At 55.8% G+C, this 68,397-nt stretch overlaps 3 protein-coding genes and 1 pseudogene across 3 annotated transcripts in view; 2 read left to right on the top strand and 2 right to left on the bottom strand.

Annotated features, from left to right (window-relative positions):
- LOC136010013 (uncharacterized) overlaps positions 1–1,631 on the top strand; it is a 7,008-nt gene extending 5,377 nt beyond the window's left edge. The window contains exons 13-16 of the mRNA XM_065670600.1: positions 301–366; positions 661–750; positions 1,023–1,176; positions 1,350–1,631. Of these exons, the coding sequence (XP_065526672.1) occupies positions 301–366; positions 661–750; positions 1,023–1,176; positions 1,350–1,613 (574 nt within the window). The 3' untranslated portion in view covers positions 1,614–1,631. The remainder of the gene's footprint in view (positions 1–300; positions 367–660; positions 751–1,022; positions 1,177–1,349) is intronic.
- Positions 1,632–16,620: 14,989 nt separating this feature from the next.
- LOC136009724 (nucleosome-remodeling factor subunit BPTF-like) lies at positions 16,621–24,633 on the bottom strand. The gene is made up of 17 exons (XM_065669894.1): positions 24,308–24,633; positions 23,776–24,138; positions 23,421–23,525; positions 22,874–22,942; positions 20,724–22,692; positions 20,479–20,594; positions 20,260–20,351; positions 19,994–20,108; positions 19,652–19,840; positions 19,260–19,382; positions 19,008–19,082; positions 18,514–18,678; positions 18,236–18,357; positions 17,868–17,933; positions 17,484–17,573; positions 17,058–17,211; positions 16,621–16,881 (listed from the first exon to the last, which is right to left on the bottom strand). Exons 2-17 carry the CDS (start codon positions 24,103–24,105, stop codon positions 16,621–16,623), a joined length of 4,041 nt encoding a protein of 1,346 aa, XP_065525966.1. The 5' UTR covers positions 24,106–24,138; positions 24,308–24,633.
- Positions 24,634–33,815: 9,182 nt separating this feature from the next.
- On the bottom strand, positions 33,816–39,581 carry LOC136010012 (aryl hydrocarbon receptor-like; annotated as a pseudogene).
- A 170-nt stretch (positions 39,582–39,751) lies between these two features.
- Positions 39,752–62,784, top strand: LOC136010011 (serine-rich adhesin for platelets-like). The gene is made up of 18 exons (XM_065670599.1): positions 39,752–39,778; positions 54,598–54,870; positions 55,040–55,402; positions 55,653–55,757; positions 56,236–56,304; positions 56,486–58,370; positions 58,500–58,615; positions 58,743–58,834; positions 58,986–59,100; positions 59,254–59,442; positions 59,712–59,834; positions 60,012–60,086; positions 60,416–60,580; positions 60,737–60,858; positions 61,161–61,226; positions 61,520–61,609; positions 61,882–62,035; positions 62,209–62,784. Exons 1-18 carry the CDS (start codon positions 39,752–39,754, stop codon positions 62,470–62,472), a joined length of 4,293 nt encoding a protein of 1,430 aa, XP_065526671.1. The 3' UTR covers positions 62,473–62,784.
- The last annotated feature ends 5,613 nt before the right edge of the window (positions 62,785–68,397 follow it).

The following is a 68,397-nucleotide window of genomic DNA, read 5'->3' as shown; positions in this document are numbered from 1 at the left end:
GAGTGCAAGAGGGACAGCACTCGCCTTGTTCCCGCTTTGTCCTTGCCTGCATCCCCTGTTGCCACGGTGCCTGTGGCAGCGGTTCCCAGGGCACTGGAGGTTCTTGGGCTCCCCTCTGGGAATTCTCCTGTGCCTAAGATGAAGTGGAGCTTTTTCCCAGGAGGGAGCCCACAGCCAACCACTCTCCCTCATCCTATCCCCTTTCTTCTGGAACCAGCCAGCAGGCTGGGACCTTGTTGGTGTTGGTGGGGGGGATAAACCAGGTTTCCCAGCTCACGCAGCCCGTTTTCCCCTCCCCAGGCAGCTGCTGGTGGATTTCCAGTGCCTGTCTTGTGACAGGCAGCTCAGCATGCGGGTGCCTGGCTCGTGAGTACTGCCCAGCGCAGGCGCATTGGGAGTCTGCATGGGTGGGATGGGGGAGGATGGGTGCTGGTGGTGCTCCAGACCAGGCATGGGGTTCGGGGTGTCTGCCTGCGAGGGTCTGATCGTGCCCAGCCCCCTCCACAGGCCTGCCCGTCAGCGGGAGGATTAGGAGCCCTCCCGGAGGGCAGCAGGCAGGGGATGCCGTGAGGTACAAGCCTGGGGGGTTTGGGGGGCTGCCACGAGCCAGGGCGGGTCATTTGTCCCCTGTCACCCACTGACGGCTCTTGCCCTCCCCAGGCCTATCCCGCCCATCCCGCCCTTTCCACCGCTGGTCCCTCACGTCACTGGACGATCCCAGCCCGTTCTGAAGACGGAGCAAACCCACAGGTAGGGGACACGGGACCCATCCCCATCCCCGGGCTGCATGGTGGCCCTGCCCCAGCAAGGGAGAGTCCTTCCCTGCGTCGGAGCCAAGGACTCTGCTCCCTGGGCAGGGCAGGGGAGCAGAGATGTGCCACAGAGGCTCAGCTGGGCTTGCCCCAGGCCTGGGGGTTTTACAGCCTCGCCACTGTGCTGCCCCGTCTCTCTCTCTCTCTCAGTGGCGCTGAAGCCACACGTGCTGAGTTGTGTGCTGAGTGTTCCCATACCCTATCCTGCAGGGAGCCGATGGCTGCATGCAGGTACCCCACCGTGCCACGGCAGTGTGGGGGCCAGCATACCCTCACAGGCCCGCTGCAGCGCAGCCTGCGCCTCCCGCCTGTCCGGCCCAGCACCCCACAGGCACTCCAGCCATCCACCCTGCTCCCCAGCAAGGTAGGGATGAAGAAAGAAGGGATGTGGTGGGGGTGACTGAGGTTGGGAGGGTGATGCTGAGCATCTGGGGGGGATCCATGCCTCAGTTTCCCCGGGAGAGACGGGTACAGAGGGTTGCTCGGGGCTGCTGAATTCAGCCCCATGCCTTAGCCAACCCATTGTCTCCTCCCCAGCAGGACAAGGTAGAGCTGTTGGGGCAGGACAGCCGCAGGGCTGGCCCCTGCCCCTCGGCCCCAGGCACCACTGGCCCACTGGAACGAAGGTCAGCCTCATCCCACAGCCACCTCCTCCAGGGACACCAGCCCCACCCGCCCCTCCAGCCCCGCAGGATGGATGCAGCAACGCGGCAGCCGGGCAGGCCTGCGGGTCACCGGCTGAATCCCATTGCCCGGGCACCCCAGCAGGCGCGAGGAAGTAGCTCCCAGCAGCAGCAATAAAGGGTGATGCGAGGCAAAGCGCCTGTGTGGCCTGAGTGCGGGGACCCTGGCTTGGCATCTGCCCTTGGCCTGTGGCCACAGTGTCACTGAAGGAGCTGAAAACAGCCCCTGGCCCCCCCCCTGCTCCTCACCCCCGGGGTTGAGCAATCTCATATAACCATGCCGGTGGTTATGTGTTTATTCTTACGCTAACAAGGGTGCTCTTGGAGGTGCCGGAGATCCTGCCCTCAGCCTGATCCCTGCATCCTCTGGGTGACAGGGAAGAAGAAGAGACAGGCAGAGCAGCCCCTGCCGATGTTGCCCACAGTGCTTGCAGGAGAGCCAGTGCCCCCCAGGCTCCAGCCCTGACCTGCTTTGCAGGAGCTCACTCCCTGCCATGCTGCGTGTGGGTACCAGGCTCTGTGAGCAGCCACAGCGGGAGGATGGAGCAGGGCTGAGCTCCAGAGAGGAGCAGCAGGAGCACGGCTGCAGTGTGGACGTGAGGGCTCTGTCCAGGCAATGGGAGCAGGGACAAAGACCTTCACCATCAGCCCAAGCGCCTTCCCGCCCTTGGAACACAAGCTCCCTGCCGCACACGTCTGAGGTCCGCACAACCCCTGAGATGGAGAAACTGCGTGTTCCACAAGTCCAAGGCCATCCCCAGCCCGCTGTCATGCTGATGGACCGGAGTGTCCCTTCCAAACGGTGTCTGTGATTCTGTGCTCCTAAAGAGCAGGAAGTTCCCCATGCCTGGATAAGCAATTTCAGCTGCAGCTGGGTTTGCACATGCAGGGAGTGGTTTGGTATTGGTGGCTGGAGGGCATTGCTCCCAGTGCCAGCAGGGCTGGAGATGGGCTGTGGGCTTTGCTGGCAATAGCCCTGCAGGACCCCAGCGAGCTGTGTTGGAGCAGGTGGAAAGCAGGCCCAAGGGGGCACATCTGCAAATGTCTTTCCATGCCGGGAGGGCTGGGATTTAATGGGAAATCCTGGTGTCTGAGCTGAGCACGTGAACCCAACAGCTGGCCTATGGGATTAAAGGCAGGAATAAATCACAGCAGGCAAGGATACCAGCAAGTGCCCAGCCCCACGCAGCCTGCACATCAGGATCTTCCTCTGGCCCACCGTCACGGACCAGAGGAGAGGGATGCCTGGAGGCCTGCAAACCCTGGCCTGTATCTTCTACCTGCTGCACCTCGAGTTCTTTCTGGGAGAGATGTGGCAGAACCAGCCCTCTCCCTAAGGGCATTCAGCGCAGGCATGGGAGGGGAGTGAAGAGAGCCTCTCCTTCCCCAGCCCAGGAGGGCACAGGAGCCCAAGTGGAAGTGCACAGCAAGCCTTCGAGGGCCAAGGTTGCACCTTCTTTCACTGCCTGGGGGATTGAGTGGGGGAAATGGGTCTTTGGCAGCTCACCCTCTTTGGAAAGGCTCCAGCTGCCTTAGGAGACATTCCTCACATAGCTTTGCTGTGAAGAAAGTGCTGACCTGTTACAGGGGCGTTTGCTGAGCAAGTGAAGACGAGCCAAAGGCAGCTCTGAAGTGCTGGGAGAGAATGGGTTTCCCATCACGAGGGCTGGGCAGGAGGTCAGGCTCACAGATGTGCATCTGTATATATCCACATGTATATATATGCATCTATAGACTGCTCGGCCACACGCTGGTGCCCAGGACCTGCCTGTGGTGCTTCCTGAATCCCTGCCAGTGGTTAGCCCCAGGAAACAGGCAGGGAGCTGGAGCCTGTGAGTTGGGATCAGAAAAGGGTTAAAGAGGGGGTGTTTAGCTACAGTCGGACTTGGAGCAGCTCTTGGAGTACAGGGACATGCATGGGACAAAGATGCTGTTCCTTCTTCGTAACAGAAGCAGGATGCTGGCACTGGCAACTGCAGTGACAAAGAGTATTTAGACCAGGAGCAGGTGGTTCATAGAAGCACAGCATGGTTTGGGTTGGAAGGGACCTTAAGATCATCCAGCTCCAACCCCTGCCACGGGCAGGGACACCTTCCACTAGAGCAGGGTGCTCCAAGCCCCGGTGTCCAACCTGGCCTTGAACACTGCCAGGGATGGGGCAGCCACAGCTTCTGTGGGCACCCTGTGCCAGCGCCTCAGCACCCTCACAGGGAAGAGCTTCTGCCTCATCTCCAACATGACCTTCCCCTCCTGCAGTCTGAACCCATCACCCCTGTCCTATCGCTGCAGTCCCTGATGAAGCCTCTCCCCAGCATCCTTGCAGCCCCCTTCAGACACCGGAAGCTGCCCTGAGGTCCTCCCCCGCTCCATCACCATCATCTCCCCCCCACGCCGGCCCCCCCTCTCGCGGGGCGGGGGCAGGGGCGGGCCCGTTTCCACTCCGGGTCCGTGCTGGTTGGGAGGCCGCGGTCGCAGCGCTCTCGGCCCCGCCGTGTGCGCGGGGCGCAAGCGGAGGAAAGCGGTGCCGGGGCGGGAGGCACGACCGGTAACGCGGCTCTGGCACGGCAGGGTGCGGGCGGGCCCGGCTGAAGCGGGAGCTGGAGCGGCTGCTGCCCTTCCCCGAGGAGGTGGTGGCCGGGCTGGGTCAGCTCCGGCGGCTCAGCGCCGGCTGCCTCGGTGCTAAGAGCTCCTTCAGCGGTAAGGAGCATCGCCGGCGGGAGCTGCGTCCCCCTTCGTTCCTCCCTACAGCTCCTTTTCTTTCTCCTCTCCTCACGGGGTCTGCTCTCGCTTTGCCGTCTCAAGCCGCAAGGCTTCGGGATGCCTCGTGCCTAGGCAGGAGCAGAACTCGCCCTTGTTTGGAATTAGAGGGATCTGGATGGATGAAGTCGGTTTTGTCCCTGGGCTCTTTGGCAGGACCAGGGAGCAGTGATTTGTGCAGCCCAGGTGGGAAGTTGTGCTTTTCCAGGGGCTCCTCCTGCTCTAACAGGCTGGTGGAGCGCTCCGTGTGCTGGCAGTGCATGACAATTACCTGGCGTGTGGTTACATTGGGTTTGGGAACCTGTTAAAATAGACGGTGTTAAAGGCACGTCTGTGTTCCCCTGGGCTATCCTGGTTGCAATTAATAAACATCCCATCCCAATATGGTCCCACCTGCTCTGTGCAGCCTGGGTTGCACATTCCTACATCTTTGGGTTACTTTGGGTTTGCATTGTGAGAAATGGGAATTGCAGGTGGCTGTAATTCAGGTGTGAGAGTGATATGCGGATAGACTCCACAACTCGTTCAAGTTGTAAACTAGGTATGCTTTTATTCAGCGCTGAGACGCATGGGTGATCGTTTCTCCAAAGGCATGCGTGCCTCAGCATCATTTCCCTTTACATTTATCCTCTAAAGTTATACATATGCATGAGGTTGCGCAACAGGCCTATACATATTCATGTCCTATCCCCGCTTGGTATTCACAGAATCACAGAATCAAAAGGGTTGGAAGGGACCTCAAAGATCATCTAGTCCAACCCCCCCACAAGAGCAGGGTAACCTACAGTACATCACACAGGAACTTGTCCAGGCAGGCCTTGAATATCTCCAGTGTAGGAGACTCCACAACCCCCCTGGGCAACCTGTTCCAGTGCTCTGTCACTCTTACAGTAAAGAAGTTCTTCCTGATGTTAACGTGGAACTTCCTATGCTCCAGTTTACACCCATTGCCCCTTGTCCTATCACTGGATATCACTGAAAAAAGCCTAGCTCCATCATCCTGACACCCACCCTTTACATATTTGTAAACATTGATGAGGTCACCCCTCAGTCTCCTCTTCTCCAAGCTAAAGAGACCCAGCTCCCTCAGCCTCTCCTCATAAGGGAGATGTTCCACTCCCTTAATCATCTTTGTGGCTCTGCGCTGGACTCCTTCAAGCAATTCCCTGTCCTTCTTGAACAGAGGGGCCCAGAACTGGACGCAATATTCCAGATGCGGCCTCACCAAGGCTGAGTAGAGGGGGAGGAGAACCTCTCTTGACCTACTAACCACTCCCTTTCTAATGCACCCTAAGATGCCATTTGCCTTCTTGGCCACAAGAGCACATTCTGGCTCATGGTCATCCTCCTATCCACCAGGACCCCCAGGTCCCTTTCCCCTTCGCTACTTTCCAGCAGGTCACCCCCCAACCTGTACTGGTACATGGGGTTGTTCTTCCCCAGATGCAAGACTCTACACTTGCCCTTGTTAAATTTCATCAAGTTTCTCCCCGCCCATCTCTCCAGCCTGTCCAGGTCTCGCTGAATGGCAGCACAGTCCTCTGGTGTGTCAGCCACTCCTCCCAGTTTTGTGTCATCAGCAAACTTGCTGAGGGTGCACTCAGTTCCCTCATCCAGGTCATTGATGAAAATATTAAACAGCACCGGTCCCAGCACCGACCCCTGAGGGACTCCACTAGTCACAGACCTCCAGCTAGATTCTGCGCCATTGACCACAACTCTCTGCCTTCTTCCTTTCAACCAGTTCTCGATCCACCTCACTACTTGATCGTCAAGCCCACACTTCTTTAGCTTATCTATGAGGATGCTGTGGGAGACAGTATCAAATGCCTTACTGAAATCAAGAAAAACTACATCTACCGCTCTACCATCATCCCTCCACCTAGTCACTTCCTCATAGAAGGCTATAAGGTTGGTCATACATGACTTCCCCCTCATAAAACCATGTTGGCTGTTCTTAATGACCCCCTCATCCTTGATATGCCTAGTGATGGAGTCAAGAATAAGTTGTTCCATCACCTTTCCAGGGATGGAGGTAAGGCTGACCGGTCTATAATTACCCGGGTCCTCCTTCTTGCCCTTCTTATAGACTGGTGTGACCTTTGCCATCCGCCAATCCTCAGGCACCTCGCCCGTTTCCCACGACTTACCAAAGATGATGGAAAGTGGCCTAGCAATGACCTCCGCCAGCTCCCTCAGCACCCGTGGGTGCATTCCATCCGGACCCATCGATTTACAGATGTCCAGTTTGCATAGCTGATCCCTAACCCAATTCTCATCTACCAAAGCAAACTCCTCCTTTGTCCTGACTCCTTCTGGGGCTATAGAAATCCGGGGCCCTCGGGGAGAGTCTGCAGGAGTAAAGACAGAGGCAAAGAAGGCATTCAGCACCTCTGCCTTCTTTATATCCTCTGTCTCCAGGGTACCCACTTCGTTCAGCAGTGGGCCTATATTGCCTCTTGTGTTAGTTTTATTTGCTATGTGTTTGAAGAAGCCCTTTCTATTGTCTTTAACCCGACTAGCAAGATTGAGTTCCAAAGAGGCCTTAGCTGTCCTAATTGCCTCCCTACATCCTCTAACAACTGTCCGATATTCCTCCCAAGCGGCCAGCCCCTCCTTACATAATCCATAGATTCTCCTTTTCCACTTGAGTTTGCCCAGCAGCTCCTTGTTTAACCACACCGGTCTCCTAGATCCCTTACTTGATTTCCTACTCATTGGGACGCTCCGATCCTGAGCTTGGAAGAAGCGGTCCTTGAATGCTAACCAACTATCTTGAGCCCCTTTACCGCCTAGTACCCTTTCCCATGAGACTTCCCTTAGCAGTTGACTGAAGAGGCCAAAGTTGGCCCTTCGGAAATCCAGAACTGTGGCTTTGCTAGGTATTCTATTCCTCCCACACAGGATCCTAAACTCCACCATCTCATGGTCACTGCAGCCAAGGCTGCCATTGACCGTCACCACTTCGACCAAACCCTCCTTGTTGGCGAGTACTAAATCTAGCAGCGCTGCTCTCCTAGTTGGTACGTCCACCATTTGCATTAAGAAATTATCATCAATGCACTCGAGGAACCTCCTAGACTGTGAATGACTGGCTGTGTGAGTCTTCCAGCAAATATCGGGGTAGTTAAAGTCCCCCACGACGACTAAGGCATGTAGTCGCGAGGCTACTTCCAGTTGCCTGTAGAAAGCCTCATCAACTCCTTCGTCCTGATCAGGAGGTCTGTAATAGACCCCCACAACTGTATCACCCGTGCCAGTCTGCCCCTTAATTCGTACCCACAGACATTCCACTTGCTCCTCATCCGACCCCGGACAGAACTCAATACATTCTAGTTGCTCTCTCACGTAAAGAGCCACTCCACCACCTCGCTTCGCTGACCTATCTTTCCTAAAAAGGACATAGCCATCCATGACCACATTCCAGTCATGTGAACTGTCCCACCATGTCTCTGTAATTGCCACTAGATCATAACCTTTAGCCCGCACACAGACTTCTAACTCCTCCTGTTTATTCCCCATGCTGCGTGCATTGGTGTACAGGCATTTCAGGGAGCCAGCCCTAGTACCCTTTTTCCCCTGCGGGACAGGGTCTAAAGAGCTATCCTTTCCCACAAGTGAAACAAGAGATTGATCGTCCTCCTTAGCCCGCCATCCTTCAATCCCTAGCATGTTCCTCTTGGGCTTGTCCCCAACAGGCCCAGTTAAATCCCCTCCCCCCTTCATAACTAGTTTAAAGCCCTGTCAATAAGCCCTGCTAACTCCTGTCCCAGAACCCTTTTTCTTCTCTGGGACTGGTGTATCCCGCCTGTCACCAGCAAACCAGGTGTCCCATACAGCAGCCCGTGACTGAAAAACCCAAACCCCTGCCTTTGGCACCAGTCACGTAGCCATACATTAACCTGCAGAGTCTTCTTGTGTATCCCTTCACCCTCGCTTGCAACAGGTATGGAGGCAAACACCACTTGCGCTCCAGACCCTTTAACCAGCCGTCCCAGGGCCCTGAAGTCTCTCTTCATCGCCCTTACGTTCCTCGTAATAATTTCGTCACTGCCAACCTGAAAAACCAGCAGCGGGTAGTAGTCAGACGGCTGCACCAGTTCAGAGAGTTTCTTTTTAACATCTCTAATCCGAGCCCCAGGCAGGCAGCAGACCTCCCTGTGGGGTGGATCCGGTCGACAAATGGGCCCTTCTGTTCCCCTCAGAAGGGAGTCACCCACCACAATTACTCTTCTTTTCTTCTTGGTTGGGGAAGTTCTGAGGCATGGGGGTGAGTGACAAGCCCTGGGTGACTCACTAGATAGATTTGCCTCACCATCTCCATTCACCTGGCCCTGAATTTCCAAGACCTCGTACCTGTTATTCAAGGGCAATTGGGAGGGAGGAAGGGATTGTGAGGGTTTTCGCTTACCTCTCCGAGGAGGAACCTCCCTCCATCCATCCTTGTCCATTAAGCTCTCTCCTTCTGTCTGATGGTAGGAGGGAAGGGGATCCATATCTTGTTGAACCACTTCCCTCTGCCCTTGCCTTAGAGTGTGGCTCCACCAATCTATTTCACTTTCACACTCTCTAATGGCTCTCAACCTTTCTACCTCCTCCCTCAGTTCAGCCACCTGCCTGAGCAGGTCATTTATTTGCTCACAGCGAACACAAGCAGTATCACTGGCTCCCTCCAATACAAGTGCCAGGATCAGGCATTCGCTGCAGCCAGAGACCTGCACAGCTGCATGTCTGCAGGAAGGCTCAGTCTGGATACCCACATTAGTACTCACTACAGCTTTCGATCGTGTTGTAACCATGATCTATCTGGTCAATCAATCCGTCTACGTCTCTCAGCACTCCTTCCCCCTCCTGTACTCCAGGCGAGTCCTCTCGATGAGGCGGATGGAACGCTCCCCTGCCCGCTCGCCTGCCCGCGCGAACTGCCTCGACCCTCTGCCTCGACGCTCTCTGTTTGCCGGCTCTGTTCGCCGCGCTCCTGGTATAATAATGAGCTAAGTCCCTTGCACCTGCACAGTGCCTCCTAGTGGTCGTGGGCGAGGGTCTCAAGATGAAGTAAATGAGCCTTCCTCGAGGCTGAGCTTCTCACCTCTGGCCGTCACGCATGCTCTTTAGGAGCCTGGTGTAAGTCCAAACCGCAAGGCTCTCTGTTTCTCCCCCTTATCAGTAGCTTATTGTCCTGGTACTGCCTGGCAAGCGTGATAGGTATTTGCAACCAATCCTTTCTGTTAAACAAGCAAAATTCCTTTAACCCCCCTTGCACAACCCCCTTATACAACCCCCTTGTAAAACCCCCTTGTACAGCCCACCTGTACATTGGTCAAGCCTCTGCATCAAGAGGGGAAGGGGAAAAGCTTCATCCGTGTATTAGATGCAGGCAGTGATTGCAGACCCAGCTGAGTCCCTTCTACAGCTCATCTGCAAAATCAAGTCATTTGAAGGTACTTAATTCCTCTCAGTGGGAATGCTGGAGTGATGCTGCTGTGCTGGACCTGGCCTAAAGCCCACCTTGGGAAGGGATCCAAGGAGATAGTTTTAGCTGCTGAGTGCTGACAAGTCCTGGAGCGGAACACAGGAGTGGTTTGGGGTGTTTCTGTGTTCATTGAAAGCAGCCAGAGCTGCTCCCCACTGGGAGAGATGTCCCAGCAGGGAGGTGGTCTCATAAAGGTCCTGCCCATCCCACATCCCGTCCTCATGGGTAAAGCAGCACTGACCCTAACCCAGCACCATTAACCTGGACCAGGAGGACCGAAAGGAACTGAAGCTGACTTCCAAGTCAAGAGTCCTATCCAAACATCAGTGAAGGCTGATTTAGGGTCTTCTACCTCTCCTTTCCTATCCAGGTCTCTTTTCCTCTATGACAGTTCCCCCAGATGACTTATTTCCTTATTCCCCCTTGGTGAAACACGTATGTTAATCCTTGTTCAGCATCTCACCCTTCCTTCCTGCTCTGCAGGAGGCTATTCCGTTACCTGTGGCCTGGTGGAGGTGCTGCAGTGCTGGCAATGCCCAAAGCTGAGGAGCCAGGCCCCCTTCTCTCTCCCTGATGCTGAGGACCACCTTTAGAGTGGTGGAGCAAAGCCAAGCATCCTCCCTCCTGCCACCTTCTCCTCCTTCTTGTCCTGCTGTGGGGTGGAAGTGCCACTGTGCTGGGGCCTGCATGTCCCATCACACCCGATGAGTGCTGGCAGCTTAGCCTGGTGGTGTCTGGCGGGCTGCTCCCCTCTAATCCTTCCTCCATCCTCCCCTTGTTGCTAGGGCCTGGCAAACACTGCTGGATCCCTGTTTCTTTTGCTTCCCTCTGGGAAGGGGGAGAGCAGAAGGGAAGATGCTCCAGGGGAAGGTTTTGCCGTGCGTGGTGATTTGTGAGTGAAAAAGAGAGATGCCTTCAAGGCCACATGGCAGGTGGATAACATCCGTGTTGCTTGGTCCACTTAAAGGCCTGGGGGGAAGTCAATTGGCAGACCTCAGAATGGGCAAGGGCTTGGTTTGGAGAAGTGGATCCGAGGGTTTGTTCCTGCAGCATGGGGGGAAGGTTGTCCAAGCTGTGCTTCTCATCAAGAGGTGCATGTCTGAACCTCCCTATAGGCCAGCAATGGGCTCATTCTGCTTGGAAACGGGGCTTCTTGGGGAGGCAGATGTACCTCTACCTGTGCGCAGCATCCTCCCCAGAGACCTGGGCTTGCAGCAGCCGAAGCATGGCCTCTGGCACCTGGGAGGAGAGGAGGAAGATACCCTGGCATGTCTTAAGGTCCTTTCCAACCCTGATTATCCTGTGAGTCTGTGTATCACTGCATGAGAAATTTGGGGCTCAAGATGTGATAGACGGTCTGTTGTCATAGATCGGAAGGTAGATGTAGCTTTCGTTTTGGGTTTGAGCTGTGTCTGATATGTTTTCTATGGGAGGTTAGTGTCATGTATGCAACTCTTAAGCAGTTTGCCTCTCCCATGGGTTTTAAAAGCTAACACTGCTGTGGGAATTGAGGATTTGGCGGGGTTGCTGGAGGCCTCTTAAAGTCTCTGTAGGATGGATGCTGAGCTGAACCCTTTAAATAAATGCATATAGTTACTGCTGGAGCTGTGATGGCCCCAAAGCCTTTCAAACTGGAAAGGGGCTTTTAATTATATAGTTGTTACAGTCCATATAACTGTGTTGTGGCCCTGGAACCTTTGTTTAGGGGTAAGGGTTTGAGATTGGGAAGGGCATTTATTGATGTGTGGCTGTTCAGAGGTGGCTGTTGCTCATCAGTTCTCTGCTCTCCCACCTCTGAAGCTGTTGAGCCATGTACTGCAGAGAAAGCCTAAGGGATGGCTTAAAAGAGTAAAGCCTAATCCTGTGACCATCCTGCTCTTCTCATTGCCTGGGTAATGAGCTGGCCTTGGAGGAGCAGTTTAGGCCTTATTCTTGTGACTTCCCTTAGTTTTCCTGCGGTGTGCTCCCCTTGCCAAGCATTTCTCCCTGGCTCCCACAAGAGTAGCTGTAGGAAGGTGTTGAAGGTCTCTGAGTGGCTGCTTGCAGACAACTGGGGTCTCTCAATGCTCCTTCAAGCCCAAGCATGGGAGCAGAGCTGGCCGGAAACCCCAGGTTAAGCTTTCAGGCTGAGATGGTCTCTGCTCCCAAGGAACAAGGGATGGGACAAGAGGAAACGGCCCCAGGCCGCACCAGGGGAGGTTTAGGTGGAGATGAGGAACAATTCCTTCATTCTGTGGTGCTACAGCCTCTGTGCTGTGTGATGGGGAGCTCCCTGCCTCACCTCCGCCCTGTCAGCCTGATGCATTGCGACGCTTGTGCTGCATTGCTGACCCTGGGGGCTGCTCTGCGGGGCTATTGATGGAGAGACAAAGCTGGGGACAGCAGCCTGAGGTGCCTGCGGTCACCTTTGGGCTTCCTTGAATGGCTCCCATGGAAAACGTGATGTTTGGGAAGGTCACAGGGAAACGTCCCGTGGGGGTTGTGGTTTATAGGAGCAGCCCCGATGCTGGTAGCACAGCTTATGTTTAAGCAGCAGCAGTTGTGATCAGGTTTTTCTGCCCATGAAAGCAGCCCCATGAGTAGAGAGCAGCACCCTTGAGCTGCTCTTCTACCACACAGCCTTGTCTTTGTCTTTCACCTGCAGCTCTGCACCCTGGGAGCGAGCAGGGGAGGGCCGAAGACCTGGAATAATTGATAGCTCCTGCATTGTCCTCTCTGGGCACCAGTGCCTGCAGCAGGATGGTGGTCAGGGTGCAGAGGTGATGCAGCAGCGTGTGCACTTCCAACCGGCTGCTGCACACACACAGGATGTACTTGGGCATGCAGCACCCTCACAGGGAAGAACTTCCTTATCTCCAACCTGAACTTCCCCCGTTCCAGTTTGAACCCATCACCCTTTGTCCTGTCGCTGCAGTCCTGGTCACTGTTAGGCTGCCTGTGACCTCAGGGGTCTATGTTTGTATCCATGCACATGTTCTTCCATGTGTTTCTCCCATTGAGAGCTGTGCCTTGCCTTAATTTCCTTGACTAAACCCACTAAGTAGCTGAACTGTCAATGAGTGTGCAATGTCCAATGCAGTGGGACATCACTGGCTGGGCTGCTTGCATTGCACCCTTCCAAGTGGCCTGTTCTTTGCCCTGGAAGAGTGTATTCTGCCGATGCTTGTGCGCTTTAATGATCCTGTCTTTAACTGCATTTTTACTCATAGGTTGTTGAAGGTCTGGAAGGGGAGAAGGGGAGGAAAGATGAGGGTGTTGGGAAGTGGGGGTTAAAATCACCTCTTTGGATGGGTGAAGCAGAGCACTCTCCGCATCAGAGCTCTGCAGCCAGGACCTATCATGCTTGCCAGGCAGTACCAGGACAATAAGCTGCTGATAAAGGGGAGAAACAGAGAGCCTTGCGGTTTGGACTTAAACCAGGCTCCTAAAGAGCATGCGTGACGGCCAGAGGTGAGAAGCTCAGCCTCGAGGAAGGCTCATTTACTTCATCTTGAGACCCTCGCCCACGACCACTAGGAGGCACTGTGCAGGTGCAAGGGACTTAGCTCATTATTATACCAAGCGGGGATAGGACATGAATATGTATAGGCCTGTTGCGCAACCTCATGCATATGTATAACTTTAGAGGATAAATGTAAAGGGAAATGATGCTGAGGCACGCATGCCTTTGGAGAAACGATCCCTCATGTGTCTCAGCGCTGAATAAAAGCATACCTAGTTTACAACTTGAACGAGTTGTGGAGTCTATCCGCGTATCACTCTCACACCTGAATTACAGCCACCTGCAATTCCCATTTCTCACAATGCAAACCCAAAGTAACCCAAAGATGTAGGAATGTGCAACCCAGGCTGCACAGAGCAGGTGGGACCATATTGGGATGGGATGTTTATTAATTGCAACCAGGATAGCCCAGGGGAACACAGACGTGCCTTTAACACCGTCTATTTTAACAGGTTCCCAAACCCAATGTAACCACACGCCAGGTAATTGTCATGCACTGCCAGCACACGGAGCGCTCCACCAGCCTTGTTAGAGCAGGAGGAGCCCCTGGAAAAGCACAACTTCCCACCTGGGCTGCACAAATCACTGCTCCCTGGTCCTGCCAAAGAGCCCAGGGACAAAACCGACTTCATCCATCCAGATCCCTCTAATTCCAAACAAGGGCGAGTTCTGCTCCTGCCTAGGCACGAGGCATCCCGAAGCCTTGCGGCTTGAGACGGCAAAGCGAGAGCAGACCCCGTGAGGAGAGGAGAAAGAAAAGGAGCTGTAGGGAGGAACGAAGGGGGACGCAGCTCCCGCCGGCGATGCTCCTTACCGCTGAAGGAGCTCTTAGCACCGAGGCAGCCGGCGCTGAGCCGCCGGAGCTGACCCAGCCCGGCCACCACCTCCTCGGGGAAGGGCAGCAGCCGCTCCAGCTCCCGCTTCAGCCGGGCCCGCCCGCACCCTGCCGTGCCAGAGCCGCGTTACCGGTCGTGCCTCCCGCCCCGGCACCGCTTTCCTCCGCTTGCGCCCCGCGCACACGGCGGGGCCGAGAGCGCTGCGACCGCTGCCTCCCAACCAGCACGGACCCGGAGTGGAAACGGGCCCGCCCCTGCCCCCGCCCCGCGAGAGGGGGGGCCGGCGTGGGGGGGAGATGATGGTGATGGAGCGGGGGAGGACCTCAGGGCAGCTTCCGGTGTCTGAAGGGGGCTGCAAGGATGCTGGGGAGAGGCTTCATCAGGGACTGCAGCGATAGGACAGGGGTGATGGGTTCAGACTGCAGGAGGGGAAGGTCATGTTGGAGATGAGGCAGAAGCTCTTCCCTGTGAGGGTGCTGAGGCGCTGGCACAGGGTGCCCACAGAAGCTGTGGCTGCCCCATCCCTGGCAGTGTTCAAGGCCAGGTTGGACACCGGGGCTTGGAGCACCCTGCTCTAGTGGAAGGTGTCCCTGCCCGTGGCAGGGGTTGGAGCTGGATGATCTTAAGGTCCCTTCCAACCCAAACCATGCTGTGCTTCTATGAACCACCTGCTCCTGGTCTAAATACTCTTTGTCACTGCAGTTGCCAGTGCCAGCATCCTGCTTCTGTTACGAAGAAGGAACAGCATCTTTGTCCCATGCATGTCCCTGTACTCCAAGAGCTGCTCCAAGTCCGACTGTAGCTAAACACCCCCTCTTTAACCCTTTTCTGATCCCAACTCACAGGCTCCAGCTCCCTGCCTGTTTCCTGGGGCTAACCACTGGCAGGGATTCAGGAAGCACCACAGGCAGGTCCTGGGCACCAGCGTGTGGCCGAGCAGTCTATAGATGCATATATATACATGTGGATATATACAGATGCACATCTGTGAGCCTGACCTCCTGCCCAGCCCTCGTGATGGGAAACCCATTCTCTCCCAGCACTTCAGAGCTGCCTTTGGCTCGTCTTCACTTGCTCAGCAAACGCCCCTGTAACAGGTCAGCACTTTCTTCACAGCAAAGCTATGTGAGGAATGTCTCCTAAGGCAGCTGGAGCCTTTCCAAAGAGGGTGAGCTGCCAAAGACCCATTTCCCCCACTCAATCCCCCAGGCAGTGAAAGAAGGTGCAACCTTGGCCCTCGAAGGCTTGCTGTGCACTTCCACTTGGGCTCCTGTGCCCTCCTGGGCTGGGGAAGGAGAGGCTCTCTTCACTCCCCTCCCATGCCTGCGCTGAATGCCCTTAGGGAGAGGGCTGGTTCTGCCACATCTCTCCCAGAAAGAACTCGAGGTGCAGCAGGTAGAAGATACAGGCCAGGGTTTGCAGGCCTCCAGGCATCCCTCTCCTCTGGTCCGTGACGGTGGGCCAGAGGAAGATCCTGATGTGCAGGCTGCGTGGGGCTGGGCACTTGCTGGTATCCTTGCCTGCTGTGATTTATTCCTGCCTTTAATCCCATAGGCCAGCTGTTGGGTTCACGTGCTCAGCTCAGACACCAGGATTTCCCATTAAATCCCAGCCCTCCCGGCATGGAAAGACATTTGCAGATGTGCCCCCTTGGGCCTGCTTTCCACCTGCTCCAACACAGCTCGCTGGGGTCCTGCAGGGCTATTGCCAGCAAAGCCCACAGCCCATCTCCAGCCCTGCTGGCACTGGGAGCAATGCCCTCCAGCCACCAATACCAAACCACTCCCTGCATGTGCAAACCCAGCTGCAGCTGAAATTGCTTATCCAGGCATGGGGAACTTCCTGCTCTTTAGGAGCACAGAATCACAGACACCGTTTGGAAGGGACACTCCGGTCCATCAGCATGACAGCGGGCTGGGGATGGCCTTGGACTTGTGGAACAGGCAGTTTCTCCATCTCAGGGGTTGTGCGGACCTCAGACGTGTGCGGCAGGGAGCTTGTGTTCCAAGGGCGGGAAGGCGCTTGGGCTGATGGTGAAGGTCTTTGTCCCTGCTCCCATTGCCTGGACAGAGCCCTCACGTCCACACTGCAGCCGTGCTCCTGCTGCTCCTCTCTGGAGCTCAGCCCTGCTCCATCCTCCCGCTGTGGCTGCTCACAGAGCCTGGTACCCACACGCAGCATGGCAGGGAGTGAGCTCCTGCAAAGCAGGTCAGGGCTGGAGCCTGGGGGGCACTGGCTCTCCTGCAAGCACTGTGGGCAACATCGGCAGGGGCTGCTCTGCCTGTCTCTTCTTCTTCCCTGTCACCCAGAGGATGCAGGGATCAGGCTGAGGGCAGGATCTCCGGCACCTCCAAGAGCACCCTTGTTAGCGTAAGAATAAACACATAACCACCGGCATGGTTATATGAGATTGCTCAACCCCGGGGGTGAGGAGCAGGGGGGGGGCCAGGGGCTGTTTTCAGCTCCTTCAGTGACACTGTGGCCACAGGCCAAGGGCAGATGCCAAGCCAGGGTCCCCGCACTCAGGCCACACAGGCGCTTTGCCTCACATCACCCTTTATTGCTGCTGCTGGGAGCTACTTCCTCGCGCCTGCTGGGGTGCCCGGGCAATGGGATTCAGCCGGTGACCCGCAGGCCTGCCCGGCTGCCGCGTTGCTGCATCCATCCTGCGGGGCTGGAGGGGCGGGTGGGGCTGGTGTCCCTGGAGGAGGTGGCTGTGGGATGAGGCTGACCTTCGTTCCAGTGGGCCAGTGGTGCCTGGGGCCGAGGGGCAGGGGCCAGCCCTGCGGCTGTCCTGCCCCAACAGCTCTACCTTGTCCTGCTGGGGAGGAGACAATGGGTTGGCTAAGGCATGGGGCTGAATTCAGCAGCCCCGAGCAACCCTCTGTACCCGTCTCTCCCGGGGAAACTGAGGCATGGATTCCCCCCAGATGCTCAGCATCACCCTCCCAACCTCAGTCACCCCCACCACATCCCTTCTTTCTTCATCCCTACCTTGCTGGGGAGCAGGGTGGATGGCTGGAGTGCCTGTGGGGTGCTGGGCTGGACAGGCGGGAGGCGCAGGCTGCGCTGCAGCGGGCCTGTGAGGGTATGCTGGCCCCCACACTGCCGTGGCACGGTGGGGTACCTGCATGCAGCCATCGGCTCCCTGCAGGATAGGGTATGGGAACACTCAGCACACAACTCAGCACGTGTGGCTTCAGCGCCACTGAGAGAGAGAGAGAGACGGGGCAGCACAGTGGCGAGGCTGTAAAACCCCCAGGCCTGGGGCAAGCCCAGCTGAGCCTCTGTGGCACATCTCTGCTCCCCTGCCCTGCCCAGGGAGCAGAGTCCTTGGCTCCGACGCAGGGAAGGACTCTCCCTTGCTGGGGCAGGGCCACCATGCAGCCCGGGGATGGGGATGGGTCCCGTGTCCCCTACCTGTGGGTTTGCTCCGTCTTCAGAACGGGCTGGGATCGTCCAGTGACGTGAGGGACCAGCGGTGGAAAGGGCGGGATGGGCGGGATAGGCCTGGGGAGGGCAAGAGCCGTCAGTGGGTGACAGGGGACAAATGACCCGCCCTGGCTCGTGGCAGCCCCCCAAACCCCCCAGGCTTGTACCTCACGGCATCCCCTGCCTGCTGCCCTCCGGGAGGGCTCCTAATCCTCCCGCTGACGGGCAGGCCTGTGGAGGGGGCTGGGCACGATCAGACCCTCGCAGGCAGACACCCCGAACCCCATGCCTGGTCTGGAGCACCACCAGCACCCATCCTCCCCCATCCCACCCATGCAGACTCCCAATGCGCCTGCGCTGGGCAGTACTCACGAGCCAGGCACCCGCATGCTGAGCTGCCTGTCACAAGACAGGCACTGGAAATCCACCAGCAGCTGCCTGGGGAGGGGAAAACGGGCTGCGTGAGCTGGGAAACCTGGTTTATCCCCCCCACCAACACCAACAAGGTCCCAGCCTGCTGGCTGGTTCCAGAAGAAAGGGGATAGGATGAGGGAGAGTGGTTGGCTGTGGGCTCCCTCCTGGGAAAAAGCTCCACTTCATCTTAGGCACAGGAGAATTCCCAGAGGGGAGCCCAAGAACCTCCAGTGCCCTGGGAACCGCTGCCACAGGCACCGTGGCAACAGGGGATGCAGGCAAGGACAAAGCGGGAACAAGGCGAGTGCTGTCCCTCTTGCACTCACTTCCTAATCCCGGCTGCATCGTCAGCTTCCATTGGTGGTGCCATTTCCTTGAGCTGCTCAAGGCTGCTCTTCCAGTGTTCCTCCAGCTCTTGCTGGAATGGCCCCAGCTCCAGGCGATCCAGCTGCAGACAGACACACTCCCTCAGCCAGCGGCTCCGGGACGGGACACGGCGTCCCCAGGGAAAAGCCAGGAGCAGGAATCCTCAGGAGGATGCTGCCTTGGGCCACCGAGCCCCGAAGGCGCCATTTTTGCGCGGCGGCGACGAGCCGCCCCTCACCTTGGAGGCCATCTCCTCCCGCAGCTGCTGCTGGACCTCGTGCAGCCCCTGCTCCTGGCCCGTCACCCGGCTCAGCACCTCCTGGTTTCTCTCCTTCAGCAGCTCCAGGCTGGCCTCAAATTGGGCGCGGCTGACTCTGCTTTCCAAGGCACCTTTGTCTGCTTTCTAGCAACAGGGAAAGGCAGGAGAACGGTGGGGAAAGGATGGAGGTGCAACAGCCAGGGTCAGCCCATTGCAGGGGCAGAGGCAAAAGCACTCCTGCAGGACCACTGTGCTCCTCCCACGACTGTGTGGTCCCACTCGCCCCATCACCCCCATGGGGTCGGTCCCACCAGCCCCAGGGACATGGGGGGAGACAGAGGGACCTGCAGCTGGGCTAGGAATCCTCCCTCCCCCAGGGCCAGCTCTGCCACCAAGCTCCCAGGGGGACAAGGGGCATTTGTCACCCTGCCCAGCACCCCCTTGGCTGCTGCTTAGGCCCCTTGAGGTCGTACCTCATCCATTCCCAGCTCCAGGTCCTCCTTGTCTGCCTTCTCCTTCTCCAGCCTCTCCACCGACTGCAACAGACCCTTCCAACACAGAAAGCATCCTATGACCTTGTGGCAGGAGCGCCCCTGCTTCTCCCCACACACAGAATCCTCCGGGAAAGGTACTCTTTAAATCTCCACAGAGCAAATCGCCTATGGTCCCCAGCCTGGGCTCTGCCTGGAGGATGCTCTAAGCCCACGGGGGTTTCAGCCATCTACCTCGATATCTTTCTGCTGCTGGCGACTGTCATCCAGGAGGCTCCCCGTGACAGAGTTGAGCTGCTCATACTCCCCTTGCATCTGCAGGATGGCAGCCTGGATGCGCTTCAGCACCTCTTCGTCCTGCTCCAGGGAGGAAATTAACCAGGTAGTGCCACGCAAGGTGGGGAGGCTGCCCCACAGGGACAGACCTGGCTTCCTGGGCCAGTGGCCACAGGCTCTCAGTGCCAGCAGGACATTTGCAGCACGCCTTGAATCTCCCTCTATGCTGCAGACCTTACAAGACAGGATGGGGGGGAGCACGGAACTCCCCCACATAGCACCGAAGCACAGAGAGCCGGGCATGGTTCTGGCAGCCCCCTCCCAAGTGTCCCATGCTGCCATCTCCCTACCTGGCTCTTCCCTGGCAGCTGCCTCACCACCTTGCCCGTCTTCTTCCTCGACATGAGGGACTCCACCAGCCCCTGCAGCTTCTCATAGCGTCGCAGAAGCTTCCCCAAACGCGTGCTCGTGTCGCTGCTGCACATGGGGCATACTGCCTCCTCCTGCCCCGTGCTCTCCATCGCTCTCACCTCTTCCAGCTGCAGAAGGGGAAGAGGAATCACCTCTGAGACGGGACAGATGCAGCCAACAATCCCAGGTGCTGTGGAGGCTCCGTGGCCCCAGCCACCCACGGGATGGCCAGGACTACCTCAAAGAGCCAGCGGGGGGTGGGAGCTCCCCCCACGCCTCACCTGCTCCTGCTCCCCCTCGGCCGTCTGGCTCACCACCTGATCCAGTGCAGCCTTGCTTATTTGCTGCTGCTCTGACAGATCCTTCATGTCCCGCTTTTCCTCCTGCGGTGTGGACCTGGCCGGCGACACAGGGGCACAGGCAGGCTTAGTCTTCACAAGCTTACTTGCTCAGGGGGCGTCCCTCACTCCCCAGCATGGGATGCTCCCAGCCCTCCCGGGCTCCCCTGCAGCCCCACAGGGAACGAAACCCTCTCCTGTCCTTTTACCCTGAGAGCAGGCTGAGTTGGTCGCTCAGATCCATTTGCCAGCTGGCTCTGGCCGCCTCCAGTTTGCCAAGGGCGCTCTCCAGCTTCCTGATCTGGGAACGGCAGTGGGGGCAGAGTCAGGGCATGGCCCCTGTGTCACCCCAGCACAGGGGCTCTTCAGCTACCTCCTCCGTGCCCACCTCTCCCAGCATCCCTGCATCTCCCTCGGGGACTCCTTACCTTCCCCTTCTCTCCCTGCAGCTCCCTGGACAAGCCCTGCAGCTCCCTCGCCAGGCCCTGCACGGATGACACCTGGGCCTGGAGGTCACCCAGCGTGTTGGCAACGCTCTCCTGGCCTAGAAGAGCATGGTACAAGGGGACACACTGTCAGTGAAGGGCTCTCACCCTACGCGCCAGGCTCTGAGCACAACCAGCTCCACACCCAGCATTACAAATGGCCCCCACAAACCTCCCAGAGCTCCCACCTGCCTCCTGGAGGAGCAGGCGCAGCTTCTCCAGTTCAGTCCGCTCCAGCCTGCTGGCTTCTAGCTGGGCCACCTGCTCCTTCAGGGCAGCATAGAGGTGTCTGAGCTGCCCAATCTGCTTGACAGCCTCCACCGTCTCCGCGTAGCACCTGTAGGCATTGTGGTAGGCACTGCTGGAGCCCGAGGGCAAGGCCAGCTCTTGCACGTGGGACGTGGCCCTGGGATCAGCGTCGAGTGGGATCTCGAGTCCCTGGGCTGTTGGCAAGAGAGTCCCTGCTGCCAGGGTGCCAGCCCCGGCAAGCTGTGTGCTGAGCTGCTCCCCTGAGATGGTGGTCTGAGCGACGGTAGACTCTGGCTGTGTCCCCAGCCTGGTGGTCTGGGTGCCCGTGGACTCTGGCTGTGTCCCCAGGGTGGCGGTCTGAGTGGTGGTGGACTCCAGCTGCGTCCCCAGCCTGGTGGTCTGGGTGCCCGTGGACTCTGGCTGTGTCCCCAGGGTGGCGGTCTGAGTGGTGGTGGACTCCAGCTGCGTCCCCAGCCTGGTGGTCTGGGTGCCCGTGGACTCTGGCTGTGTCCCCAGGGTGGCGGTCTGAGTGGTGGTGGACTCCAGCTGCGTCCCCAGCCTGGTCGTCAGGGTGCCCGTGGACTCTGGCTCTGTTGGCTGGGTCCCCAGGCTGGCGGTCTGAGTGGTGGTGGACTCCGGCTGCGTCCCCAGCCTGGTGGTCTGGGTGCCCGTGGACTCTGGCTCTGTTGGCTGGGTCCCCAGGCTGGCGGTCTGAGTGGTGGTGGACTCCAGCTGCGTCCCCAGCCTGGTCGTCAGGGTGCCCGTGGACTCTGGCTCTGTTGGCTGGGTCCCCAGGCTGGCGGTCTGAGTGGTGGTGGACTCCGGCTGCGTCCCCAGCCTGGTGGTCTGGGTGCCCGTGGACTCTGGCTCTGTTGGCTGGGTCCCCAGGCTGGCGGTCTGAGTGGTGGTGGACTCCGGCTGCGTCCCCAGCCTGGTGGTCTGGGTGCCCGTGGACTCTGGCTCTGTTGGCTGGGTCCCCAGGCTGGCGGTCTGAGTGGTGGTGGACTCCAGCTGCGTCCCCAGCCTGGTCGTCAGGGTGCCCGTGGACTCTGGCTCTGTTGGCTGGGTCCCCAGGCTGGCGGTCTGAGTGGTGGTGGACTCCGGCTGCGTCCCCAGCCTGGTGGTCTGGGTGCCCGTGGACTCTGGCTCTGTTGGCTGGGTCCCCAGGCTGGCGGTCTGAGTGGTGGTGGACTCCGGCTGCGTCCCCAGCCTGGTGGTCTGGGTGCCCGTGGACTCTGGCTCTGTTGGCTGGGTCCCCAGGCTGGCGGTCTGAGTGGTGGTGGACTCCAGCTGCGTCCCCAGCCTGGTCGTCAGGGTGCCCGTGGACTCTGGCTCTGTTGGCTGGGTCCCCAGGCTGGCGGTCTGAGTGGTGGTGGACTCCGGCTGCGTCCCCAGCCTGGTGGTCTGGGTGCCCCTGGACTCTGGCTCTGTTGGCTGGGTCCCCAGGCTGGCGGTCTGAGTGGTGGTGGACTCCAGCTGCGTCCCCAGCCTGGTGGTCTGGGTGCCCGTGGACTCTGGCTCTGTTGGCTGGGTCCCCAGGCTGGTGGTCTGCACGTCCCCAGACGCTGTCTGCATCATTGCTCTGGTGCTAGCATCCCTCCTCCGATCTGAGGGAACGCCTGCCTGCTGCTCGGGGGCCGTTAGAGCTGCCCCCGGATCCTTCAGCCCCGCTGAGCTCTCTCTAGATCCCGGCTCTGAGCTTGCCCCATGTGGGGTGTCCACATCTGAAGTGGGAGACTTGGTGGTGGCAGACGGGTCTTCTTCTTCCTGTTCTCCTCTGGGTCTTCCTCCATCTCTACCTCGTTCTCCTTTGCTGCCCACCAGGCAATCCTCCAGCACGTCCCAGTGCACCATGTTGCTGACCTCCTCCGGGTCCGGGTACAGGCCCAGCCTTTCCTTCAGCATTTGCTGGGGAAGGAAGAGATCAGCCATGTAGCCAGGGGCATGGGGGGGCCCACAGGAGCACTCCCCCTCCCACCCAGCACTGCTGGGGACCGTGCCCTAGTGCAGAGGGACCGCCTGCACTGGTCCCCCAGGGATGCAGCCATCTCCTGTCCTGCAGCAGGACCTGGCGTGCTCGTAACCGTACCACATCACTGGCCAGAGTCCTTGGGTTGCAGAGGCCTGGCAGCTGGCCGGCAGCATCCTGGCGGTTCCCCTAAAGTGGGGCGAGGAGAGGGACGGCAGTCAGGACACGGGAGCAGGACTGAACAGAAGCATCTGCAAATTAACTCGGGCACTAGACAGACGGACGCTGGGCAGGCTCGTGCCGGGGGCGCTGCTGCTGTATTGTACCAGTAGATCTTGACCCTCCTTCCCAGCACCCACGGTACTTTCACGGGTGTTTAGCTAAGAAGCGCCTCAGCGCCACTTGGGTGGACGCACACAGTTACCTCTGCCAGCAGCTTGAGCCGCAGGCAGCGCTGCCCATTTCTGCCCTCCCCGGGGCTCCAGGCAGGGTGGGGCTGAGCTCCCATGCTCCCCTCTTGGGGCACCCTTCCCACCCTTCCCTCCCAGTGCCCTTCACACTGGGTGACATCCGAGGCCGGAGGACAGGGTCCGCAGGGAGATGCGGGGTGATGCAGGGAGGGGAGCAGGAGGCCAGCTCCCTCCTGGGGACAGCAGCAGCAGCTCACCAAGCCAAGCGCCTCCTGGATCACGCGGATTTCGCCTTGCATGCGGGACTGCGCCTCCTTCATCTGGCTGATCTCCTCCAGGAGAGCCTGGTAGACAGCCGTGTCCTAGGAGAGGAGGGTGGCAGGCATGAGCCCCGCGGGAGGCTCCCTGCAGACCAGGAACTCGGTCCCCACCCTGCCCCAAGGGAAGCCATCACACAAAGCCGTGGCGGCAGGGCTGCATCCAGCCCTGCCTGCCCGCCCGCGCTGAGCTCCGCGCAGGAGCGCTGAAGCTGATGCCAAGGGCAAAGAGCCGCCCCTGGAGGAGGAGGCGCCTCAGCGGGGGAGCACCCGGGGGACTGGGGAGAGCCTCTACCTCAGAGCTGCTGCTCTCGTCGCCTTCCACCCTCTGCACCGGCTGCCCCACGTCGGCAGCCACATCAGCTTCGGAGCCGCCGGCGGTGTCCTGCAGCGCGTCCTTCGCAGGCAGCTGCTCACCCGCCTGCTGCGGCTGCTGCCCCGCGGCCGGGGTCCTTGCCCTGTCCCGCTCCGCAGGCTGCTCCAAGCCCCGGGGGGAGCGGTCCTGCAGGCCCAGGTGCCCCAGCATGGCCTGCAGCAGGTTGCGCAGCGCTCGGAAGTTCACGCTCTCGGCATCGGGCGCCGCGATGGCGGCGTCCAGCAACTGGCTCAAGCGGAGCAGAGCCATGGCTGCCGCTGTGGCCGACAACACGAGTCTGACCTGCTGGCGGGAGGAGAGACAGCGGGCAGCCGGCAGCCTGCCTCCTGCTCGTGCTCCTGCCCCCGCAGGGATGTGGCGGCCCCTTCCCCGCCGCCTCTGCCCCCTCCAGCCCCACCGCCGGCCCCCCTGGCCCCGCTCCCCGCGCCCCCCGCGCCCCCCGGCCCCGTACCTGCCGCAGCTGACTCTGCCCCCCGCCCTGCCGCGCCTCTTTACCGACCACCGCCGCCGCTCCTCGACGCGCATTGGCCGAGCCCGTTCTCGACCGCACAGAGGCCGGCGCTGACGAACACACCCGTTGCCGGGCGACGCCCCGCGGCCCTCTCCCGTCCCGCACTCGGAGCGCACGGGTGACTGTCCCGGGAGCGACCCCGCTTCCGCCAGCCCCTGCCCAGGGAAGCGGAGCGCCCCGGCAAGGCGAGCTGTGCTGCCGAGGGGGGCAGCGCTAGGCGGCGAGAGCAGGGCAGGTTTTCCTCTCTGCCTTAGGCGTGGCAGTGCTGGGGGGAAGGCTGCCGCTGACAGCATCACCGCACACGGTTTGGGCGCCTCGCCCCAGAGCAAAGAGCCGCACAAGCAGGAAAAAGCAGCGCAGACAGACACGAGCTTCCACACAGCCCGAGGAAGGAGAGGACTCCGACACATCTTGGAAGCAGAGTCCCCCGTCAGACAAGGACTGACAGAAAGAATCCTCAGGAACATCTTTCCCCGCAGAAACCTCCAGGTCCGAGCGTGCCGGAGAACCGACACCTCCCTCCCGCGGTGCGGCACTCGGAGAAGGAGGGTGGGCAAGCCGGAGGCGGAACTTGACAAGCCTCGCTCTTGTCAAAGAGATGAGAGATTCGTTTTCAGTCGTTAAAGGGAGATTTGCTCTGTGTCGTCGTCTTTCCCGAGCCGGGAGGATTGAATTCCAGGAGGGAGTAGGCATGAAGAGGTGGGGACAAGACGCACCGGGGCGGGAAGCTCACCCTCTTACGAGGGATCCTACGCCTTCGCTCCGGCAACTGGCAGAGCTTTAGGCTCAGGAGCTCCACAGACACCCCCGGGGACTAGTCGCGCTTTCTAGACAGCCCTCGGGGCTGGCAGAAGCTGCAAGACCCCTAAAGCAGCACGGGGCCGCCCCAGCACAGTCAGACAGCAGCAGCGAGGGAAGGACCTTGGGGCAGAAGGGAAAGCACCGAGGTTCAGTGCTGACAGGGTGGCAACCAAGGCCCACGCTGGGTCAGGCCAGGCAGATGCCGTGTCCTTGAGTCCACCAGCCCCAACCCACCGTCTCCCCGCAACCTTTGGGACCCAGTGAATGCAGGCTGCCAGTTTTCCCAGAGCAGGTAGGGATTTTGAGTCATCTCCTGGCTTCAGGTTAGCCAACTGCTTCTGGCTTCTAGTCAGGGTGAGGTGTGGAGCGAAGCCTGAGGAGAACTCAGGCTGTGGTGCTGACTACGACCCAGGGGACACCGGCTCAACCCTCTGGTCACTGGGGCTGTGATTCCACAGTTACGACCCAAACACAGCCCAGTAAAAGCAAGCCCGAGTGGCGCACTAGCAGGCGGCAAGCCCTGACCTTACTTCTGGCAGCTGTGTCAAGCAGCTGGGAGGAAAGAGCAGCGCTGCTCCCGTCTTGAACCCTGGCTGCCAGGATGAAAAGCATGGTCCAGTATTAGCTCAGAACAAGGGGGCTTGAACACATCTGCAAGAACTTCGTGCACTCCAGTGGATGCATTCCATAATCCTCTCAGCACAGGACTCTCTTCCTGCAACAGGCTGAATAGCCATGCTGTGCTCAGACACAGCGGCTGTTCGGAGGGGACAAGCTCCACAGGAAGCACCAAACCTGAGCATCCGACGCTTTGGCGGCAGGGTCAGGTCAGTGTTTTGGAGAGCACACCTGCAGATATTCTTCCAGCTCCCCTTCCCCACAAAGACTCTGCCACAACTCAGCAGCCCCAGGCAACTCCACGAACGGTGCCTGGCGTTGAAGCGCGGACAAAGTGTTCGAGTGAGGACCAAGCCCCTCACGGGCCTTGCCCCTGCAGAACAAGAATGATGCAAAGCTCACAAAACAAAAAGGCCAGCACATAAACTAGCATCCCTGGCCTGGCTGGGAGACACATGTGAGCTTGTTTCCAGTGCCCTGACACGAGAGACTGAGTAGCCCTGCGAACAGGTTGCCCTAAGCTGCCCTTTCCGGACGCTCCCCCGACTTAGTTTGGATGAAAGCCGTTGCTCTGCTGTGCAAGAGAGGAGAGGGCACTCAGCCAGGAAGGGGCTGCTTTGCTCTGCCTGCAGCGAAACATCTGGCCGGCCGTGCAGGACCTGAAGGAAGCGTTCCCTTCTGTGCTCTCAGGCAAGTCAGTCAGAAAGGGAAACATGAAGTTTGTCTCCTCTTGCTGCCCACCCGTGGGACGGCAAGGAGCGCTCTCGATTCCCTTCTCAAACAACGCGCCAGCCCCTGGTTTAGCGCTTCAACAGCCCGACTCCGTTAACATGGAGTAGAAACACAGCCCCCAGGCTGCTCACGACACAAGCCACTGGGGTCAAAACCCTCCCAGACGGGAACGCAACAGCTCCAGAGATGTCAGGCCCTCCCTGAACGTTTTTTGGTACCCCTTGCCAAGCTCTATTAAAAAATACCCTTTAGGAAATTGTTTTGCCGAATTATTATTCCAAATAGAAGATTTACTACCTAGGGTCTCAGCACCTATTGCTCCATGACAATATCCGTTTTTGCTATAATTTTTATAATCATAATTACCCGACATATTGGTCCATTGTGTCCAAATATATTTCTTATAAAAGTTTACCCTGGTAGGTGCCGATCCCCCAAAATAAAAACATGACCCATTGCCTGCTAAGGCAGGAGAGCCCTAACTCCTGAGGGTCCCAAGGCATTGTGGCGTTTAAGGCATTAATGATCATTGCTCCAGCCATCCCTGTTTGATTCACTTCCCCATAACAGCAGGCTCCTTTGTTTTTTGGAACAGTACAATCATAAATTCTATGACATGTCTGATTAATGAAAGAGCCATTTAAAACCGTCCTGTCACTTATCCCATTGGTCCGGTCCGCCAGGCGCAGGTAAGGGATGCCGATTAAACAAGTACGAAAAGGGTCCCCAGGAGTGGCCATGGAGAGACAGAAGGATGACTGGTTCGTTTGATTTGCCCAGGTGATCCACATGTTCTCTCGTGGTTCTATGGTATGTAATGCTTGACCTATAGTCATAGCCATCATCCACCAACTTATAATTGAGGCTATTCTGAGGTTCCCTCGATCGGAGATTTCCGAGGTCTTACCCATCACGCTGGAATGCAACGAGGGCCTTGTCCTGTAATCAAACACATCTAGCCTCGACCAGTCATACAAACCTCAACTGGCCCCTTCCATTCTCCCGGTTTGAGATCGTTGTGTTGGACAAAAATCTTTTCCTTTTTTGTTAACCCTGATTTTAAGGCACTACCGTGAATTACCATGGGGGGTTCTTCCCTTTCTCCTGCCAGGCGTAAATAATTTAACACATATAATGCTTTTGCCAAGCGTTCACTAGGTGCTACACTGCTCTCCCCCGTTTTTTGTTTAAGCAGCAGGTTTTTAAGGGACTGGTGAGCCCGCTCAACAATTGCTTGTCCAGTGGGTGAATTAGGGACTCCGGTGAGATGTTTCACACCCCAAAGCGAGCAAAAGCGGTGAAACCTAGCAGAAGTGTAGGCTGGAGCATTGTCTGTTTTAAGAGATAGGGGTACACCTAAAACGCCGAAAGAGGCGTGAAGGTGTTTCACAACATGGTGAGAAGTTTCTCCAGTTTGAGCGATGGCCCAAATTGCCATGGAAAAAGTGCCGACCGAGACACGAACGTATTTTTGGCGTCCAAATTCTGGAACATGAGTGACATCCATTTGCCAAAGTTGTAGCGGTAAAATGCCTCGAGGATTTACTCCAGTACCAAGGCCAAAGCCTGTCTGTTGACATGCAGGACAAGAGTTTACAATTCCTTTTATTTCAGCAAGATTAGTCTGATCTGAAGTCACTTGAATCTTTATAACAGTGAACCCTACACACCATGTAGCCGGTCGGAATAATGGGGATTTAACAAAAGTGCCCAGTATACTTGTCCATTACCCATAGTCACACATAACAGAACAGATATTACAAAGATTTCTGTCATTGCCATTTCTTTATGTTGTCGAGTTCTGGGGCTTTATACGTTTCGCTGGCAGCCAGTACGGTCCTGTCGATTGCTGTACACAGCCGTATGCTTGACCCCATGTCAGCAATGGCACTGTTCCTTTCCACTCGTTATCATGCAGGTCTTTATATAGAACCCGTGGTTTGGGCAAGGAATTGTTCGTCATGTGGAGAAAATACTTGCATTCCCCCCCTTTTTTTTGTTTTATATATCTTTTAGATGACCCTACTTGAGCAGGGGATTTGGACTAGATCAGACCTCCAACATATGCCAGCCACAGGCTGCTGGGCCTGCCCTTTTCTCCTGGATGGCTCTCTGATAACACGCGAGGCCATGCCTCACATCAAGGTCTGGCATGGCATGTGTCCCCACCGCTCCACACCTGCTGGGTTGCAGCCAACACTGGAGCGAAAGGTTCTTCTTGGTGGCAAGCACAGAGGCCAACCCGGTCTTGCCCTTGACTGAGGTAGCGGGCATTTGGCCAACCTCAGTCCTTGCACCTTGCTGTCAATGCAGAGTTTCACCTGCTTCATCCAGTAACAAGTCACTACTATGGCAAAGCTCATACAGATTTACATTAGCAGAGTGACTATTACAGGGTGCAGCAGCATGTTGAAGATGCTGATGGCAGCGAGGGACTAGCCAAAGAAATTTCTTACCAGTGGAGTTCTCCCACCCTCTTAACTTCTTCCATGACCTGCTTTATAACACTACCGTCATATTAGAATCTTTCTAGCTTTTGCCTTAGCATTTTCTAGCAGCTCCTGCAAATTTGCATGCTCTAACATCTGTTTTGCAAGTGACAAACCCATACAATACAAGGTGTAGTTTCGTATTAGCAACTGGCTAGTAAATACAGGTGCTTTTATACACAAAATCACAGCCTCTAATAATAGCTACTTTACAAGCACACTTATTCAAGCTGTTAATTTTCAGTTGCCTCCAAGGGATGCTTTGCAGTCATTCATTTTTCTCTGATTCTGCTTGGGGTATTCACGGTCGGCTCCTGTAGCTGAGGCATTGCGTTTTTCCACTCGTCTCTCCAACTCATAGCAAGGCTTGACAAACTTTGCAGGCAGCTGCCATGGACCTGTAGGTAGGAGGACACAAATATACCCCCTCTTCCGGGTTAGCAGTTTTTGAAAAGTAGACAGGTTAAATTGTTTCCTTGAAGTAGAGGCATTCTGACGCAAAAGGAATGTAAAGCAGCTGTAGAAGTAAACTGCACGTTGTTAACAGTCAAGGAGTTTGCTGCATCATTAGCCTTTTCTTTTTCTTTCTCTGCCACCCTGATGCTGCTTAGGTGACGGCTGATAAAGCTTGTGGTTGCACAACTCCTCTCGCTTTTTCGGTTAGCAGTACTTGTTTCAAGCGATCTGTTCCTCCAAGTGCTGGATTCACCCCCGGGTTACTTTAAACACACTAAGCAAGGCTCCTACCATGCGCCCACTGTGTTGCAGGCGCTCCTTAGGCTTTGTCTGCGGTGTCTCTACAAACTGCCTCAATACTTCAATAGATGGAGAGGTTTGGTTTTTCTTTCTTGGGTTTTTTTTTTTTTTGCCTTTTTTTTTTGGTTTATTTTTTTCCCAAAGTTGTTCACCCTGCTTTGCATGGCTACAAACAGCGGCCTGCTCGGCAGCAGCTATAAATGACTGCCTAGTCCGCAGCAGCTACAGCTGCCTGCCTGCTTCAGCAGCAACCATAAATACCTGCCAGCAACCGCACTTTCGCATTAACCCTTTCTTGCCTGAAATGTTAAACTGCTGCCTGTTAAAAACTTTTACATGAACCCAACAAGGCTCTGCCTCCCCCACATCGCATGAGGCTTGGGCTTTTATACTGACCAAGATGCACACTCATTCCGACACAGGTGGCCAGCCTACGTCAGAAGAAGTGGCCAGCAATACCTATAAAGGTTTCCAAGCGTCAGTAGAAACATAGACATATCTGCCAACTTCTAGTACACGAGTATCACAGAGAGACTGTATGGAATGAGTTGTATATGGGGCCCCAAGTCCACTGTCTGCCACAGTCCGCCCGATACCCTGATAAGAGCATACGAGAGACCTTCCCACCGCGGGTCTTGATCCAGCACCTACATCACAGGGAAAGCACACAATACATCTGCATCCCCCACCCATCTCGCTTCTCCCTCTACAGCTGCCCATTTATCATGAGGATCTGGGGGACAGAAATCAGACTCCTTTTCCAGATTGATAGGCCTTGGGTCAAAAGGATCATCTTCATCTCTGCCCTCAGTCTTCGCAGCCGCGGCAGCAACTGGCGGAGGTTCGGGGGGGGGGGGCGGCAATGGGTCCATGATTGGCTTTTTTTTTTTTCCTTCACTTCAGGAGCTGTTGATTGTGATGGTTGGAGCGGGTTTACGATTTAGGCTTGTACCGGCGCCGGTCGGGGCACTGATATCGGGGAAAACAGCTCATTTGAAGCAGATTCTGTCCCAGAGGAATTCGGCGAAAGCGCAGCGAACGCAGACGCAGTGGCTGCCCTTTCACTTCTCATTTCTTCCGAAGTTTCTTTACTCAGTCGCCACAAGGCCGCTAATTTATGAACCTCCTTGGTTCCCTTGCTAATTTCTTCCCAGAAAGCGGATCCAATCTGGTCCCAGGTGTGTAGCTCAAAAGCTGCACCCATTCCCGAAATTAGCTCCCGGTCCTTGGCCCGTTTTAAAAGGGCTTTTAAGGTACCGTCATCATAGGTTAGTCCTCTCTTAGAAAGGATATGTTGGAGGAGCTTTACCACTGCCGCCTCTTCTTTCGACAGCGAGACTCCCATCTCCTCCCCGACCGCTCACCTGATCAGGGTGAGATTCCCTCTCTTCACGCTTCCTTTTCCGCGTGGATACCTCAGAGTGCACTCTGCTGTTTTCAGTTGCCGGGACGGCAACCCCTTCGGTCGCTTTTCCGCTCCCCTCCTATTCCAGCTGTCTTCTTCGCTCAGTCAAGCAACAGCAAGAGGGTCCCTGCTCGGGCGCCATTTGCGGAAGATCAACGGACAGCACGCTGATTAATGCAATCAGAAACTGACCTTTATTCACTTCAGGCAATTCCTTGTTTCTCATGGGAGAAAAGAAAGAACGGTTTACTCACGTCTGGGAGTCCTGAGGCTGGTGCCGACATTAAGGCGTTTTTTTAATTGGTGGAAGGCTCAAGTGGCTTCCTTTGTCCGCTGAAGATTCTTGTTGTGGTGCATATAGAGGCTTAACAATTAGTCCATGATGGGAGATTCACAATCTACACCATCCTGTCATACCGTCCAGGCCACACAGGCCCCTTCTGTCTGGGTAGCTATTAGGATGTACTGCAATAACTTCCCTTCTTCCAGTGGGGCTTCCCAGCACTCTAAGTCTTTTGAAAGTTGTTCTCCGAACAGGCTGGGACGGTTCTTAAATCCCTGAGGCAACACCGTCCACGTGAGCTGGATTTTGCGCCCACTCTTTGGGCTTTCCCATTCAAATGCAAAGATTTTCTGGCTGGCTTCGTGGAGAGGGAGGCAAAAAAAAGCATCCTTCAAATCTAGAACGGTAAACCAAGTTAGCTCTGATGTTAAGCATGTTAGCAAAGTGTATGAATTTGCTGCTACAGGGTAAGGATCCTCAGCTATTTTGTTAACAGCCCGTAAGTCCTGTACCACCTGGTATGACCCATCAGGTTTAGGAACAGGTAAAATAGGGGCCCACTGTGAGTGAAGACCACGGGCACACAAGGCTGTGTACCTGGGTGGCCACTGATCTCAGGATTGGGTCCACAGCATCACATGGTCCAGATGTTGTGAAGCTCCTGCGTATTAGGAGAGACTTTACACTCCTTATATCTAATTAAAAGGAAACAATGTAGTAGATGGGGATGGAGATAAGGAAGTTCTTCCCTGTGAGGGTGCTGAGGCGCTGGCACAGGGTGCCCACAGAAGCTGTGGCTGCCCCATCCTTGGCAGTGCTCAAGGCCAGCATGGACACAGGGGCTTGGAGCACCCTGCTCTAGTGGAAGGTGTCCCTGCCCACGTCAAGCGGTTGGAATTGGGTGATCTCAAGGTCCTTTCCAACCCAAACCATTCTGTGATTCAAACCACAGCACTTTAAAAAGTTAAACCAAAAGCGTCTCAGCTACTCCCCAGCTGTTCAAGTAGATAAATTTACACCCACTGTTAGAACTGTTCCACATGCAGCACCAGCCCACAACTCTCTTGTCACCCACCACAGGTACTACTCGGCACGGCTTTGGCACCAAGCCGCAGCCAGCAAAGAGGAAATGGGCCAGGAGTGAACAAACACCACCTCCCCATGTCCTCCTTCCTCTCTATTTAATGCATGAACCATCAGCAAGCATTCTGCTCTACTGCTCCCAGCTCCAGACCCCATCTAGAATGGATGGTGCACGTAGGTGCTGAGGGCAAACACCAGGCTGAGCTTTCATAGCAATATTTACCTTGCTCTCTGCTGCCGTGGGGCCCTGGGAGACATCTGCTCCCAGCCTCTCTTATGCCAACAAGGGACCAGTGCTTTCAGCCTCACGGGTGCAGGCAGCATCAGATGTTACCTCTCCCATCGGGCCCTTTGCTTTCCTCCTGCCCCATGTGTGTGCCATTACAAGCACTAAATCTGTGCTCTCCACAGTTATAATCCAGGAGATAATGAACAGAACCCCAGCGCTCCCACCATCATGACCATCCCCTGTTGTGGTGAGGGGATGGTGCTTCAGAGGGCATATCACCTAGGCTCAGCTCCTCCTTGCCACCCATTTCCATATCCCCATGCAAGGAGACTGTATTTCATCAAGGCATCCCACTGGACCATGGGTGGATTGAAGTAAGTCTTTGCTTGGGTTGTTCAAACATTAACCTGACTAACAATAAGCTCGCTACTCTAAGGTCTCCCCTCAAGGAGCCTTCTCTTCTCCAGGCTGAACCAGCCCAGCTCTCTCAGCCTGGCTCCAGAGCAGAGCTGCTCCAGCCCTCGGAATCCAGGAATCCTCTTGGATCCATACAGGTATCTCTGGCTGCCCACAAGCACACAGCAGAGCCAACAGCAGGGCCAGGCATGGAGGCAGAGCCATGTGCATGTGGCTTCTCCTTTGCTGCAGCTCACAGGAGACCTTTTGCTTCAGCCAGGTCCCTGCGCTGGACCAGTGCACTGAAAATCATTGCCATAAGGCCCAGGGGAGGACAAGCAGCAGCTGGTGTGAGGACGGGCATCAATTATGGATGTGCCGGTCTCCTTGGGGAGCAGGGGCAGCTCCTGCTGCAGAGGGATGGCTTTTCCTCTACGGACCTCAACAGAAACACAGCACTTGATGGAATGAAGCTGTGGTTGAGTAAAACCCAGCACCCTGGTAACAAACCCAGGCAGGCTACGGTGCTCCTTAGGTCACTTTAGCTGCTGGGAAGCTCTTGGGGCTGTGGAGGCAAGCAGCAAGGAAGAGTTAAAACCATCCAGGTATTTGGTGATGGTGTGATTGCCCATGCAGCCAGGCTCAAGGATCCACCCTCACAGGGATGAGCTCACCACGTCACTGCAGGATGGGCTAAGATCAGGGTCCATATTGACCATTACCATTCTCTCATCCAGCAGCAGGAGCTCCAGGTCCTCACCATTCCAGCCCCCCCCAGCGCACTGAAGAGCCCAGTGTTGGAACAGTTCTCATCACATCAGAGACAGTGAGTCCAGGGTGGCCAAGAGAGGGCCCTCCTGCTGCACATCCTCTTTGACGCTGTCCCCCCTTGAAGAAACCAGAGCAGCATCCGTACTCCAGGCACCTCTTCCTGCATCCAAGGACACGTCCTGGAGGTGGTCCACAAAGCTACTGCTGGAGGAGGCGTTAGGAGCAGGACAGGAGGTGGACACCGGATTGGTCTGCTGCATCACAGCGCCCAGCGGAGAACTGGGGTCAATGCTGCTCCGATGGAAGTGCCCTTCATGGCTCTGGGAGGTCTTCTTGGACTGCCTCTATTTCCCTTTGCTCTGGAAAGGGTCAGGAAAGCCTGGGAGAGGGTCACAGCTTTGATACAAGAGTGCCTCTCCTGTCGCAAAGGTGAAGGGAAGATGCATGGACTGCTTCTGAAGGTGCTCTCCTCCTTCTTCATCTCTGCAAGGTGGGAAAGAAGAGGAGGCTGCAGATTGCATGTGCACAAACACACCCCTGCACTGGATAACAGTGATTCCTGCAAGCCAAAGCCCCTCTACTGTAATGAAGCAGAACCACGCACATACACATCTATGTGTGCACTTATGTACAGATACACACATACATATCTCTACATATACACAGAAAAGCACATCATCTTCAGAACAACCACGAGGACAGTGAAGATGCAAAGGGTAACAGAGCTCTGCCAGACACAAATCTCACACTAGACCTGCTCATCTGCGCTGCAGCCACCCAATAGGATAGGCACGTGATGCTGCTACACTGGGCAGCCACAATGAGAGTGCTTATTGCTCCCACAGCCACCAGTCTCTCCAAGGTAAGTCTGGACCAGCGATGCTCCTGTCACTGCATGGAGCTTGGGGTGGCATGGTGTCCTGGGTTGAGCAGCAGCAGTCATTTTTCTCCTTCTTAGGAGCTAGTGCAGTGCTGTGTTTTGATCTTTTGGCCTTGAAACAGTGCTGATAACGCCGATGTTTTCAGTTGCTGCTCGAATGTTTGGTCTGGCCAAGGACTTTCTGAGCCTCATGCTCTGCCAGGGAGGAGGGGAGGCCGGGAGGAAGCAGAGACAGGACATCTGACCCAAACTAGCCAAAGAGGTATTCCATACCACAGCACGTCATGCCCAGGATGTAACTTGGAGTGACCCGGAAGGGGTAGAGGGACTGCAGGGTTGGAGGAGGTATCAGTCGGTGCTTGGCTGGGGGGAGTGGGGTGAGTTATCGGTCGTCTGGTGTTGAGGTGTTGTATTCTTTCCTCTTGTTATTTCCTTTAGCACTATTATTATTGGTGGTAGCAGTAGTGATTTGTGTTATACCTTAGTTACTGATCTGTTCTTATCTCAACCCATGGAAGTTGCATTCTTTTTGATTCTCCTCTCCGTCCCTCCAGGAGCAGGGGGAGGGCAAGAAGGGGGGGCAGTGAGTGGACGAGGTTTGTGGTTGGGTTTAAACCACGACACGTGGGACACTGGCGCATGGGTGTGAGGTGCAGGGCACTGCTCAGCGCTCTCCTGTACTCAGCCTTGCAGGGTGCAGATCTGGCTAAACAGCATCAAAGCACAGCACACTACAGCTGCCCCGTGTAGAGGCACAAGGAGCAATGGCGAGTCTAACATCCTGCATCCCAGAGCCCGCACAGGGCAGCCTGTCCCCATCCTGACCCAGAGGGCACTTACAGGAGGGGTCTCTGTGTGACAATGATGGACTCGGGCTCCCCATTCCTATAGACGAGCTGCGCGTTGGCCTGCACCCACTTCCAGCCGTTCTCCTTGGTCAGCAGGCGGAGCACCGTGAGGCCTCTCTTGCCCATCTTCATCACTGTGGGAAGAGGTGCAGGCATTGAGGCTGTCACACATGGAATCATGGAACGGTTTGGGTTGGAAGGGACCTTAAAGCTCAACCAGCTCCAACCCCCTGCCACGGGCAGGGACACCTTCCACTAGAGCAGGGTGCTCCAAGCCCCTGTGTCCAACCTGGCCTTGAACACTGCCAGGGATGGGGCAGCCACAGCTTCTCGGGGCACCCTGTGCCTCAGCACCCTCGCAGGGAACAGCTTCTGCCTTGTATCCAACCTGAACTTCCCCTGTTTCGGTTTGAACCCACCACCCCTTGTCCTGTCACTGCAGTCCCTGATGAAGAGTCCCTCTCCAGCATCCTCGTTGCCCCCTTCAGCCACTGAAAGCTGCTCTGAGGTCCCCATGCAGCTTCTCTTCTCCAGGCTGAACAGCCCCAGTGTTCTCAGCCTGGCTCCATACAGGAGCTGCTCCAGCCCCTGAGCATCCCCGTGGCCTCCTCTGAACTTGCTCCAACAGCTCCATGTGCTTCTTATGCTGAGGACACCAGAACCACACAGTGCTGCAAGGGGGGTCTCACCAGAGCACAGCAGAGGGGCAGGATCCCCTCCCTGAGCTGCTGCTCAACTGTGGGAGCGTAGCCCAGCACAGGACGGGTTCTGGGCTGTAAGTGCACACTGAAGCTCATCTTCAGTTTCTCACCAACCAACACCATCCCAGCTAAACACCCCTCACTCCCCCCAGGCTCCCTGCAGTGACAAGAGCATCCCAGCAAAGCATAACACAAAGCCTACTATGGGGAAAGAGCTGCCGGGCTCTACACAGCAGCCAAAGGAGCTGCCCATAGTCCCAGCCCCATGCATCAGCCTCGGAGGTGTGCACAAGCGAGCAGGAAAGGGCCTCTTACTCCTGCCATGGTTCTCAGCACAGTGCAGCATGTTGGCAGCATGGGCTAACTGGTATCCCATGCCACACATCCACAGCTCCGCCCTTTTACAGCCCAAAACCATCTTCCCCCTGCAAGAGACCAAGAACACACCAAGGTCAGGGGCAGAGCTGAGACATCACCCTGGCAGGCTCCATATGGAATGGCATGAAGGAAGCTTGCAGCATCACTCCTCCAGTCAGCTCTGCTGCTTACTTGGCAGCACACGCCAAGGGGGTGAAGTCCAGCTTGTGCTTCATCCTGAAGATAATGTCCTTGGTGCGGACCTGCAGGACGGATGGGGGCCGAACCTTCTGTTCTGCGCATACAGGAATTTCAGCCTGCCTTGGGGGTTTAAAGCCCAGCGAGAGAGAAGTTCAGTGTCACACAGGAAAGGGGATGGAGAGGGAAGAGAGGGATGAGAGCCGCACGGGAAGCATCATCTCCCTGCAGAGCTGAGGCACACCATCCCTTGTGACCTGCCACTGCAACTCCAGTGCTCCCGCTAAAATAAGACAGAGGACCAAAGGGATGCTGTGCTGAGCAACCCAGGGCTCAGAAACACAGCGGTTGCAGGACCCAGCACATGCTGCAGTGGCATCAGGGCTTTGCGCTTGAACTGAGCTGTACCCCATCACAGATCAGAGCATTGCTTCTGAACAAGGGGCAATCAGGCCTCTTTGCATTGAGTTTCCAGACTAGGGTGGGATGAGAGGTGGAAATAGGGTCCTTATAAAGACAGGAACCCCATTAACCTGCAGCACAAGGAAGGAGGGATAACACCACCTGCTTGGTCCTAAGACATGCCTTTAGCATCTAAACCCAGCCAAACACGGGCAGGAAAAGCACTCTTGTTCAAGATCCAGCATCTCTGACAGGAGCAGAACAAAACCCAAGGGCAGAAGTTGTAGGTGCAGCCTAAACGTAGAAACCCAACATCAATCCAGGTCCTTCAAAGCCAACTTCAATGCTTCAGCAGCAGCATGAGCCCCTCGGGGTGAGCCTGGACCCCTCTTCTGCTGTGAGGGGCACACCATGGGTCTGCACTCACCAGGAAGCCAGAGGAGTTATCCAGGAGGCAGCGCAAGCGGCACAGGGAGCTCCTTTCCAGAAAGGAGGAGTTTTCAGGGGGAACCTGATCCAGGTTATAGGCGACAACAGAAGAGTCGAGACCTTGCCCCACTATGGGAGACAGGACAAGGGGGAATGGCTTCAATCTGCCAGAGGGGAGATTGAGATGACATCTTAGGTAATTCTATGTTCTCTGGGAACTGGTGCTCAAACAGGCTGAATGAGGCTGGACACCTTCCACCAGAGCTGATGCTCATAGGGACTGCACATCTCTCTCCAAGGACCCGTGGCCTATTTTGGGACAGAGACCCCATTCCCCCTAGCATCAGCAATACAGCTCCCTTCTGACAGGCTCAGCCCCATCCTTCAAAATCCCCATGCTGACTTATGGGATGAGATGAAAACATGGGTTTGCAAACCAAACAGCGACAAAGCCACCCCATCCTACACTGTTCTTGAGAGAACAAGTCATCTGCTCTGGGGCTTGCTCAGGTCCTCATGTACCTCAGGTACCAGGGGAGAGGCCTGGAGAAGGACCATGGTGCTGTCCGTGGGCAAGGAGCAAGGACAAGGAAGATGTTGCCTCTACTGCCTGCTCCATCACCCTCTGGTTTGAAGTGCCCAAGGGGCACATCATTGGAAGGGAACAGCGACAACAGAGAAGGTGAAAGCTTTCACCTAAGAGCTTGGGGTTTGAAACCAGAGTGGAAACATCCAAGCTGTGGGAAGCTGTTTTCTTCCAAAGCAGGATTGAAAACAGGCTCAAGTCTGGTCCCTGGATGTGGGGGGAAACCATAGAATCTCTGACCATTCTGGGTGACCTCCAAGTACCTTTTTACCTTTTCCTTTGGCCAAACAAATGATCCAAGCCAAACTCACACCCAGCAACAACCTGCAGCAACGCACATCCAGCTTGCACAGCACCACCCTTCAAAGCACCACATGGCACCAAAAGGACCGAGCATCAGTGTTCAGGATAGAAGGGGATGCCTGCAGCCACATGCATCCAGGACACAGGGGAAGACCAAAAACAGCTAGGAGGATTAGCCAGCTTAATAAATGGTTAAAAGGGTGGTGTCATAGTCAGGGGGTTGCGTGTATTGAACATGGGACTGAAGTTTGTAGGCCAGGTCTACTGGGGGCTGGTGGAGCTGGTCTGATGAAGGGGAAGAGCAGTTTTGGTAGGAGGCTTTCCAGACTGGTCAAGGAGGCTTTAAACAAGATGAGATGGGGGAGGGGGGCATCATTCCATCCCAACACACCCAGTCAGTTGCCAACACCTATAATAAATGCTCGGAGCAATGTAGATATATTCTAGCCTCTCCAGCCAATGAGCCGGCTTCTTTTGGAGCTCAGCTCAGATGCCTCTACACAAACACCCGTAGCATGGGGAACAAACAAGAGGAATTAGAGATGTGTGCACGTCTACGGGGGTATGATATAACAGGCATCACAGAAACATGGTGGGATGGCTGCTATGACTGGAGTGTTGGAATGGAAGGTTACAGGCTCTTTAGAAAAGACAGGCCCGGCAGATGCGGAGAGAGGGAGTTGCTCTTTATGTTAGGGATAGGCTGGAGAGTATGGAACTCTGTCTGGGGACAGGTGAGCAGGTAACAGAGAGTTTGTGGGTCAGGGTTAAAGGGAAAACAGCCGTGGGAGACATTACTGTGGGGATCTGTTACAGACCGCCTGATCGAGGAGAACCTGCGGAAGAAGCACTCTACAGACAGATAGGAAAAGCCTCACGCTCACAGGCCCTTGACATCATGGGGGACTTCAACCACCGTTACATCTGCTGGAACGACAGTACTGCATGGCACAAGCAATCCAGGAGGTTCCTTGATTGTGTGGAAGACAACTTCCTTCTGCAAGTAATAGAGGAGCCGACAAGGAGAGGTGCCATGCTTGACCTTGTTCTCACCAACAGGGAAGGGCTTGTTGAGAATGTGGTGCTCTGGGGCAGCCTTGGATGCAGTGATCACGAGATGGTCGAATTTGAGATCCCCAGGACAGTGAGAAGAGCGTGCAGCAAGCTCACTGACCTGGACTTCAATAGAGCAGACTTTGGCCTCTTCAGGAACCTGCTTAGTAAGGTTCCATGGGATATAGCCCTGGAGGGCAGGGGGCCCAAGACTCTTGGTTGATATTCAAGGATCACCTGCTACAAGCTCAGGAGTGCTGCTTCCCAACTAGAAGGAAGTGCAGCAGGAGGGCCAGGAGACCTCCTTGGATGGATACGGAGCTGCTGAGGAAAATTCAAAGGAAAAAAGAGGCTTATAAAAAGTGGAAGCAAGGACAGGCGGCCTGGGTAGAGTACAGGGATGTTGTCCGGGAAGCTAGGGACCAGGTCAGGAAGGCTAAGGCCCAGTTAGAATTAAACTGGGCCAGGGATGTTAAGGATAACAGGAAGGGATTCTACAGGTATGTAGCAAATAAAAAGCAGACTAGGGACAACATAGGCCCCCTGAGGAAGCTATCGGGAGAACTGGCTACACAGGATTTGGAGAAGGCTGAGGTTCTGAATGACTTCTTTGCCTCGGTCTTCACTGGCAAAGGCTCTGACCACACCACCCAAGTCTTAGAAGGTAGACGCAGGGACTGTGAGAATGAAGACCTTGGGCCCACTGTAGGAGAGGATCTGGTTCGAGACCATCTTAAAAACCTGAACGTGCACAAGTCCATGGGACCTGATGAAATCCATCTGCCGGTCCTGAAGGAGCTGGCGAATGAAGTTGCTAAGCCACTGGCCATCATATTTGAAAAATCATGGCAGTCAGGTGAAGTTCCCGACAACTGGAAAAAGGGAAATATAACCCCCATTTTCAAGAAGGGGAAAACGGATGACCTGGGGAATTACAGACCAGTCAGTCTCACCTCTGTGCCTGGCAAAATCTTGGAGCACATTCTCCTGGAAGGCATCCTAAGGCACATGAAAGACAACAGGGTGCTTGGTGACAGCCAGCATGGCTTCACTAAGGGGAAATCCTGCCTGACCAATTTGATGGCCTTCTATGATGGGGCTACAGAACCAATGGACAAGGGTAAAGCAGTTGATGTCATCTACCTGGACTTGTGCAAAGCATTCGACACTGTCCCACACGACACCCTTGTCTCTAAATTGGAGAGATATCAATTTGATGGATGGACCACTCGGTGGATAAAGAACTGGCTGGATGGCCGCACACGAAGAGGCCAATGGCTCAATGGCTGGCTGGAGACCAGTAACGAGGGGTGTCCCTCAGGGATCCGTGTTGGGACTGGTCTTGTTTAACATCTTCATCGCTGACATGGACAGTGGGATTGAGTGCGCCCTCAGCAAGTTTGCCGATGACACCAAGCTGTGTGGTTCGGTTGATATGCTGGAGGGAAGGGATGCCATCCAGAGGGACCTTGACATGCTTGTGAGGTGGGCTGATGCCAACCTTATGAAGTTCAACGATGACAAGTGCAAGGTCCTACACCTGGGTCGGAGCATTCCCAGGCACAGCTACAGGTTGGGCAGAGAAGAGATTCGGAGCGGCCCTGCAGAGAAGGACTTGGGGGTGTTGTTTGATGAGAAAATGAACATGGGCTGGCATCAGTGTGCCCTCGCAGCCCAGAAAGCCAACCGTATCCTGGGCTGCATCAAAAGGAGCGTGACCAGCAGGCTGAAGGAGGTGATCCTGCCCCTCTACTCTGCTCTTGGGAGAACTCACTTGCAGTATTGTGTGCAGTTCTGGTGTCCTCAACATAAAAAGGACATGGAACTGTTGGAACAAGCCCAGAGGAAGGCCACGAGGATGATCAGGGGACTGGAGCACCTCCCGTATGAAGATAGGCTGAGGAAGTTGGGGCTGTTCAGCCTGGAGAAGAGAAGGCTGCGTGGAGACCTCATAGCAGCCTTCCAGTATCCGAAGGGGGCCTATAGGGATGCTGGGGAGGGACTCTTCATCAGGGACTGTAGTGAAAGGACAAGGGGTAACGGCTTAAAACATAAACAGGGGAACTTTAGATTGGATATAAGGAGGAAGTCCTTTCCTGTTAGGTTGGTGAGGCACTGGAATGGGTTGCCGAAGGAGGTTGTGAATGCTCCATCACTGGCAGTGTTCAAGGCCACCCTGGACAAAGCCTTGGGTGAGATGGTTTAATGTGAGGTGTCCCTGCCCATGGCAGGGGGTTGGAACTAGATGATCTTGAGGTCCTTTCCAACCCTAACTATTCTACGATTCTATGCATCTGGGATGCCCATTACCCACACAGGGGCCCTTTAGCAGCACTGACCCCAGAGGCCCTATTGCTGCCCAAAGCCAAACCCATCCTCTACTACTAACCTGGCTGCAGGGAAGGCAGGGAAGCCACAGGAGCCACCCCTAGCCTGCTTCCCCCACTTCCTAACGGATGGCCATCAGGATCAACTAGGGTCTAGCATGTCATTTCAGCCCAGTCCAGATACTGCTGCCAACTCCTGTTTCATTGTCCAGTCGCTGTTTCTCCCCCCTCCCCTTTACTCCAGGCACAGACGCTCTCTCTGTTTACTGGCATCGACCTCAGTGTGTGGGAATGCTGCAGAGGTGAATCGGTGCTGCCAAGCTCATTTGAACCCTTTGAGCAGCTTCAGAAGCATTGCTCCACTATGCAGCAGCACTTGGTCCTCCCCTAACCCCACTGAACAGAGGCAGGTTCAATACCCCGTGTACCTGCACTGTCATGCACCCGAGTGGAGGTTCTCAGCCTTGGTCCCTTTAGAGAGGGATTTTGATGCTTAAAATCACTTCCAGACCTCACGTCCAGACCTCACGTCCAGACCTCACGTCCAGACCTCTGCTGAGATTGCTGCTGGACACAGCCTTGGTGGGAAAGGACTGACCACAGTTAGAGGAGGGGAAGGCAAATCTAAACCCAGAGCTTTCAACACCCAGCTTGGCACTTCCAAAAGGGTAACATCAAACTGTGGGAGATGATAACAGGACGCCAGGCCCCAGCAAGCCCTCCTGAGCACTGCTGTGTTATAACCACAGTTATAAACCAGCCGGGTTTTGGCCAGTAACCAGCCTGGGTCCAGCATTTCTCTCACCAGACACCACGATCTCTCCATGTATCTTGTGTACATGGGCTGAGCATACGGCGCATCAGCACCTCTGTACTCGGGGTCACACCTTGCTCTGCCTGGCTCCTGTGTTACACCTATTCACGCACCAAGGCTGTAAAGCAGAGCAGATGGATCTCTGTGCTCAGAAATCCAGTGCTGCTTGTGCTTTCCTCCAGGAAGGATGGGGAAAGGAGGGAGCCATCATTGCCTGCCCCAGAGACCTGAAGGGGACTTAAACCTCTGCTCGGTCACAAGCACCATGAACTATACCACATGAAATCACTGCTTCACCAAAACACCCTGCAATCCGTAACGGAACAACCCGCTCCTTGGGTAGAATGCCAAGGATCTGGAAAAATCCCTTCACGGCATCTGCCAGGGAGCAGCACTAACCTGGAGGAGCAGCTCACCCTCTGGTACCGCTGCTGAGCCCAACGCTGCTCTGTTGCCACAGTCTCCACCCCACTCGGCTTCTTTGGCACCGGGATTCTTTAAGCCACTGCACAAAGCAAAGGGAAGGGAAATAGGCGCTGCAGGAACACACGCAAGCAGCCACCACCACCACCACCATCCAAAGCATGGTCCTGGCTGCAGAGCTCTGATGCGGAGAGTGCTCTGCTTCACCCATCTAAAGAGGTGATTTTAACCCCCACTTCCCAACACCCTCATCTTTCCTCCCCTTCTCCCCTTCCAGACCTTCAACAACCTATGAGTAAAGATGCAGTTAAAGACAGGGATAATTAAAGCGCACAGGCATCGGCAGAATACACTCTTCCAGGGCAAAGAACAGGCCACTTGGAAGGGTGAAATGCAAGCAGCCCAGCCAGTGATGTCCCACTGCATTGGACATTGCACACTCATTGACAGTTCAGCTACTTAGTGGGTTTAGTCAAGGAAATTAAGGCAAGGCACAGCTCTCAATGGGAGAAACACATGGAAGAACACATGCGTGGATACAAACATAGACCCCTGAGGTCACAGGCAGCCTAACAGTGGCCAGGACTGCAGCGACAGGACAAAGGGTGATGGGTTCAAACTGGAACGGGGGAAGTTCAGGTTGGAGATAAGGAAGTTCTTCCCTGTGAGGGTGCTGCATGCCCAAGTACATCCTGTGTGTGTGCAGCAGCCGGTTGGAAGTGCACACGCTGCTGCATAACCTCTGCACCCTGACCACCATCCTGCTGCAGGCACTGGTGCCCAGAGAGGACAATGCAGGAGCTATCAATTATTCCAGGTCTTCGGCCCTCCCCTGCTCGCTCCCAGGGTGCAGAGCTGCAGGTGAAAGACAAAGACAAGGCTGTGTGGTAGAAGAGCAGCTCAAGGGTGCTGCCCTATACTCATGGGGCTGCTTTCATGGGCAGAAAATCCTGATCACAACTGCTGCTGCTTAAACATAAGCTGTGCTACCAGCATCGGGGCTGCTCCTATAAACCACAACCCCCATGGGACGTTTCCCTGTGACCTTCCCAAACATCATGTTTTCCATGGGAGCCATTCAAGGAAGCCCAAAGGTGACCGCAGGCACCTCAGGCTGCTGTCCCCAGCTTTGTCTCTCCATCAATAGCCCCGCAGAGCAGCCCCCAGGGTCAGCAATGCAGCACAAGCGTCGCAATGCATCAGGCTGACAGAGCGGAGGTGAGGCAGGGAGCTCCCATCACACAGCACAGAGGCTGTAGCACCACAGAATGAAGGAATTGTTCCTCATCTCCACCTAAACCTCCCCTGGTGCGGCCTGGGGCCGTTTCCTCTTGTCCCATCCCTTGTTCCTTGGGAGCAGAGACCATCTCAGCCTGAAAGCTTAACCTGGGGTTTCCGGCCAGCTCTGCTCCCATGCTTGGGCTTGAAGGAGCATTGAGAGACCCCAGTTGTCTGCAAGCAGCCACTCAGAGACCTTCAACACCTTCCTACAGCTACTCTTGTGGGAGCCAGGGAGAAACCCATGGGAGAGGCAAACTGCTTAAGAGTTGCATACATGACACTAACCTCCCATAGAAAACATATCAGACACAGCTCAAACCCAAAACGAAAGCTACATCTACCTTCCGATCTATGACAACAGACCGTCTATCACATCTTGAGCCCCAAATTTCTCATGCCGTGATACACAGACTCATAGGATAATCAGGGTTGGAAAGGACCTTAAGACATGCCAGGGTATCTTCCTCCTCTCCTCCCAGGTGCCAGAGGCCGTGCTTCGGCTGCTGCAAGCCCAGGTCTCTGGGGAGGATGCTGCGCACAGGTAGAGGTACATCTGCCTCCCCAAGAAGCCCCGTTTCCAAGCAGAATGAGCCCATTGCTGGCCTATAGGGAGGTTCAGACATGCACCTCTTGATGAGAAGCACAGCTTGGACAACCTTCCCCCCATGCTGCAGGAACAAACCCTCGGATCCACTTCTCCAAACCAAGCCCTTGCCCATTCTGAGGTCTGCCAATTGACTTCCCCCCAGGCCTTTAAGTGGACCAAGCAACACGGATGTTATCCACCTGCCATGTGGCCTTGAAGGCATCTCTCTTTTTCACTCACAAATCACCACGCACGGCAAAACCTTCCCCTGGAGCATCTTCCCTTCTGCTCTCCCCCTTCCCAGAGGGAGGCAAAAGAAACAGGGATCCAGCAGTGTTTGCCAGGCCCTAGCAACAAGGGGAGGATGGAGGAAGGATTAGAGGGGAGCAGCCCGCCAGACACCACCAGGCTAAGCTGCCAGCACTCATCGGGTGTGATGGGACATACAGGCCCCAGCACAGTGGCACTTCCACCCCACAGCAGGACAAGAAGGAGGAGAAGGTGGCAGGAGGGAGGATGCTTGGCTTTGCTCCACCACTCTAAAGGTGGTCGCAGCATGAGGGAGAGAGAAGGGGGCCTGGCTCCTCAGCTTTGGGCATTGCCAGCACTGCAGCACCTCCACCAGGCCACAGGTAACGGAATAGCCTCCTGCAGAGCAGGGAGGAAGGGTGAGATGCTGAACAAGTATTAACGTACGTGTTTCACCAAGGGGGAATAAGGAAATAAGTCATCTGGGGGAACTGTCATAGAGGAAAAGAGACCTGGATAGGAAAGGAGAGGTAGAAGACCCTAAATCAGCCTTCACTGATGTTTGGATAGGACTCTTGACTTGGAAGTCAGCTTCAGTTCCTTTCGGTCCTCCTGGTCCAGGTTAATGGTGCTGGGTTAGGGTCAGTGCTGCTTTACCCATGAGGACGGGATGTGGGATGGGCAGGACCTTTATGAGACCACCTCCCTGCTGGGACATCTCTCCCAGTGGGGAGCAGCTCTGGCTGCTTTCAATGAACACAGAAACACCCCAAACCACTCCTGTGTTCCGCTCCAGGACTTGTCAGCACTCAGCAGCTAAAACTATCTCCTTGGATCCCTTCCCAAGGTGGGCTTTAGGCCAGGTCCAGCACAGCAGCATCACTCCAGCATTCCCACTGAGAGGAATTAAGTACCTTCAAATGACTTGATTTTGCAGATGAGCTGTAGAAGGGACTCAGCTGGGTCTGCAATCACTGCCTGCATCTAATACACGGATGAAGCTTTTCCCCTTCCCCTCTTGATGCAGAGGCTTGACCAATGTACAGGTGGGCTGTACAAGGGGGTTTTACAAGGAGGTTGTATAAGGGGGTTGTGCAAGGGGGGGGTTAAAGGAATTTTGCTTGTTTAACAGAAAGGATTGGTTGCAAATACCTATCATGCTTGACAGGCAGTGCCAGTACAATAAGCTACTGATAAGGGGGAGAAACAGACTGATAAGGGGGAGAAACAGAAAGCTTTGCAGTTTGGACTTTCACCAGGCTCCTAAAGAGCATGCGTGACGGCCAGAGGTGGGAAACTCAGCCTCGAGGAAGTCTCATTTACTTCACCTTGAAGACCCCTACTCACAAGAGGAAGACTCATTTATTTAATCTTGAGACCCTCGCTCACGACCACTAGGAGGCACTGTGCAGGCGCAAAGGACTTCTTAGCTTGTAATATGAAGCAAGCGGGGATAGGACATGAATATATGCCTGTTGTGCAACCTCATGCATATGTATAACTTTAGAGGATAAATGTAAAGGGAAATGATGCTGAGGCACGCATGCCTTTGGGGGAACGATCCGCCATGCGTCTCAGCGCTGAATAAAAGCATACTTACTTTACAACTTGAACGAATTGTGGAGTCTATCCGCGTATCACTCTCACACCAGTGTACGTTAAAGTACCTTTCTCTCCCAGGGACTTGGTTATTTGGAAACAATCAGCAGGAACATATAGAGAAAATCCTGATAAAGTAGCTCGAGTAATGAAGATGATTATGGAAACTCAAAACCCAGACTGGGATGATATAGAAGTGCTTTTAGATACCCTTATGGACTCGACAGAAAAAGAAATGGTGCTGCGAAGCGCTCGGGAGAGGGTCCAGGAAGATATAAGACAGGGATTAGTTATGGGAAATATAGATCTAAACTTCCCGACGGAAGACCCAATGTGGGATTATAACACACAAGGAGGAATGAGAAATTTACTGACACACCAAGACTAGGTAGTTTTTGGAGTACAACATGCTATGCCCAAAACAATAAACTGGTCAAAATTGTGTAATGTTAGACAAGGAAAGATGGAATCACCATCTGCCTTTCTAGAAAGACTTAAAGAGACAGCAAAGAAATATACGGATTTAGATGTGGAAACGGAACAGGCTAAAGCACAATTAGCCTTGATTTTCCAGGGGCAGTCTCAAGAAGATATTAGAAAGAAACTGCAAAAACTAGAAGGGGCAGATTTGCGAAACCTGGATAGGCTGTTAGAGGTGGCTGGGAAGGTGTATAATAATCGGGAAAAAGACAGCTCCCGGAGACAACAACAAAATTTACTGGCAGTGACACGGGGAAGAGAACAAGGATTCTCTAACCCTAGGGGAAGAGGACAAGGAAATATGCAAGGACGGGGATGAGGCAGAGGATTTTATAATCCAAAAAATGGGAATGAGCAGCGGCAAAAAAGGTAAATGTATGGACAGACTCAAAATATGCATTTGGTGTTTTACACATTCATGGAGCATTATGGAAAGAATGGGGACTTTTACCCTCACAAGGGAATAACATAAAGTATCAAAAGGAAATTTTAGAATTAATAATTGCTGTGCAAAGACCTAAACAGGTAGCCATCATGCATTGCAAGGCGCATCAAGGAGGAACTTCAAAGATACCTGAAGGAAATACATTGGCAGATCGGACGGCCCGCCAAGTAGCCCAGAAGGTATGGAACATGATGACTTTGATACCTCTGAAGGTAAGTCCGCTCCACACCTATCTTCCACAAGTCCAAACTATTCAAAAGAAGATGAGAAATTAGCAGGACTCTTAAAAGCCCAAAAGAACCCTGAAGGGTGGTACGTAACAACAGGACAAGTAATAGTGCCACCAGCAATAATGCGAAAAATCCTACAAACTGAACATCAGAAATGTCATTGGGGTGCAGAAGCATTGGTAACTTATTTAAAAGGAGGAATAATTTCCACACAGATGTTAACTATGGCAAAATCAGTGGGATCAAAATGTGAAATAGGATGTGGCAGGAACCCTCCACAGGAACTGAAGCAGGATGGGCTATGGAATCCTTATTTGCTCAAGTTGCAGCATATCGGAATAGAGAAATGATTTATGATCTGATTGGTCAGACAGAAAGATTAGCCAGAGCAACGAGGAAGGGATTCAGAGACATGAATTTGCAGTTGCAAGCAACAACTAAAATGACCTTGCAGAACAGAATGGCATTGGACATTAAGGAACATGGTGTTTGTGAATATTTGAAAGACAGAATAGACCATTGTTGTATTCATATTCCTAATGTAACTGCAGACATAGAATACAATATTTCTCAGTTGACCGAAGTTGAACAAGAAGCGGAAAAAGAAAAAGAGTGTATTGAACAAAATTCAGTCGGAGCACTCTTTGAGAGTTTGGGCCTTCACCTCATGGGATGGGTCTGTTCCCTCGTGCAAACTGTAATCGTGATACTAATTGTATTCTTAATGGTATATCTAATGTATCTTTGCATCCAAAAGGAAATAGCCCGAAGCACTGCATGGACCTATAGAATTATAGGAGCAGTAACTGGGGAACATCCAAAGTACACCACACCTCCAACTACTTATCAGGAGACGGCTACCTAAGAGAATGAAAATACTTAAGTTCAGTGAAGTATTTTCAAAGGGGGGAAATGATAGAAAAGGGCAAAATTTTTACGATAAGTATATAAATAGTAGAAATGATAATATTGGAGAAATTTATAAATCAATAGTGTGGTTTTGGAAATGCTGTAATTTTGCAGTATTGTTTGTAGTTTTGTACCATGGTTATTCAGTAACCAATGTTACAGTGGTAGGCTTGGTGGCAAGAGCTGACATAACCATATATGGTGAAGGGTATATGGGTGGATTTAAGAAAGTTTTGGGAAAGTCTATCGAAGCAGGAATTATGGACACACCAAGGGTAGTCAAGTGAGGATAAGAGAATGCTGGCATCCTCACAGTGGTTGGGATATGTCCAAAGAATGGAAAGGTGAAAAGCACAGAGCTAGGAAGACTTCTTACTTCATCCGAGGAAGACTCCTTACTTCATCCGAGGAAGACTCCTTACTTCATCAATGCGACCACCAGAGGGGGCTGCGCAAGCGCAGAACAGGCTGATGTCGTAATAGACCGATGTGGTAATCCTTGATGCATATGTGTTAGTTAATGATGTAATCCGTCTTGAATATGTAGTAGTGACCAAATTTTTCGTGCATAAATTGCGAAGGCGATGTGATGAGGTCGAAGGCAGATTTGGGCGCGTGGCCCTGGTTTCCCAGCGCTGCAATAAAGCACCTCATATAACCATGCCGGTGGTTATGTGTTTATTCTTACGCTAACAAGGGTGCTCTTGGAGGTGCCGGAGATCCTGCCCTCAGCCTGATCCCTGCATCCTCTGGGTGACAGGGAAGAAGAAGAGGCAGGCAGAGCAGCCCCTGCCGATGTTGCCCACAGTGCTTGCAGGAGAGCCAATGCCCCCCAGGCTCCAGCCCTGACCTGCTTTGCAGGAGCTCACTCCCTGCCATGCTGCGTGTGGGTACCAGGCTCTGTGAGCAGCCACAGTGGGAGGATGGAGCAGGGCTGAGCTCCAGAGAGGAGCAGCAGGAGCAAGGCTGCAGTGTGGACCTGAGGGCTCTGTCCAGGCAATGGGAGCAGAGACAAAGACCTCCACCATGTTGCTAATATGAAACTACACCTTGTATTGTATGGGTTTGTCACTTGCAAAACAGATGTTAGAGCATGCAAATTTGCAGCAGCTGCTAGAAAATGCTAAGGCAAAAGCTAGAAAGATTCTAATATGACGGTAGTGTTATAAAGCAGGTCATGGAAGAAGTTAAGAGGGTGGGAGAACTCCACTGGTAAGAAATTTCTTTGGCTAGTCCCTCGCTGCCATCAGCATCTTCAACATGCTGCTGCACCCTGTAATAGTCACTCTGCTAATGTAAATCTGTATGAGCTTTGCCATAGTAGTGACTTGTTACTGGATGAAGCAGGTGAAACTCTGCATTGACAGCAAGGTGCAAGGACTGAGGTTGGCCAAATGCCCGCTACCTCAGTCAAGGGCAAGACCGGGTTGGCCTCTGTGTTTGCCACCAAGAAGAACCTTTAGCTCCACATGCCATGCCAGACCTTGATGTGAGGCATGGCCTCGCGTGTTATCAGAGAGCCATCCAGGAGAAAAGGGCAGGCCCAGCAGCCTGTGGCTGGCATATGTTGGAGGTCTGATCTAGTCCAAATCCCCTGCTCAAGTAGGGTCATCTAAAAGATATATAAAACAAAAAAAAAAAGGGGGAATGCAAGTATTTTCTCCACATGACGAACAGTTCCTTGCCCAAACCACGGGTTCTATATAAAGACCTGCATGATAACGAGTGGAAAGGAACAGTGCCATTGCTGACATGGGGTCAAGCATGCGGCTGTGTACAGCAATCGACAGGACCATACTGGCTGCCAGCGAAACGTATAAAGCCCCAGAACTCGACAACATAAAGAAATGGCAATGACAGAAATCTTTGTGATATCTGTTCTGTTATGTGTGACTATGGGTAATGGACAAGTATACTGGGCACTTTTGTTAAATCCCCATTATTCCGACCGGCTACATGGTGTGTAGGGTTCACTGTTATAAAGATTCAAGTGACTTCAGATCAGACTAATCTTGCTGAAATAAAAGGAATTGTAAACTCTTGTCCGGCATGTCAACAGACAGGCTTTGGCCTTGGTACTGGAGTAAATCCTCGAGGCATTTTACCGCTACAACTTTGGCAAATGGATGTCACTCATGTTCCAGAATTTGGACGCCAAAAATACGTTCGTGTCTCGGTCGGCACTTTTTCCATGGCAATTTGGGCCATTGCTCAAACTGGAGAAACTTCTCACCATGTTGTGAAACACCTTCACGCCTCTTTTGGCGTTTTAGGTGTACCCCTATCTCTTAAAACAGACAATGCTCCAGCCTACACTTCTGCTAGGTTTCACCGCTTTTGCTCGCTTTGGGGTGTGAAACATCTCACCGGAGTCCCTAATTCACCCACTGGACAAGCAATTGTTGAGCGGGCTCACCAGTCCCTTAAAAACCTGTTGCTTAAACAAAAAACGGGGGAGAGCAGTGTAGCACCTAGTGAACGCTTGGCAAAAGCATTGTATGTGTTAAATTATTTACGCCTGGCAGGAGAAAGGGAAGAACCCCCCATGGTAATTCACGGTAGTGCCTTAAAATCAGGGTTAACAAAAAAGGAAAAGATTTTTGTCCAACACAACGATCTCAAACCGGGAGAATGGAAGGGGCCAGTTGAGGTTTGTATGACTGGTCGAGGCTAGATGTGTTTGATTACAGGACAAGGCCCTCGTTGCATTCCAGCGTGATGGGTAAAACCTCGGAAATCACCGATTGAGGGAACCTCAGAATAGCCTCAATTATAAGTTGGTGGATGATGGCTATGACTATAGGTCAAGCATTACATACCATAGAACCACGAGAGAACATGTGGATCACCTGTGCAAATCAAACGAACCAGTCATCCTTCTGTCTCTCCATGGCTACTCCTGGGGACCCTTTTCGTACTTGTTTAATCGGCATCCCTTACCTGCGCCTGGCGGACCGGACCAATGGGATAAGTGACAGGACGGTTTTAAATGGCTCTTTCATTAATCAGACATGTCATAGAATTTATGATTGTACTGTTCCAAAAAACAAAGGAGCCTGCTGTTATGGGGAAGTGAATCAAACAGGGATGGCTGGAGCAATGATCATTAATGCCTTAAACGCCACAATGCCTTGGGACCCTCAGGAGTTAGGTCTCTCCTGCCTTAGCAGGCAATGGGTCATGTTTTTATTTTGGGGGATCGGCACCTACCGGGGTAAACTTTTATAAGAAATATATTTGGACACAATGGACCAATATGTCGGGTAATTATGATTATAAAAATTATAGCAAAAACGGATATTGTCATGGAGCAATAGGTGCTGAGACCCTAGGTAGTAAATCTTCTATTTGGAATAATAATTCGGCAAAACAATTTCCTAAAGGGTATTTTTTAATAGAGCTTGGCAAGGGGTACCAAAAAACGTTCAGGGAGGGCCTGACATCTCTGGAGCTGTTGCGTTCCCGTCTGGGAGGGTTTTGACCCCAGTGGCTTGTGTCGTGAGCAGCCGGGGGGCTGTGTTTCTACTCCATGTTAACGGAGTCGGGCTGTTGAAGCGCTAAACCAGGGGCTGGCGCGTTGTTTGAGAAGGGAATCGAGAGCGCTCCTTGCCGTCCCACGGGTGGGCAGCAAGAGGAGACAAACTTCATGTTTCCCTTTCTGACTGACTTGCCTGAGAGCACAGAAGGGAACGCTTCCTTCAGGTCCTGCACGGCCGGCCAGATGTTTCGCTGCAGGCAGAGCAAAGCAGCCCCTTCCTGGCTGAGTGCCCTCTCCTCTCTTGCACAGCAGAGCAACGGCTTTCATCCAAACTAAGTCGGGGGAGCGTCCGGAAAGGGCAGCTTAGGGCAACCTGTTCGCAGGGCTACTCAGTCTCTCGTGTCAGGGCACTGGAAACAAGCTCACATGTGTCTCCCAGCCAGGCCAGGGATGCTAGTTTATGTGCTGGCCTTTTTGTTTTGTGAGCTTTGCATCATTCTTGTTCTGCAGGGGCAAGGCCCGTGAGGGGCTTGGTCCTCACTCGAACACTTTGTCCGCGCTTCAACGCCAGGCACCGTTCGTGGAGTTGCCTGGGGCTGCTGAGTTGTGGCAGAGTCTTTGTGGGGAAGGGGAGCTGGAAGAATATCTGCAGGTGTGCTCTCCAAAACACTGACCTGACCCTGCCGCCAAAGCGTCGGATGCTCAGGTTTGGTGCTTCCTGTGGAGCTTGTCCCCTCCGAACAGCCGCTGTGTCTGAGCACAGCATGGCTATTCAGCCTGTTGCAGGAAGAGAGTCCTGTGCTGAGAGGATTATGGAATGCATCCACTGGAGTGCACGAAGTTCTTGCAGATGTGTTCAAGCCCCCTTGTTCTGAGCTAATACTGGACCATGCTTTTCATCCTGGCAGCCAGGGTTCAAGACGGGAGCAGCGCTGCTCTTTCCTCCCAGCTGCTTGACACAGCTGCCAGAAGTAAGGTCAGGGCTTGCCGCCTGCTAGTGCGCCACTCGGGCTTGCTTTTACTGGGCTGTGTTTGGGTCGTAACTGTGGAATCACAGCCCCAGTGACCAGAGGGTTGAGCCGGTGTCCCCTGGGTCGTAGTCAGCACCACAGCCTGAGTTCTCCTCAGGCTTCGCTCCACACCTCACCCTGACTAGAAGCCAGAAGCAGTTGGCTAACCTGAAGCCAGGAGATGACTCAAAATCCCTACCTGCTCTGGGAAAACTGGCAGCCTGCATTCACTGGGTCCCAAAGGTTGCGGGGAGACGGTGGGTTGGGGCTGGTGGACTCAAGGACACGGCATCTGCCTGGCCTGACCCAGCGTGGGCCTTGGTTGCCACCCTGTCAGCACTGAACCTCGGTGCTTTCCCTTCTGCCCCAAGGTCCTTCCCTCGCTGCTGCTGTCTGACTGTGCTGGGGCGGCCCCGTGCTGCTTTAGGGGTCTTGCAGCTTCTGCCAGCCCTGAGGGCTGTCTAGAAAGCGCGACTAGTCCCCGGGGGTGTCTGTGGAGCTCCTGAGCCTAAAGCTCTGCCAGTTGCCGGAGCGAAGGCGTAGGATCCCTCGTAAGAGGGTGAGCTTCCCGCCCCGGTGCGTCTTGTCCCCACCTCTTCATGCCTACTCCCTCCTGGAATTCAATCCTCCCGGCTCGGGAAAGACGACGACACAGAGCAAATCTCTCTTTAACGACTGAAAACGAATCTCTCATCTCTTTGACAAGAGCGAGGCTTGTCAAGTTCCGCCTCCGGCTTGCCCACCCTCCTTCTCCGAGTGCCGCACCGCGGGAGGGAGGTGTCGGTTCTCCGGCACGCTCGGACCTGGAGGTTTCTGCGGGGAAAGATGTTCCTGAGGATTCTTTCTGTCAGTCCTTGTCTGACGGGGGACTCTGCTTCCAAGATGTGTCGGAGTCCTCTCCTTCCTCGGGCTGTGTGGAAGCTCGTGTCTGTCTGCGCTGCTTTTTCCTGCTTGTGCGGCTCTTTGCTCTGGGGCGAGGCGCCCAAACCGTGTGCGGTGATGCTGTCAGCGGCAGCCTTCCCCCCAGCACTGCCACGCCTAAGGCAGAGAGGAAAACCTGCCCTGCTCTCGCCGCCTAGCGCTGCCCCCCTCGGCAGCACAGCTCGCCTTGCCGGGGCGCTCCGCTTCCCTGGGCAGGGGCTGGCGGAAGCGGGGTCGCTCCCGGGACAGTCACCCGTGCGCTCCGAGTGCGGGACGGGAGAGGGCCGCGGGGCGTCGCCCGGCAACGGGTGTGTTCGTCAGCGCCGGCCTCTGTGCGGTCGAGAACGGGCTCGGCCAATGCGCGTCGAGGAGCGGCGGCGGTGGTCGGTAAAGAGGCGCGGCAGGGCGGGGGGCAGAGTCAGCTGCGGCAGGTACGGGGCCGGGGGGCGCGGGGGGCGCGGGGAGCGGGGCCAGGGGGGCCGGCGGTGGGGCTGGAGGGGGCAGAGGCGGCGGGGAAGGGGCCGCCACATCCCTGCGGGGGCAGGAGCACGAGCAGGAGGCAGGCTGCCGGCTGCCCGCTGTCTCTCCTCCCGCCAGCAGGTCAGACTCGTGTTGTCGGCCACAGCGGCAGCCATGGCTCTGCTCCGCTTGAGCCAGTTGCTGGACGCCGCCATCGCGGCGCCCGATGCCGAGAGCGTGAACTTCCGAGCGCTGCGCAACCTGCTGCAGGCCATGCTGGGGCACCTGGGCCTGCAGGACCGCTCCCCCCGGGGCTTGGAGCAGCCTGCGGAGCGGGACAGGGCAAGGACCCCGGCCGCGGGGCAGCAGCCGCAGCAGGCGGGTGAGCAGCTGCCTGCGAAGGACGCGCTGCAGGACACCGCCGGCGGCTCCGAAGCTGATGTGGCTGCCGACGTGGGGCAGCCGGTGCAGAGGGTGGAAGGCGACGAGAGCAGCAGCTCTGAGGTAGAGGCTCTCCCCAGTCCCCCGGGTGCTCCCCCGCTGAGGCGCCTCCTCCTCCAGGGGCGGCTCTTTGCCCTTGGCATCAGCTTCAGCGCTCCTGCGCGGAGCTCAGCGCGGGCGGGCAGGCAGGGCTGGATGCAGCCCTGCCGCCACGGCTTTGTGTGATGGCTTCCCTTGGGGCAGGGTGGGGACCGAGTTCCTGGTCTGCAGGGAGCCTCCCGCGGGGCTCATGCCTGCCACCCTCCTCTCCTAGGACACGGCTGTCTACCAGGCTCTCCTGGAGGAGATCAGCCAGATGAAGGAGGCGCAGTCCCGCATGCAAGGCGAAATCCGCGTGATCCAGGAGGCGCTTGGCTTGGTGAGCTGCTGCTGCTGTCCCCAGGAGGGAGCTGGCCTCCTGCTCCCCTCCCTGCATCACCCCGCATCTCCCTGCGGACCCTGTCCTCCGGCCTCGGATGTCACCCAGTGTGAAGGGCACTGGGAGGGAAGGGTGGGAAGGGTGCCCCAAGAGGGGAGCATGGGAGCTCAGCCCCACCCTGCCTGGAGCCCCGGGGAGGGCAGAAATGGGCAGCGCTGCCTGCGGCTCAAGCTGCTGGCAGAGGTAACTGTGTGCGTCCACCCAAGTGGCGCTGAGGTGCTTCTTAGCTAAACACCCGTGAAAGTACCGTGGGTGCTGGGAAGGAGGGTCAAGATCTACTGGTACAATACAGCAGCAGCGCCCCCGGCACGAGCCTGCCCAGCGTCCGTCTGTCTAGTGCCCGAGTTAATTTGCAGATGCTTCTGTTCAGTCCTGCTCCCGTGTCCTGACTGCCGTCCCTCTCCTCGCCCCACTTTAGGGGAACCGCCAGGATGCTGCCGGCCAGCTGCCAGGCCTCTGCAACCCAAGGACTCTGGCCAGTGATGTGGTACGGTTACGAGCACGCCAGGTCCTGCTGCAGGACAGGAGATGGCTGCATCCCTGGGGGACCAGTGCAGGCGGTCCCTCTGCACTAGGGCACGGTCCCCAGCAGTGCTGGGTGGGAGGGGGAGTGCTCCTGTGGGCCCCCCCATGCCCCTGGCTACATGGCTGATCTCTTCCTTCCCCAGCAAATGCTGAAGGAAAGGCTGGGCCTGTACCCGGACCCGGAGGAGGTCAGCAACATGGTGCACTGGGACGTGCTGGAGGATTGCCTGGTGGGCAGCAAAGGAGAACGAGGTAGAGATGGAGGAAGACCCAGAGGAGAACAGGAAGAAGAAGACCCGTCTGCCACCACCAAGTCTCCCACTTCAGATGTGGACACCCCACATGGGGCAAGCTCAGAGCCGGGATCTAGAGAGAGCTCAGCGGGGCTGAAGGATCCGGGGGCAGCTCTAACGGCCCCCGAGCAGCAGGCAGGCGTTCCCTCAGATCGGAGGAGGGATGCTAGCACCAGAGCAATGATGCAGACAGCGTCTGGGGACGTGCAGACCACCAGCCTGGGGACCCAGCCAACAGAGCCAGAGTCCACGGGCACCCAGACCACCAGGCTGGGGACGCAGCTGGAGTCCACCACCACTCAGACCGCCAGCCTGGGGACCCAGCCAACAGAGCCAGAGTCCACGGGCACCCAGACCACCAGGCTGGGGACGCAGCTGGAGTCCACCACCACTCAGACCGCCAGCCTGGGGACCCAGCCAACAGAGCCAGAGTCCACGGGCACCCAGACCACCAGGCTGGGGACGCAGCCGGAGTCCACCACCACTCAGACCGCCAGCCTGGGGACCCAGCCAACAGAGCCAGAGTCCACGGGCACCCTGACGACCAGGCTGGGGACGCAGCTGGAGTCCACCACCACTCAGACCGCCAGCCTGGGGACCCAGCCAACAGAGCCAGAGTCCACGGGCACCCAGACCACCAGGCTGGGGACGCAGCTGGAGTCCACCACCACTCAGACCGCCAGCCTGGGGACCCAGCCAACAGAGCCAGAGTCCACGGGCACCCTGACGACCAGGCTGGGGACGCAGCTGGAGTCCACCACCACTCAGACCGCCAGCCTGGGGACCCAGCCAACAGAGCCAGAGTCCACGGGCACCCAGACCACCAGGCTGGGGACGCAGCCGGAGTCCACCACCACTCAGACCGCCAGCCTGGGGACCCAGCCAACAGAGCCAGAGTCCACGGGCACCCAGACCACCAGGCTGGGGACGCAGCTGGAGTCCACCACCACTCAGACCGCCAGCCTGGGGACCCAGCCAACAGAGCCAGAGTCCACGGGCACCCTGACGACCAGGCTGGGGACGCAGCTGGAGTCCACCACCACTCAGACCGCCAGCCTGGGGACCCAGCCAACAGAGCCAGAGTCCACGGGCACCCAGACCACCAGGCTGGGGACGCAGCCGGAGTCCACCACCACTCAGACCGCCAGCCTGGGGACCCAGCCAACAGAGCCAGAGTCCACGGGCACCCTGACGACCAGGCTGGGGACGCAGCTGGAGTCCACCACCACTCAGACCGCCACCCTGGGGACACAGCCAGAGTCCACGGGCACCCAGACCACCAGGCTGGGGACGCAGCTGGAGTCCACCACCACTCAGACCGCCACCCTGGGGACACAGCCAGAGTCCACGGGCACCCAGACCACCAGGCTGGGGACACAGCCAGAGTCTACCGTCGCTCAGACCACCATCTCAGGGGAGCAGCTCAGCACACAGCTTGCCGGGGCTGGCACCCTGGCAGCAGGGACTCTCTTGCCAACAGCCCAGGGACTCGAGATCCCACTCGACGCTGATCCCAGGGCCACGTCCCACGTGCAAGAGCTGGCCTTGCCCTCGGGCTCCAGCAGTGCCTACCACAATGCCTACAGGTGCTACGCGGAGACGGTGGAGGCTGTCAAGCAGATTGGGCAGCTCAGACACCTCTATGCTGCCCTGAAGGAGCAGGTGGCCCAGCTAGAAGCCAGCAGGCTGGAGCGGACTGAACTGGAGAAGCTGCGCCTGCTCCTCCAGGAGGCAGGTGGGAGCTCTGGGAGGTTTGTGGGGGCCATTTGTAATGCTGGGTGTGGAGCTGGTTGTGCTCAGAGCCTGGCGCGTAGGGTGAGAGCCCTTCACTGACAGTGTGTCCCCTTGTACCATGCTCTTCTAGGCCAGGAGAGCGTTGCCAACACGCTGGGTGACCTCCAGGCCCAGGTGTCATCCGTGCAGGGCCTGGCGAGGGAGCTGCAGGGCTTGTCCAGGGAGCTGCAGGGAGAGAAGGGGAAGGTAAGGAGTCCCCAAGGGAGATGCAGGGATGCTGGGAGAGGTGGGCACGGAGGAGGTAGCTGAAGAGCCCCTGTGCTGGGGTGACACAGGGGCCATGCCCTGACTCTGCCCCCACTGCCGTTCCCAGATCAGGAAGCTGGAGAGCGCCCTTGGCAAACTGGAGGCGGCCAGAGCCAGCTGGCAAATGGATCTGAGCGACCAACTCAGCCTGCTCTCAGGGTAAAAGGACAGGAGAGGGTTTCGTTCCCTGTGGGGCTGCAGGGGAGCCCGGGAGGGCTGGGAGCATCCCATGCTGGGGAGTGAGGGACGCCCCCTGAGCAAGTAAGCTTGTGAAGACTAAGCCTGCCTGTGCCCCTGTGTCGCCGGCCAGGTCCACACCGCAGGAGGAAAAGCGGGACATGAAGGATCTGTCAGAGCAGCAGCAAATAAGCAAGGCTGCACTGGATCAGGTGGTGAGCCAGACGGCCGAGGGGGAGCAGGAGCAGGTGAGGCGTGGGGGGAGCTCCCACCCCCCGCTGGCTCTTTGAGGTAGTCCCGGCCATCCCGTGGGTGGCTGGGGCCACGGAGCCTCCACAGCACCTGGGATTGTTGGCTGCATCTGTCCCGTCTCAGAGGTGATTCCTCTTCCCCTTCTGCAGCTGGAAGAGGTGAGAGCGATGGAGAGCACGGGGCAGGAGGAGGCAGTATGCCCCATGTGCAGCAGCGACACGAGCACGCGTTTGGGGAAGCTTCTGCGACGCTATGAGAAGCTGCAGGGGCTGGTGGAGTCCCTCATGTCGAGGAAGAAGACGGGCAAGGTGGTGAGGCAGCTGCCAGGGAAGAGCCAGGTAGGGAGATGGCAGCATGGGACACTTGGGAGGGGGCTGCCAGAACCATGCCCGGCTCTCTGTGCTTCGGTGCTATGTGGGGGAGTTCCGTGCTCCCCCCCATCCTGTCTTGTAAGGTCTGCAGCATAGAGGGAGATTCAAGGCGTGCTGCAAATGTCCTGCTGGCACTGAGAGCCTGTGGCCACTGGCCCAGGAAGCCAGGTCTGTCCCTGTGGGGCAGCCTCCCCACCTTGCGTGGCACTACCTGGTTAATTTCCTCCCTGGAGCAGGACGAAGAGGTGCTGAAGCGCATCCAGGCTGCCATCCTGCAGATGCAAGGGGAGTATGAGCAGCTCAACTCTGTCACGGGGAGCCTCCTGGATGACAGTCGCCAGCAGCAGAAAGATATCGAGGTAGATGGCTGAAACCCCCGTGGGCTTAGAGCATCCTCCAGGCAGAGCCCAGGCTGGGGACCATAGGCGATTTGCTCTGTGGAGATTTAAAGAGTACCTTTCCCGGAGGATTCTGTGTGTGGGGAGAAGCAGGGGCGCTCCTGCCACAAGGTCATAGGATGCTTTCTGTGTTGGAAGGGTCTGTTGCAGTCGGTGGAGAGGCTGGAGAAGGAGAAGGCAGACAAGGAGGACCTGGAGCTGGGAATGGATGAGGTACGACCTCAAGGGGCCTAAGCAGCAGCCAAGGGGGTGCTGGGCAGGGTGACAAATGCCCCTTGTCCCCCTGGGAGCTTGGTGGCAGAGCTGGCCCTGGGGGAGGGAGGATTCCTAGCCCAGCTGCAGGTCCCTCTGTCTCCCCCCATGTCCCTGGGGCTGGTGGGACCGACCCCATGGGGGTGATGGGGCGAGTGGGACCACACAGTCGTGGGAGGAGCACAGTGGTCCTGCAGGAGTGCTTTTGCCTCTGCCCCTGCAATGGGCTGACCCTGGCTGTTGCACCTCCATCCTTTCCCCACCGTTCTCCTGCCTTTCCCTGTTGCTAGAAAGCAGACAAAGGTGCCTTGGAAAGCAGAGTCAGCCGCGCCCAATTTGAGGCCAGCCTGGAGCTGCTGAAGGAGAGAAACCAGGAGGTGCTGAGCCGGGTGACGGGCCAGGAGCAGGGGCTGCACGAGGTCCAGCAGCAGCTGCGGGAGGAGATGGCCTCCAAGGTGAGGGGCGGCTCGTCGCCGCCGCGCAAAAATGGCGCCTTCGGGGCTCGGTGGCCCAAGGCAGCATCCTCCTGAGGATTCCTGCTCCTGGCTTTTCCCTGGGGACGCCGTGTCCCGTCCCGGAGCCGCTGGCTGAGGGAGTGTGTCTGTCTGCAGCTGGATCGCCTGGAGCTGGGGCCATTCCAGCAAGAGCTGGAGGAACACTGGAAGAGCAGCCTTGAGCAGCTCAAGGAAATGGCACCACCAATGGAAGCTGACGATGCAGCCGGGATTAGGAAGTGAGTGCAAGAGGGACAGCACTCGCCTTGTTCCCGCTTTGTCCTTGCCTGCATCCCCTGTTGCCACGGTGCCTGTGGCAGCGGTTCCCAGGGCACTGGAGGTTCTTGGGCTCCGCTCTGGGAATTCTCCTGTGCCTAAGATGAAGTGGAGCTTTTTCCCAGGAGGGAGCCCACAGCCAACCACTCTCCCTCATCCTATCCCCTTTCTTCTGGAACCAGCCAGCAGGCTGTGACCTTGTTGGTGTTGGTGGCGGGGATAAACCAGGTTTCCCAGCTCACGCAGCCCGTTTTCCCCTCCCCAGGCAGCTGCTGGTGGATTTCCAGTGCCTGTCTTGTGACAGGCAGCTCAGCATGCGGGTGCCTGGCTCGTGAGTACTGCCCAGCGCAGGCGCATTGGGAGTCTGCATGGGTGGGATGGGGGAGGATGGGTGCTGGTGGTGCTCCAGACCAGGCATGGGGTTCGGGGTGTCTGCCTGCGAGGGTCTGATCGTGCCAGCCCCCTCCACAGGCCTGCCCGTCAGCGGGAGGATTAGGAGCCCTCCCGGAGGGCAGCAGGCAGGGGATGCCGTGAGGTACAAGCCTGTGGGGTTTGGGGGTCTTCCACGAGCCAGGGCGGGTCATTTGTCCCCTGTCACCCACTGACGGCTCTTGCCCTCCCCAGGCCTATCCCGCCCATCCCGCCCTTTCCACCGCTGGTCCCTCACGTCACTGGACGATCCCAGCCCGTTCTGAAGACGGAGCAAACCCACAGGTAGGGGACACGGGACCCATCCCCATCCCCGGGCTGCATGGTGGCCCTGCCCCAGCAAGGGAGAGTCCTTCCCTGCGTCGGAGCCAAGGACTCTGCTCCCTGGGCAGGGCAGGGGAGCAGAGATGTGCCACAGAGGCTCAGCTGGGCTTGCCCCAGGCCTGGGGGTTTTACAGCCTCGCCACTGTGCTGCCCCGTCTCTCTCTCTCTCTCAGTGGCGCTGAAGCCACACGTGCTGAGTTGTGTGCTGAGTGTTCCCATACCCTATCCTGCAGGGAGCCGATGGCTGCATGCAGGTACCCCACCGTGCCACGGCAGTGTGGGGGCCAGCATACCCTCACAGGCCCGCTGCAGCGCAGCCTGCGCCTCCCGCCTGTCCGGCCCAGCACCCCACAGGCACTCCAGCCATCCACCCTGCTCCCCAGCAAGGTAGGGATGAAGAAAGAAGGGATGTGGTGGGGGTGACTGAGGTTGGGAGGGTGATGCTGAGCATCTGGGGGGGATCCATGCCTCAGTTTCCCCGGGAGAGACGGGTACAGAGGGTTGCTCGGGGCTGCTGAATTCAGCCCCATGCCTTAGCCAACCCATTGTCTCCTCCCCAGCAGGACAAGGTAGAGCTGTTGGGGCAGGACAGCCGCAGGGCTGGCCCCTGCCCCTCGGCCCCAGGCACCACTGGCCCACTGGAACGAAGGTCAGCCTCATCCCACAGCCACCTCCTCCAGGGACACCAGCCCCACCCGCCCCTCCAGCCCCGCAGGATGGATGCAGCAACGCGGCAGCCGGGCAGGCCTGCGGGTCACCGGCTGAATCCCATTGCCTGGGCACCCCAGCAGGCGCGAGGAAGTAGCTCCCAGCAGCAGCAATAAAGGGTGATGCGAGGCAAAGCGCCTGTGTGGCCTGAGTGCGGGGACCCTGGCTTGGCATCTGCCCTTGGCCTGTGGCCACGTGTCACTGAAGGAGCTGAAAACAGCCCCTGGCCACCCCTCTGCTCCTCACCCCCGGGGTTGAGCAACCTGAGCTGCTGCGCTCCCCCTGGCACCTCCGTGAGCCCTGTGTGGCCCTGATAGCCCCTGCTAGGGGAGCCTGTGGCCTCAGAGTGGGGCTGGGGGAGCTTGGGCAGTGCAGCAGGAGGAGGAGGAGGCTCGGTTGCTGCTGAAGGCAACAGCAAGTTGGCACCTGGGTGGGAATAGGGTGGTGGTGACAGCACACGGTGAGGGACAGCTCTCAACTCCCTGCTGAAAGCAGGGAACTTGCCTTTATTGTTGCCCTTGTTTTTTGATTGTGAGTATTGCAGTGGTCTTGGTAAAGAGCATAGCGCAGGAAGGGGCTTCAGGGCTTCATGCTAGAGTTGGCTCCCTTGGTATTTATGTCAAGGAAGGCAGTGTGTGGCTGTACTGCTTCTGGCATCCAGCTTAGATCATACCTAGCCCTTAATTCATCAATAAGCCTTGACATCAGCTAGCTGGGGCCAGCCAAGACTGTGGAGATTCAGTGCCTCAAATGGCGTGGGAGAGAGAACTCCCACCAGAAATAGGGTTTGTGGACTTCTGAGGCTAGGGTTCAACTCCCCTGGCTTCAGAAGTCTACAGAATAAGAGCTTAAAACCGTGTCCCATTGAAGCCAAAGCACTGTAGTCCTCCAGCCACTTGTGTGGCTGTTAAGAGTCCGTGCTGTTGACTTCACTGTCTGTGTGGACCGTACAACCAACAGTCTTCAAACCACGACTGTAGACCCTTGAACTGTCCTGGAAGTCCTGCTATCAAGCTTAGCTGTAGAAACGTACACAGCAGTTACCTATAGTTAGGTGAGAGGAATGCCAGCACAGGTGTCTATGGGACTGTAAGATGCCTGTGGTGAAGTGAGCTACTGTGGAGTATCAAGAGATGAGACAGAGGTTTGTGCTCAATGCCCCAGGCTGTATTTCCCGAATCATAGAATAGTTAGGGTTGGAAAGGACCTCAAGATCATCTAGTTCCAACCCCCCTGCCATGGGCAGGGACACCTCACACTAAACCATCTCACCCAAGGCTTCATCCGGCCTGGCCTTGAACACTGCCAGGGATGGAGCATTCACGACTTCCTTGGGCAACCCATTCCAGTGCCTCACCACCCTAACAGGAAAGGACTTCCTCCTTATATCCAGTCTAAAGTTCCCCTGTTTATGTTTTAAGCCGTTACTCCTTGTCCTTTCACTACAGTCCCTGATGAAGAGTCCCTCCCCATCATCCCTATAGGCCCCCTTCGGATACTGGAAGGCTGCTATGAGGTCTCCACACAGCCTTCTCAGGCTGAACGGCCCCAACTTTCTCAGCCTATCTTCATATGGGAGGTGCTCCAGTCCCCTGATCATCCTCGTGGCCCTCCTCTGGACTTGTTCCAACAGTTCCATGTCCTTTTTATGTTGAGGACACCAGAACTGCACACAATACTGCAAGTGAGGTCTCACGAGAGCAGAGTAGGGCAGGATCACCTCCTTCGGCCTGCTGGTTAAGCTCCTTTTGATGCAGTCCAGGATACGGTTGGCTTTCTGGGCTGCGAGGGCACACTGATGCCGGCTCATGTTCATTTTCTCATCAACCAGCACCCCCAAGTCCTTCTCTGCAGGGCCGCTCCGAATCTCTTCTCTGCCCAACCTGTAGCTGTGCCTAGGATTGCTCCGACCCAGGTGTAGGACCTTGCACTTGTCATGGTTGAACTTCATAAGGTTGGCATCAGCCCACCTCACAAGCGTGTCAAGGTCCCTCTGGATGGCATCCCTCCCCTCCAGCATATCAACCGAACCACACAGCTTGGTGTCATCAGCAAACTTGCTGAGGGCGCACTTAATCCCACTGTCCATGTGTGCGACGAAGATGTTAAACAAGACCGGTCCCAACACGCATCCCTGAGGGACACCCCTCGTTACTGGTCTCCAGCTGGCTCTTCTCACTGTCCTGGGGATCTCAAATTTGACCATCTCGTGATCACTGCATCCAAGGCTGCCCTGGAGCACCACATTCTCGACAAGCCCTTCCCTGTTGGTGAGCACAAGGTCAAGCATGGCACCTCTCCTTGTCGGCTCCTCTATTGAGCACTGCCAGGGATGGGGCAGCCACAGCTTCTCTGGGCACCCTGTGGCAGCGCCTCAGCACCCTTACAGGGAAGAGCTTCTGCCTAAGAGCTCATCTCAGTCTTCCCTGTTGTGGCAGGTTAAAGCCATTCCCCTTGTCCTGTCCCTACAGGCCCTTGTCCAAAGCCCCTCTCCAGGTTTCCTGTAGCCCCTTTAAGCACTGGAGCTGCTCTAAGGTCTCCCCTTCCTTTCTTCCAGGCAATAAGTTCAATGGAGCATCTCTCCAAATACAAGTGATTTGATAACAATAGAGAGGATGTTTTGCCCTGCAGACCACCCATTGCAGATCCCGGGAAGCACGACATGCATTGACAAGCCAGCTATCGTCTCAGACATAACCATGTCCAGTGCACACGTGGGAACCAGGGTGAGCTGCTTGCATTTTATAGAGCAAAGAGAAGCACCGCTTGCTCTGCAGGCAGGTCCCTCGCTGTGTCGGGCCATGGAGGTGTTTGCTGGCATGAAGAAAAGACAGACCTACAGAGCTTATCCATGAAGGCCCAAAGGTGACATCGTCCAGGAACACGCAGAGAGCAGCATGGCAACACGCTTGCTGTCCAGGTTGACTGTTCCCTGCAGCACATGGGGATGCCGGTTCGTGTATTCACGAGCAGGCACCGAATCAAGCACTTCACATTGGATTTGTTCCCTTAAATCTGCTCCAAAGCGGGGCTTTAGCTTCCGGAAAAGTGTTTTGTTGGGACTTTCTGAACCTTTTGCTTCCCTTTCACCCGATGCTGATGTGAATGTGTGGCTGTGGTATGTTCACATCTGCTTGGGTTTGATGGGAATGAAGCGTTAGGGGGCAGGTTCATTCTCTCTGTCCGTTTGCCTTATCAGTTGAGCAGGGAAGATTGTGACTCGCAACTAATGCTTTGCTTGCTGTGTTTGGGAGAGATTTATACACAGGGCTGTTAGAAACCCATCAGAAAGGAAACTGGGTGCCCACTGCATGAACGTTCAAGGAAGAGTTTCTTGTTTGCAGGGAAAATGCTGGCATTTCTGTCAAAATCAACATTGAAACCATGCTTTGCTTGTCAAAGGAAGCTGGTTTGGCTTGCAATCCCGAATGTGGGCTTTATTTATGATCTCTTCTGGGTCCTAGTTTTGCTTTTTATGGGGTTTTATCCTCTGTTTCTGCCCAAGTGTTTCTTCCACCTCTAGGAAATGTCCCGGTGCTCTTAGTTGTGTTTTCCTTGCCCTGTTTCCTCGACTCCTTTTGCAATAGATGTGTTTGAAATGCCAAGTAAAGCATCTTTCCGCCTGAGGAATTAGAACTGAGTCCAAGTGAATTAAAGCAGGGATTGGCAGACATCTCTGCCTTGCTGGAGCTGGGATGCCAGAGAGGTTGGTCTCTGCAGGAAGTCTGTTCCTGCTGGGTTGTTCCCGTTTCCCAGGGGAGGCCCAAGGCACGGTGTGCCCATGGTGTGCCCATGCACGTGGGTTGATGAAATCTCTCTGAGTCTATGGAATGTGGGCAGTTTGATAGTGGCGGGGTGCTTTTCCCCATGAGGGCAATAGCCACGTTCTCCCTGATGTTGCTCTGGAAGAACCTTGGACCTTCAGGCAGGCTCATGAGTAAAACGTGGTGCTCCATGAAGCACAGGAGCTATTCTTCAGAGGCCTTGTATGGGGAAATTGGATGCATGTGGGTTTTGCTGGAGCTTTAAGCTCACAGCCAGAAGGGGCACCTCTAAGCACTGTGAGCACCGATAGCCTGGGGCTGGTGATGGGGACACTGGATATGGGACTTGGGAGAAATCAGACTAGATGGATCCATGTGTGTTGGCCAGTACATGGCATTGCAGGTCAAACACAGCAACTGGGAAGAGCTCCAGTGCAGTCCAGTGTCAGAGGGCTCCGCTCCAGTGCATATAGGCAGGTCCAGTGGAGAAGGAAGGAGAGGACAACGGCTCTTCCTATGCTTCCCAAAGCAACAGCGTGGAGAAGAGAAGCAGAGTGAGGGAAAGCCTAGATATCTAGATAACTTGCCTCAGTTCCTTTGAGGGCAACATGGTTTCAAGCTGAGTAGAGGGTAGATTGAGATTAGGTGCTAGGGAAAAAGTCTTTACAACCATAGTTCAGGCACTATGAACTATGGTGGTGAAGAGAAGGGCCCTGACAGTGATGGTCAGAGACTCACTGTGCAGTAAATGCAGTAAAAGGTGTTCCCTTGCACTGTGTTAACGCACGATCCTTATGCTCATGTGAGTTTCCATAGTTGTTCAGGGAGAGTGTGATTGCATCAGGGCAAAAGGCAAAGGAGAAAAGGCAAAAGGAAGTGTCCAGCCGTGGCTGAGGAGCACCTTAAGAAGCAGCCATGAGAGCAAACAGCATGCTGCGCTCTTAGCAAGAGGGGAGTGGCGTGAGCTGTTGATAGCATCTTCCTGTGATTCGATGAGACAACACAACAGAGTGCTCTAAACACTGCGTCAGGAAGACAAGTACAGGCAAAAATTACTGCTTGCATCTTCCGCGGCCCATTCCCTCCAGCTCCAGCTGAGGGACGAGCTGGAATTCACTGACTATCCAATCCGTATCAGTCTGTCAGTGATTTGAGCAACCTGCTCCAGTGGAAGGTGTCTGTGCTCACGGCAGGGGGTTGGAGCTGGGTGAGCTGTAAGGTCCCTTCCAGCCCAAACCATTCCAGGATTTCTATGACTGCGTTGTCTCTGGGAAAAGGATCCGTTCCCAGCACTGTCTAAGCTGGAAAGGAACCCTCCAACCAGCTCAGAAAGTGAGTAAACCCCTCACTGGCAGGCCCTTCTGCCTGTTCCTTTCAGCAGGAGGGGCATGGGACCTCCCACAGAAGCAATGCAGTGACAAATCCATGTGACATTCCGCATCCGTAGCGGATGTTGGTGGAGCTCCAATGAAGTTTGAACAGTAACTTTCCTTTGACCTGGCTGTAGTGGTTGGGGGCCGTTTGAATCAGCATAGCCGGTGGGATGCTGATAGAGCAATCGGATGAGCCCCTTCTCCCCCTGTAGGAGAAGGGTGATGGAGAAGCGGCTGGATCCATGAGACGTCACAAGAGACAGGATGGAACAAGCTGTGGAGATGATGGAATGATAGAGCACGTACGCCACCTTGGGCATGTGCTGGGAACAGGCCCAGGGCTGCTATGATGCTCTGTGAGATTGGGAAGGGGTTGCTTGGAGAAGCAGTTGGAGGTGGATGGATTAAAAGGAGACCCAACTGCAGAGGTTGAGTGTGGGTCCAGACCTGAAGCACTGGGACAGGGATATCTGGGAAGATCCTGGTGATCCCCTTGTCCTGTCCCTACAGGCCCTTGTCCAAAGCCCCTCTCCAGGTTTCCTGGAGCCCCTTTAGGCACTGGAGCTGCTCTGAGGTCTCCCCTTCAGGAGCCTTCTCTTCTCCAGGCTGACCCAGCCCAGCTCTCTCAGCCCGGCTCCAGAGCAGAGCTGCTCCAGCCCTGGCGGCACCTCCCACAGCTCCATGCTTTCCCTGTGTTCATGGTGCCTCAATGGGTTTAACGCTCCTGGCACCCAGCAGCCCTTGTGCTCGTGAGGAGCAAGGTGTTTGTTAACTGTCAGGGTTTGTGTTGTTCCCATGGGGTGCTCTGGACCAGTCTCTGTTGAGCTGACCCCTGTTTGGGTTCCTTGATACAAGTCTGATGTGGCTAACAAACATATCCCAGCAGAGAGAACACATCTGGAGC

Source organism: Lathamus discolor, chromosome 3 (assembly GCF_037157495.1).
Source record: "Lathamus discolor isolate bLatDis1 chromosome 3, bLatDis1.hap1, whole genome shotgun sequence".
Taxonomy (NCBI): domain Eukaryota; kingdom Metazoa; phylum Chordata; class Aves; order Psittaciformes; family Psittacidae; genus Lathamus; species Lathamus discolor.
Note: the sequence above shows the minus strand (reverse complement) of the source record. Positions and strands in the feature narration are given on the sequence as shown.

Excerpts from the sequence above, each read along its gene's own strand:
- LOC136009724 (XM_065669894.1), bottom strand. The coding sequence starts at position 24,105 with ATGGCTCTGCTCCGCTTGAGCCAGTTGCTGGACGCCGCCATCGCGGCG. Across the intron at positions 23,526-23,775 it reads ACGAGAGCAGCAGCTCTGAG|GACACGGCTGTCTACCAGGC; the intron begins GTAGAGGCTCTC and ends CTCCTCTCCTAG. Across the intron at positions 20,595-20,723 it reads CCTGCTCCTCCAGGAGGCAG|GCCAGGAGAGCGTTGCCAAC; the intron begins GTGGGAGCTCTG and ends ATGCTCTTCTAG.
- LOC136010011 (XM_065670599.1), top strand. The coding sequence starts at position 39,752 with ATGGTCGAATTTGAGATCCCCAGGACA. Across the intron at positions 59,101-59,253 it reads CCGAGGGGGAGCAGGAGCAG|CTGGAAGAGGTGAGAGCGAT; the intron begins GTGAGGCGTGGG and ends CCCCTTCTGCAG. Across the intron at positions 62,036-62,208 it reads CCACCCTGCTCCCCAGCAAG|CAGGACAAGGTAGAGCTGTT; the intron begins GTAGGGATGAAG and ends TCTCCTCCCCAG.